This window comes from Miscanthus floridulus, chromosome 14 (assembly GCF_019320115.1).
Source record: "Miscanthus floridulus cultivar M001 chromosome 14, ASM1932011v1, whole genome shotgun sequence".
NCBI lineage: Eukaryota > Viridiplantae > Streptophyta > Magnoliopsida > Poales > Poaceae > Miscanthus > Miscanthus floridulus.
In genome coordinates this window covers 41,942,426-42,014,514 of record NC_089593.1, presented here as the reverse complement: position 1 = coordinate 42,014,514, position 72,089 = coordinate 41,942,426, and the positions used below count along the sequence as shown (strand labels likewise).

The 72,089-nt window shown below is 47.4% G+C and overlaps 1 pseudogene; it reads left to right on the top strand.

Moving 5' to 3' along the window:
- Nucleotides 1-27,074: 27,074 nt before the first annotated feature.
- On the top strand, nt 27,075-49,403 carry LOC136505311 (cell wall protein AWA1-like; annotated as a pseudogene).
- The last annotated feature ends 22,686 nt before the right edge of the window (nt 49,404-72,089 follow it).

The following is a 72,089-nucleotide window of genomic DNA, read 5'->3' as shown; positions in this document are numbered from 1 at the left end:
AGCGCCGCCGTCTCTAGCCAACCACGCCGCCGTCTCCTGCCGCCCACACCGCCATCTCTTCCCCACAGTCAGCGTGCCATGGATGCATGAAGATGGCTTCGCTGGCAAAATCGAAGCGGCTCCGCCCGAGCATAGATTCACCGTCCAAGGGAGTGAATCTGTCATGGGTTCCTGAGGGGTATGCACTCTTATCCTCTTCCACTTTTCGATCTGGGGTTGGTTAACAGGGTTGCAGTGAACTTGGGGGTCGATTCAAGGAGAACAAGTACAACATCCAACTTTCATACTATGTTGTCTGGGATGGACTGCAAATGGCTCTAGAGCAAATTCAAGGAAAATGGGATGACAGCTTTGAAGATGTTTTTAGATTCAAGGCTGAGGTGGACAGGACAAATCCTGGTAGCATTATGGACATTGAGTGGATACTGGCTGGTAATAAGAGGAGGTACACAAGGATGTTTGTTGCATTTAAGAGCTATGTTCAAGAAGGATAAAAGGTTCTGAAGAAGGTGGCAAGCAAAAAAGCCAGCGCCAGTGCAAAAGGTGTGGAGGGTTTGGTCACATGATGAAGACCTGTAATAAACTGTTTATGACTCTGATGCACCACCAAAGCCCAAGAGAGCAAAGAAAAAGAAAAGCACTACCACAACAACTGTCTCTACCCAGCAATCACAAATTGAAGGTGCTCAAGAAACAACTGTCTGTCCTGCTCTGACAAACAGCCCACCAAACATTGCACCACCAGCTCTAACAAACAGCCCCGCAGCAAACACTAAGAGGTAAGTGTAAAGACTTGATGCCTGTTATCTATGACAACATACTGTTATTTATCTTTCTAATGTTGGGTATGACTACAGCCGCAAGAGGGCATTGGAGCTAGGTGGTGAAACTTCCTCCCTAATAGTAGAAGTGCAGCATCAAAAGAAGAAGAAAAAGGTGGTGACCACCAAGGCTACTGGAGAAGAAATGCAGGCTAGGGAAAAGGAGGCAAGCAAGGCTGGCAAGAGGATCAGCAAGAAGAAGCTCATCCTGGACCTGTGATGCATGTCTTATGTAATGGATCTATTTTGTGGTGAACCTGTTATGTAGTGTGATGAACCTGTTATGTAGTGAACTTATTTGGTGGTGATGATGGACCTATGAACTTGTTATGTAGTGTGCTAAACATGTTATGTAGTGTGATGAACCTGTGAACTCAGTTATGCAATCTCAATCATGAACTTAGTTGGTAGACTTTGTTGTGTGAAGTGATCAAATTAAACCTGGATGCATGTTTTTGCAATAATTTGGCACACCATTTTCTTGCCCCATCATTCATGAACTCAGATACAATTTGGCAGACCATTTTCTTGCAACATAGTTAAGATGCATCATTGATTTCAAACAAGGTACAGATAAGCTGGATACATGTTCATGACCAACAACACTAACTGGATACATGTTCATGACCATGACCAACAACACCAACTGGATACATGATAACCAGGATACATGACAACCTGCTATTCTACTTCACTTGACCAACAACACTAACAGAACTAACACCAAAACGAAAACCATTACACCACCAACTACAAGCAGCCGCTCTCCAATTTTATTCATGTTGGTCAACAATTTCTTGTTGCTCTCAAGTACTGACTTCAGTAGTGCCTCTGAACCTTGGAGATGAATCACTGCAGTCTCCAATAGATCTTGGTAGCCATCAAATCCTTGGCAGGCCTTCTCCTTGTCATTGCCTTCCCTCATCACCTCGAGCGCCATGGCACCCTGAACTCGAACCTGACTACAAGCGCGAGGAAGAACGCCTTTGGCGACCAAGTAATTGATATACTATTCCTCAAAGTAGTACACTCCACACGCAAAGTCGGTCTGGCAAACAAGAGATGAAAAATCAAAAAAATGCGCATCTCCGCAAAACCAGATCAGAAGTCAACGACCACTTACATGCTCAAGCAGTGGACACTTGTAAAACCTCTTCCCCTTGCTGCCAGGCTTCTACGACACGCGCCCGATGAAAATAGTTCCGCACTTGTGGCAAGGAACCAAGGGCAAGAATCCAGCTTGGTCTCTGTAGGGGTCGAGCGACGACGAAGCTGGGTGCGGCACGCCGAATGGTGTGGAATGCGAGTTCGATGCCATGGCTCGAAGCTAGGGTTCGTCAAGATGGGGAATGAGGATGGGGAGAGAGACTGATGAGAATGAGAATGGGGAAGGAAGAAGACGACCGGGGCCGAGCCGAGCTGGTCCAACCGGACCACCTAAATGATAGGACTCAGGCCGGCAGGGGTAAAAACGTCTCTTTACTGTGCTTTCTCTCTCCCAATTGCTGTTTTTCTTTATTTTAATGGAGGCAGTGTCCACTGGCAAACATTCACGATTTCATAATGGTACTCAGCAAAAGCAAGTGTGGTGGTGTGTTGCAGCCAATTTGTTGTTTTCGCGATGTCCCACAACAAAAATTGCCATATAAAATAAACAAGTTTACATACATTCAAAAACACATTTCAAGTTTCAATTTAAATCCTCCAAAAATTCTACTACAAGTGTCAAGATTATATTTTTCCTAAATACTACACTCCTAAGGAACACTACAAAAATTTATTTCACAATTTTTGAATCTACATAGCTCAACTTATCAAATTTCAAAGATTGCACCAAATCTGTAAACAAATGAACTATCTTTTGAAACTATGCCGCTGACAGCCAGGCCCCACGTGCCAGTTGGACCCACATGTCAGCGGCGGCGAAAATAGAGGAGACGTCCGGGACGGCGCTATCTCGCCGGCGGTGACCTCTCCGGTGACGAAACCTAGACGACCGTGACCTCCTTGACCTAGTGCACACGACTGGGTAACTAGGTGGACAGATTATCGAATCGAAGTATGACGACGGTGCGGGTCGACGACGCTACGCCGGCGGTGACCACAGTGGCTCCAACTAAGGCTCGGACGAGCATCAACGAACTACGGTGAACCTATTGCGTGCTCTATTGTGGCACGCGGTGGTTGGAGTTGGCCGGACCACAGTGATGGAGTGTGGTGGCGGAGCAACGGCGAGGGCCGTGCGTGGCACGGCGGCTTACCCAGCGCTATTGGTGAGAACAGGCGGGTGCGGTGAGACAATGGGAGTACATCGGGGCTGCAGTGGTGATGGAGGAGCGATGAGGGCGAGCTGGCGCCGGCAATGGCGATGGCGGCGAGCTGCGCTGCTATTGTGGGTGTGCGCAAAGGTGAAGGAGGAGGCCGAGAGTGAAATGAAGGCGGTGGGAGGGAGCGGGTGAACGCTGGGATGATGAAGGCGCTCTCTGGCTCGACGTGGCTCGACCGAGCAGAGCAACGGCGATGCGTGGCCATATTGCCTCCACGTGGCGGCCAGCGTCTGATGGCGGTCGGCCACTGAAGACCGAGCTGATCAGGCCATCAGAGCCCCAAGAAGCAGCCTGACGATGCGATTTGCAAGCGATCACATTCCTAATCCGTAGCTCCTAAGCGCAAACAATCTGAATAGAATTTGTAGACCTATGTACCAACTCCAATTATTCTTAAGAATCAAGTGCTAATTCTCAACGGTTAGTGAGTAAAATCATCTCAAAAGTGAGCTTGTCAACACCGTCAATTCTTAGGACTTAGAAAAAAATTGCTAAGTGTTGAAAATGTTGATTTGATGATTTTTGTGAGCTCCAAAAGACTAAGCTATGCACCTTATCATCACATGACCCAAAAATAAAAGTTGTTCCTCATATCAAATACTACAACTTTGCTTTAGTGACCACCTACATGCAAAGTCTCTATCATGTGGTTCAAACTTGGTCAAACCTCTTACATTCAAATAGTGACTTATACATGAACTATGACTTAGTGACTCATTTAGCCCTAGCCATGAATACCAAAGTTGTTCATAGTGATCTTCTAAACATGTTTAAGCTATTGGTAAGGTCACACACTCATTTTCATGCCTTGGTCACACATAGGGCTATCTAGGTCAACACATATAACATCACTTAAGTGCTTGATCATGAAAGGTGACCTTCATGAACAATGTTCCATTTGCTAACCTAAGTGTTGCTAATATGTTTTTGTGACTCATATCAACCAATTACATGTTTACACTCATGATCATATGCATATACACATGGAAACATGAAATAACAAGCAATGTTGCAAATGTTTCAAACACATGTTTCAATTGTAAAAGCTTAAATATGAATGCTTGATGCTCATGCTCATGCAATGCAAGTCAATTTATGCAAGGCTAACACCTAGGGTGTTACACACTTCTCCTCATGCCGCCGCGTCGTGCCCTGCCCACCCACCCATGGCTACAGCCTACTCTGGGCCACCGGGAGTTTCGGTCCCATACCTTCTGGTTGTGCTGCCGGGAGTCCTGCCGGCACTTCCACCCTCTCCGCCCCCTTCCACCGCCCATGCTTCGATCTTCTTCCTCGGATCGGTGGTGGGGATTTTGTTTGTGGTGGTGCTAGTGCTCGTCAATTCATTCGTGGATTGCAGATTTCGTCCTTCTCCATCCTCTTTCCTCGATTCAAGGTACTACCGTGGCGCCCTAACCCTAATGCAATGTACCTTGTGATTTGCCTCTATTCTTTCTCCCTCTCTACTCCTCTATCCTCCTTGTATGAATGTGTGTCGCAATTTGAAGCCCCATGAATGGGATGATCACCACGCGCATTGGAAGTCCCAGCGACTGTCGGAGGTTCCAACCATCGGAACTCCCAACGTCAGCCGAAACTCCTGGCTGTCGGAACTCCCGACAATGGTCGGGACTCTCAACCCGATGGTGAACACTCCATTCATGTTACTTCACTTCTCGATGTTCGTTCGCTTCTTGTTATCTTGTTTCTTAGTTTCCCTTCGTGTTTTCCGCAGTCATAGACGGTGGCAGTCCATCGCGTCATAAGGAGAAGAGGTCCAAGAAGAATCAGGACCATGCCACTGTCCCCAAGCTGTCTGGCCACACCAAAGCGGCATATCCCCATGCTGGTGTTGGTGGTCCCCGTGCTGCTGCTAGTGGTTCTCGTGCTACCCGTCGTCGCAACGATCAAGGCTCCTCTGCTGCCGCTCCTCCTCCTACTCTAGCCTATGTTGGGGATGTTCCGATTGCTGATGTAGAAGAAGAAGCTCTTGAGCATGCCTAGCCTGCACCATTGTTGTTCCACCGATTCGCACCCCAACTCGCAGCCCGGGCTTTGTCACTGAGCTCGTTCCCTTCCCGGGTGTTTTGCCGATCATGCAGAAGCCCACCTTGGCTCCTAATCCTACTAGTGGCTGGACTCCTCCTCTATTTGTTGACTACCGTCACTGGGTGGAAGGTCCTAATGGCTAGAGGGGGGTGAATAGCCTATTAAAAATTTCTACAACAACACTTAACAAACCGGTTAGACAATTATGAGGCGAAGCAAGTGTTGCGCTAGCCTACTAAAAATGCAAGCTACCTACCACAATTCTAGTTTATATAGTTTCTATCCACATAATAGCTATGACACTACACTAAGTTAGTGTGCTCTCAAAAGCTAACTAAAGAGCCACACTAACCAAACTAACAAGCTCTCACAACTAGCTACACTAAAGAGCTTGACAACTAGTTTGCGGTAATGTAATGAGAATGAGCAATTTGTTTATACTGCCGTGTCGAAGAAGGAGCCAATCAATCACAAGAATGAATACCAACGAAGACCAATCACCTCGGAATCAAATGATGAACACAATGATTTTTTACCAAGGTTCACTTGCTTGCCGGCAAGCTACTTCTCGTTGTGGCGATTCACTCACTTGGAGGTTCACGAGCTAATTGGCATCACACGCCAAACCCTCAATAGGGTGCCACACAACCAACACAAGATGAGGATCACACAAGCCACGAGCAATCCACTAGAGTACCTTTTGGCTCTACGCCGGGGAAAGGTCAAGAACCCCTCACAATCACCACGATCGGAGCCGGAGACAATCACCACCCTTCGCTCAACGATCCTTGCTGCTCCAAGCCGTCTAGGTGGCGGCAACCACCAAGAGTAACAAGTGAATCCCATAGCGAAACACAAACACCAAGTGCCTCTAGATGCAAACACTCAAGCAATGCACTTGGATTCTCTCCCAATCTCACAAAGATGATGAGTTAATGATGGAGATGAGTGGGAGGGCTTTGGCTAAGCTCACAAGGTTTCTATGTCAATGCAAAATGGCCAAGAGAGTGAGCTTGAGATGGTGATGGGGCTTAAATAGAAGCCCCCACTGAAATAGAGCCATTGTACCCCTTCACTGGGCACAACACGGGGTGACTGGACACTCTGATCATATCGACCGACACAGGACCCCTAGTGTTCGGTCGTGCGATGCACGCCACGTGTCCCCTTTCTTCAAATACAAGCGTCCGATCCCAATGGTCAAGTGATGACCGAATGCACTGCTACAAAGTGACCGGACACTAGACCTAAGCGTTTGGTCGTTTCCAGTAAGCATCTAGAAATGATTTTTCATGACTAAACACGTCCGATCATGCTTGACCGGACTCACCCAGCGCCGGTCACTCGGCATCTCCTCTATGCACTGCCACAGCCAGTAGGACCGGACGCACCATGTCAGCATCCAGTCACTAAGTGACCTAGCGTCTAGTCAGAGACCGATGCCAGCATCATTGTAGCTTCTACTGACCAGACATGCCGGTCCAACTGAGGCTAGCGTCTGATCACTTGCAGTGACCTCTATCTTTTCTATCTAGGGCGCTAGTGGCACCATCGGACTGTCCGCACTCTACTGGGCGCACACTCCACCGGTGAAGTTTCTAACCTTGCTCAAATGTGCCAACTACCAAGTGTATCACCTTGTGCACATGTGTTAGCATATTTTCACAAACATTTTCAAGGGTGTTAGCACTCTACTAGATCCTAAATGCATATGCAATGAGTTAGAGCATCTAGTGGCACTTTGATAACTACATCTCGATACGAGTTTCACCCCTCTTAATAGTATGGCTATCGATCCTAAATATGATCACACTCACTAAGTGTCTCGATCACCAAAATAAAATGGCTCCTACCATTTATACCTTTGCCTTGAGCCTTTTGTTTTTCTCTTTCTTCTTTTCAAGTCCAAGCACTTGATCATCACCATGGCATCACCATCATCATGTCATTATCTTCATTTGCTTCGCCACTTAGAATGTGCTACCTATGTCATGATCACTTGATAAACTAGGTTAGCACTTAGGGTTTCATCAAGTCACCAAAACCAAACTAGAGCTTTCATTGGGTTAGGGACATCTGGTCCATGAGGGGAAGAAACCTTTATGCTAAGGACGAGAAGGATCTTCGGCTTGAGTATCGCTTCTGGCACCCATTCCATTATGACTTTTATGATTACATCATCTATCTAAAGTTTTTGAAGAAGAGGGAGCCATCGGTCCTTTAGATGAAGTGCATTGATGCATACTCTCTTGGTAAGTTCAAGGAGCCCGAGCTAGAGTAGATGGTTCATGATATATGCTCAATGGGTCTGTCCTACTTGCTGGAATTCAGGAAGCATTGGAACAATGAGCTTATTTGTTAGTTTTATGCTTCCTATCATCATGAGCGAGACCCTACCGGTGCTATTGACATTGTTCATTGGACCACTGAAGGCAAGCACTATAAGGTGGACTTCATTACTTTCTCTCGTCTTCTTGGTTTAAGTCAAGCCAACCGCACTACACCAGAATTGACTGAGTATGAGGATGTGGCTTTGGAGGAGTACCAACATATGTATCTTGATGGACATATAGCTGATGGACAGACAGTATATCTAAAGCCCTATTACTATGTCCTCAATAACATTCTAAGACAGATCTTGTATCCGAAGCGAGGTGACTCCACCTTCCTTCATGATGATTCTCAGAAGGTGCTTCAGCATTTTGGAGATGATTTTCAGAAATTTTCCATCAGCCGATACATTTGGAACAAGATACATGATGCTATTGAGGATCCAGTGAAGCATCTTTCGTATGCCCCCTACATTATGCATGTGATTGAGCAAGTGTCCATGCATCCGGTTCCCCATAGACACTCAGCACAATCTCCTAAAGATCTCCAACAAGACATCCATCACTGCTGCAAAAGAACTGAAGATGAAGGGTGAAGTAGCCAAAGCCAAAGGCAAAGATGTTTTGGGTTCTCGCTCTCGTCGTGGTGCTTCACCACCTACTGCTACTGCCGCTCTTCTAGTGCTGAGCCCCTCTCTTCTTCCTCCTCTGGTAAGAAGCCCAACAAGTTCAAGTTCCTCATGACATACATGTTTGGACAGTGTTGTGCTAGTGCTCAACGTGAGCACGATATGCAAGAGAGGCTCTATCGGTTGGAACAGCATGCGGGTGTTGTGTCTTCTCCTCTACCACCGTTTGTGCCTCCTTGTGATCCGTTGGCTTTATATGATGAGGCTTGTGCGGCATATGAAGATGATGCGGCTTCTCGCCCTCATGGCAAGGGCAAGGCTACTGATGAGGATGAGGAATACATGGAGGAGGAGGATGATGAAGACGACGATGGTGATGATGATGGTGACCAAGATGAGGATGATGACTATGAGGATGAGTAGTCGGTTTTTCATGCGGCCTACCTCTTTTGGCACTTGTTGACAAAGGGGGAGTGTTAGGCTTTGATATCTTGTAATAAGTTAGTTAGTCATTCTGCTTTGAGACTTAAAAACCTTTAGCTTGTGTGAACTATTCCGTATGATGGCTAGTACGTGATGGACCACTTTATATATATGTTTGTGATGAATGATTGTAGGACAAGTAATGGTTATTTATCTTCCTTATTCGCTTGTACTTGTCTATACTTGTGATGGTGGATGTATTTTGGATGGCCATGTGTTGCTTCAAGTTTTTACTTTGAAATCTTGGCCATCATATTCTCTTTTACTTGTTGTGTGAAATAACATGACATATTGCATTCCTTTTCATGGATATATATTTGTTCACACACACTTGTTGCACCCCATAGATTGCAAATTTAGGTGGAGCTTTTGTCTTGATGTATGCAAATCATGTATAGATGATTATAATTGAAATTCAAATTCAAGCATACATCAAGGGGGAGCTCTTCATAAATTTTGGGTTTCAAAAGCTTTAAATTCTTTCATTCTTATAAAAGCCTAAGTTGGTTGTCATCAATTACCAAAAATGGGGAGATTGAAAGTGCATTTGCCCCCTATGTGGGTTTTGGTGTATTGATGACATCCAAAGTAGGGACTAATGTGATCTTAATGAGATATGTCGCAGCTATTAGTCCCATGAAAGATTCAAATAGTTGATAAAGATGAAATGGTATCCCTCAATTCTTGAAGTTGTAAAGGTGGACGAACTCAAAACGCTCTCCAAAGGTTTTATTTTTGTTTTTGCGTTTAGGATCTATCGCACTATAAAGAGGGATGCAAACTTAGTTGGTTTGAGGAAGATAGAGTGCTCAAGCATAAAAATAAAATCAAAAGAGAGACACTCTAGCACTCCACAAACATGTAGAATATTTTTCTGTGACTGTCGGTGTCGGAAGTCCTGACGTAAGCTAGAACTTCCTGATCGTTGGAAGTCACGACTCATGCTAGAAGTTCTGACTCCCAGTCACTTAGCCTGCGCAGTCACTGTGGATGTCGGAAGTCCCGACGTGAGTCAGAACTCCTGATAGTCGGAAGTCCCGACCCAAGCCATGAGTCCCGACACCTGTGGTTCTACTGGCCGACCGTCTGTGCTCATCGGAAGTCCCAACGTACATCAAAACTTCTGACAGTTGGAAGTCCCAAACCTTGTCGAGAGTCCCGACACCTGGGGCATTGCTAGTTGGTTGGCTGGCTGCACACGTCGAAAATCCCGACGTACGTCAAAAATCCTGACGAATGTCGGGAGTCCCGACCATCGAAAGTCCTGACGTTTGTCGGGAGTTCCGACATTGTCTTTCACATGCGGACTTCTGACCCTGTGTAAATAGTGTTTTCTGTTAACATCGGAAGTTCCGATGTAGATCTGAACGGTTAGATTTCTACTAAGAGTGTAAATAGCCCTCTCTTCACTTCTAACTGTTACGGACTCATTCCCAGCTGACCCAACTTCATCCCAACAACTCTCAAGCAAGAAAGGCACCCCTCTCCTCCCTTTTTTGCTCCAATCTTTGATTCTCTTAGGGTTTTGAGTGAAAGGAGAGTGGATTAAGTGAGAGAATCACTTTGGCAAGCTTGAGCACTTGATTTCTTCATCAAGATGGTTGGTTTTGTGTCTATTACTCTTAGGGCTTTGCCCCTAGCCGGCTAGGCATTGCCCAAGAGCTTCCATCTTGTGGAAGAGCCTTGAGAAGTTTGTATTACCCTTTGATTTCTTAATAGAAAGCTGAAGTGACCTTTGTGGTCGCTTTGAGAGAGGCAAGGAGGTGGAATAGACTCTGACCTTTGTGGTCACCTCAACAACAAGGACGTAGGAGCTCCTTTGTGGGGTTGCCGAACCTCAGGATAAATCTCTGTGTCCCATGTGCTTGTTGTTGTGATTGCTAGAGATTACTTGTATTTGTTTGTCTCTCTCTCTCTCTTGAACTTCATTTTAGGGTTTGGACTCGATCTACTGGTTTGGAGGCATTACGACGTCAAGGGAGTGACCCAACCTCTTCACCAAACCACAAGGAAGTAGGGTTTGTAAGATTATTTATCTACAAGTTAAATTTGGCACTGCTTTTGTAGTTCACGTAGGCGTCGGGACTGCTGACGTTTGTGCCGGAACTTCTGACGACATCATGAGTTCCGACCCAAATGTCGGGACTTTCCGACATTGACTGACAAATTTGAACTTAGCATTTGTAGTTAATTTTTAGATACGCCTATTCACACCCCTCTAGGCATTGTTAGATCCTTTCAGGGGCAAAACCTAGCTTTCTGCTATTGACCGGATGCTGTTGTTGTCCTAACCAGACTGCGTCCGGTCGTCCCGACCGTTGGAGCACACATGTTGATCGGACACACTACCGAGTCTGGTCACTGTTGATCAGACATGTCTGGTTGTGCTGTCGCTGCTCAAGAACCTCTCTAGACTTGATTGAATGCTACAGTCCTATGTCCAGTCGATTATCCACCAGTGTCCAGTCAGTGATGAATGTGTTGCCGAGATGATGAACAGTGCCACTATCGTATCTGGTCACTTTTAGTCCTCCACGTCTAGTCGCTGCTGCTGACGCCTGCTGTTACCAAGCATCTTGATCAGACATGTCCGATAGCTATAAGGGTCACATCCGGTCACCTCTGTGAAGCTCGTTTCTTTCGCAATCTTGCGTCCGTCTTGGTTCCTATCTTTGTGCTTGGACTTTGCGTGATATCTTGGATCCTCTCTTGTGCTTCTAGGTTCTTGATTAAGGTATTGATCATCGGATCATCATGTTGCCTTCGTCCAAGTCACGTCTTGCACCCTATTGAACTACAAAACAATCACCTACAAATTCATTAGTCCAATTCGGTTGTGTTGGTCATCAAACACCAAAATCCAAAGTAAATGGACCTAGGGTCCATTTTCCTTACAATCTCCCCCTTTTGGTGATTGCTGACAACATGACCAAAGCAAGCAATTAATAAAAATTTTGGAATTTTAAAAACTATTTACTTTCTAGGATGCAATGCAAAGGGCAAGGTTATATGATGCTAAAAGATACCACATGTAGGCTAAAGGTGCCACATGTAAGCTAATGTATACCTCATGTAAACATCTTTGGAAACTTATCTTGCCCTTATAAATGTCCCCATGTGGCATTATGGATTTAAGCCTCCCCCTAACTCCATATTCCACTATCCTCCCTTTCTCGAACCATTACCATTATAAATTATTATGATCGGGCTTGCTTTTGGTCCTACAAATTCTTCCCCTTTGGAATCTGACACCAAAAAGGAAGACATTAGTGGCACAAGGGAGGGTCAAACTTTGTGATCCTTTGTATGTGGAGTGGAATAGGACACAAAATTTGACTCTCACATTACATAGACTAAGCTCCCCCTAAATATATGCATACATATGATGGAGAATGTAGTTTATGCATAATTAGCAAATTAATGCTCAAGGGAGTTTAATCTATATAATGCATGGAGAAAGCATATAAATACCAAAGTGAAATCAACATGATGATATCGGTTTAGAAATACCACATGTGGAAACCAATTTGAATTATACCACTTGCAATAGGTGGTGGATATTTGAAGTATGATGCTTAACTCCGGGGACTCCATTTTCCTTGCAATGAGACTACTACACACATGATAAGCTTGAAAAGGTGTTAGTCTCAAAGCATCCAACTTATAGAGTAACCTCCCCCTAAATTTGTGCACACAAGTATGGAATACTTGTAGGAGACATGCACATTGATTTTAGAATAAAAAATAACACTTGAAAGATGACACCACATGAATGTGAAAATCATTTTCAAAAGTGATATTCGGGAGAAATTATCTACAATTTAGACTTTGGCACATATTAGATGAACAATTGTAAAACAAGCTATGTGCCGTGCTCCTAAACAATTTAAATCATGTAGGTTTGCTCCAAGGGTTAAGAGTGAAACCGAGCAAGCCTACCATAAGATATACCAAGTGCCTGCAAGACAAAAGATTAAACATGCAAATACAAACCTAGGCATGAAAAGGAACTAGATGCTAATTGAAATTGCAAGAAATTAAATCTAGTTACCTAACATGGGGAAGGGAATTTGGGTCCATAGTGTTCACTAACCGACTTGGCAATTGACATGATCCAATGTGATGCACCCTATGAAATGCACCCATACTTTACCAAGTCTCCAAATTCCCCGAAGTCCATTGGACTTCTCACTTCCCTTTCGGGATCCAAACCTTCTTGGTGCTCTTCATGTTGGAAATGATCTCCTTTAGCACTCAAATGCGTTTGGCTCCATTGTTGGCTTGCTTGTTCACCTTGATGGCCACCACCTTGTCATTTTTCTTCTTCTTCAAGAGATAAGGTATGTAGGCCTTTTTGACCACCTTATTGGTGTAGGTGTTGGAGAGCTTGCTTGTTTCCTTTTTGTTTTTCTCTTTCTTCTTAGCTCCTCCCCCATTCTTCACATTGCACTCATAGGACTTATGGCCTTCCTTGTGGCACACATAGCAAACCACGGTTTGTCCTTTATCAAGCTTCTTCACTCTCTTGATGGTGTTATCTTGATGAAGTTGGGCTTGCTCTGTTTTGCCTTTTACTTGAGTCAAGTCCTTGGTAAGGTGAGCCACTTCTTGCTTGAGTTTCTCATTATCCATTGTGACTTCTTGTGTGCATGTATCTACAACAACTTTCTCAACACAAACTTGGTTGCATAAGGGTGAGTCTAAACAAAAATCATTGCAAGAAGTAGAAGCATCCTTTTTAGGCATGTCAAAGATAGAACTTTTCTTTTTAGGTGCCTTGGTGAGGGTTGTACCAACGGCTTCAAGATTAGCAACTTTATTAGTTAGCTCATCACAATGTTTGCACATTGTTTCCATTTTAGCAAGCAAACTTTTATAAGCATCTTGTGAGCTAGTTAACTTTTCTGTTAATTTTTCATTTTTCTTTACAAGTTGCTCATCATTGATTGTGCATGCATTTGTTGTTGAACTAGCCTCAAGTTGCTCCATTTTAGTAGATAGTTCAATATTGAGATTAGCAAATGTCTCATATTGTTCGAGCAAGGTTTTATATACTTCTTGTGAACTATCTAGCTTTTCTTGCAATATTTTTAACTTCTTTTGTTGACTAGTGCAACTTTTAGCATATTTAAGATTTTCTTGCACAAGTTGCTCATAAGAAGATAGCTCATCATCACTATCACTGTTATTGTCACTGTCACTAGGGATAGACTTTTTGTTACCTTGTGCCATAAGGCACACTCATGAAGTGCTTGATGATGAGTGCTTGTACCCTCGCCTCTTGTGATGGTCTTCTTCTTCACTTGAAGAATCATCCCATGACCTTATTGATGTGAGGGCTTTGTCCATGCACACCTTCTTCTTTGTCTTGTGTGTGGGCTTGTTTGGACAAACTTCCACAAAGTGCCCCAACTCACCGCATCCATAGCATCCTTTCTTCCTTTGTTCATTTCTTTGATTGGAGAAAATAAAATCTTGAATTTGAATGGGCACACCCTTCACATTGAGCCTTTGGATCATCTTCTCCACCTTGTTGATAAGTTTGATTGATTCTTCATCAAGGTCGGAGGTGGAGGAGGAAGATTGATCATCATCACTTGAATCTTCATTATCATCATCATCATCTTCTTCTTCATCTTCACTTGAAGAGCTTGAGCTTGAGCTTGTCTCAACTTGCTTGCCCTTCATCCTCTTCTTCTCAATACATGTGAGAGCTTTGCCTTTGCTTGATGAAAAGGCTTCTTCTTGACCCATCTTCCATGATATTTCCAATGCCACTATATTGCCAATGACTATGGTCGGGGTCATGGTGCTCAAGTCCTCCATGTTGTGAAGGCTGGTGATGATGCTTGCATATTTCTCATGTGGTAGCACGGAGATGATCTTCCTCATGATGTTCGCATCATCTAGCTTCGTTAATCCTATTAAATGGAGCTCATTGATAATTAGATTCAAATGAGGATACATTTCACGAACAAGCTCATCATCATTCATTTTAAAGGAATCATAATTTTGTTTAGCTAGACAATGTTTTTGCTCATGGACATTAGTTGTGCCATCATGGAGCTTTTGGAGTTTTAACCAAATTTTATGTGTCGTATTTAAAGTGAACACTTGGTTAAACACATCTATGCTAAAAGATTCAAACAAGCAATTTTTAGCTCTAGCATTGAAATGAATTTCATTTTCTTCATTCTTTTTGGGTTTATCAGAATTCTTAATGGGTTTTATCCCATCACGAGTGACTCTCCAAACACCCAAATCTACTGCCTCAAGGTGACAAGACATTCTAGCTTTATAGTAGGGGAAGTTAGTGCCGTCAAAGCATGGAGGCCTAGAGGTATCCATCCCAACCACGGCTCTGAAATGAGTGAAGCAAAAGAAGCATAAAACTTTAGCAAATAACAAGGGTGAGATAGAAAGCATGAAATGAGTGAAGCAAAAGAAGCTAAAACGACCATTGCTAACTAGGCTTGCGTCCTACAGTCAACACGGCTCTGATACCAATCTGTCACACCCAATTTTAAGGATAAAATGGGGTGTGTAACCTTATGTGCGCCCAGAGATCAGTCACACACATAAGCCAACAAATTTGAATAGTATCATCTCCAATGTTTATTACATCACGAATAAGACAGAGTTATTACATAAGTATAGCACAAATAATAAAAAGATCTATCGCGGAAGCTCCAATTCACAGGGACGTCGACTGGTTGACCACAAGTCTAGTAGTCCTCAGGGAAATCATCATTCTCAGGGTCATCTGTTACCCATCCGGGATTTTTATCCAAATAGTGAAAATAAACAAGTGTAAGTACATGTCGTACTCAACAAGTGTAACACGGGGTTCATGAGGCTCAAAAGGCTAGACACAGGCTTAACAGCGGTCAGCTTTTAGTTGTCACAATTTTAGCTTATGAGTAGCATCAAGGTGTTTCAGTCCCCAAAGTAGAACACATGATCAAATGTAAACATGAGTAATGTATAGCATAAACATATATTACTTAGTGATCATCTATTCCATAAATGTTCCAAGGCCGCTCGTGACCGTGAGCATGGCTGATATACCAGTTTTACACTCTGCAGAGGTTGTACACTTTCACTGTGAGTCGTGATTCCCATATGCCTGGGTTTATAACTCCCAAAACACTCCCAAGGTGAGCAGGCAGGGATCACTATGAAGCCTTTCAAAGGTTCGTCTAACAAGTTAGGGCCATTAGATTTACTCAACAAACAGATATAGAGCCCCCCTTCCCGATGGCACATTGACACGCAGCCTATACTCATAAGGCCAGAGGTCGCTCTATACCTGATTCGTCAAGTCATTCTTACGCCAATAAAGGTAACCACTAAGCTAGAAAAGGTCCTCATACTGAGCTAAAGTCAGAGCCATGTAGCTCTCACAGCTGTACTGTAAGTCCCGGATGATCACTTACAGATAAGTCCTTAGGGAGAGGAATCTGAAGCATTTAGAAAGTAGCTAAACACTCCAGCCCCCTGTTTCTATGTTGCTAAAAAGTCACATTTTATGTTTATTGCATATACCATTAGTCAAGTTACAAGATCATGGTTTAACTGAGCTCTAGCAAAGCTACCCATATGCATAACCCATAGGTGACAAGGCAATAGTCCAATTCTAGAAAATTCCTAACAAGAAGACACATGCAATATGAATTTAATGATTTAAAGTGAATAGGAAACAAGGATGATCCCATGCTATACTTGCCTTGAGCAATGTACACCTGCTGGTCCTGCTCGTCAAAGTCGTACCCTTGATCCTTCGAGAACTGCTCACCGTCTATACTCGATAACCACAGCAACATACAAGCATCCAGGAGCAATCATGCAAAGCAAACAGGGCTACAGATTAGAACAGTACACCAACAGCAAAGAATCAAGATGAAAAGTTTGGAAAACGAATCTACGTCTCGCTATGAACACGCAGACGTGAAGATCACAAAAATCGAATCTAAAACGGAAAAGTTATGGTTTAAACAAGATTTCCTATAGACAAATAATAGATTAGATCTAAGCTCGAATTATAAAAGTTGGAAACCTACTTTACAGTAGCATAAACGTGTAGATTGCTTAATTACGAACCCAACGCAACTTGAACGGATCTAATCGGAGTTAAAACAAAGATTTTACGGCTAAAACAAGTTGAATGGCAAAACTGTGAATAACTGAAAACATATTTCAATAAAACCGAACTAAAATACGCTTTCGAAAGAAAGAAACGTAACCTGTGAAATGCGCAAAGGACCGCGGGTTGAATCTGGAATATTTATAAGGGCGTATTTGAAAGATAGGCAGTGAAGGGGTATCTTCTTTTATGAGCCGTCGGATTAGAAACCGACGGATGAGAATCTATCCAGCGGAAATAAAAAAAAAACCCAGCCGGCACAGTACGCCGACGGCTTGACCACGGCAGCGCCATGGCCGGCATGCTGGAGCTCATGGTACACGGCTTGCAGCGCACTCCACGTCGAAAGAAAAAGACGAAGGGAGAGAGGAAGGAACGGCGAACTCACCGGACCCGAGCACCGAGAGCGAGGGGCAGTTGAGGCGGTCCGGCGCGAGTTGACAGCGGAGGTCGGTGGCGGCACTGGATCGGAGCTCGACTGCGGCTGTTTGGCGAAGAAAACGGGCGCTAGATGAGATTGGGGAGAGAGGAGGGGCATGGGCGCTATTTATGGGGCGCGGGATGACTTGAGAATCATGGCACCGAGGCGTGGCCGGGTCGGACACGACGGCTGTGGTGGAGATGGTGTCCGGCATAGCTACGACACGAGGAAGAAGAGCCTGACCAGCGGGCCCGGCTGGTCAGCGGTGGGGTAAAGCGCTTGCGTGAGCGCGGCCTACGGCTGGGCCGAGCGATGTGTGGGCCGGCGGCAGCAGCGCTGGGCCGCGCGCTTCGCCAGGGAGAAAAGGAGGGCAGCGGCCTGGAAAGAAAATGGCCGCGCGGAAAGAAATGGAATGGCCGCGGCAGCAGGCCTTCGGGCCGAAAAGAAGGAGAAGAAGGTTTTTCTTTTCTTTTTTGGATTTTTCTTCAAAACAAATTCCAAAATGCAACTTCAACTCAATTCAAAATCCGACTTCAAACCAAGCAATTCAAAATAGTATGCAGTGGCATGTATGCACATTCATGGTTGATTTTATATTTGACTTTTAGCTTTATTAAAAATGATTATTTTTTCTAAATTCAAATGCTCACAAAATGCATAATTAAATCATATTCACCTATTTTAAAATGTTGCAAATTTTAGGGTGTTACACGTCAAAGCATGGAGGCCTAGAGGTATCCATCCCAACCACTCTAAATAGCGTCGGCTCAACTACGGTGAAGCCAAAGGTCTAAATTAAGCCAACCGGCTCTGATACCACTTGAAAGGGACCGTGATGCCTAAGAGGGGGGGGGTGAATTAGGCAACTTAAAACTCTAACTCTAAACTATGGCCTCTTTTTCTATCCTTAGTAAAAACCTATGCAAAAGATAAACTATCTAAATGTGCAAGTATGGTTTCGCTAGTGTGTTGCTATCTCTACCGCAAAAGGAGTTATGCAAACTAGGTTTTAAACCTATCAACTAGCCTATCACTAAGCTAGGAAAGTAAAGTACAAACCAAGATTGCAATGTAAATGCGAAAGCTAAATAGTAAGGTAGAGATATGCAAACTCCCGTTGATGACTCCGGTATTTTTATCGAGGTATCGAGAAGCGCGTAAGCTTCCCCCTAGTCCTCGTTGGAGCCCCTCGCAAGGGCCAAGCTCCCAGTCGGGTAACTCTGTGGATAGCCCTGGGCCTTCCCCATGCACAAGTGGGTCTCCGGTGTGCCTTCTAGCAAGCCTCTCCCAGACCGCTCCCCGTCGTCTTCACTACCAAGCTTCCGGCCGAACCGCCACTAGCCTTATTCCCTTCGATACACAGTGGCGACCACACCACAAACGCGGTTGGTGTGATCTCGCAAGACTACAAGCCCCTTCAATGTACAACAATGGTGCGCGCAAGTCTACAAGCCCCTCCAATGTACAACAATGGTGTAGTCTTATGAGATCACACCAACCGCGTTTATGGTGTGGCTGCCACCGTGTACCGAAGGGAACAAGGCCCACGGCAGTTCGGCCGGAAGCTTAATAGTGAAGACTGCGGGGAGTGGTACAGGAGAGGCTTACCGGAAGGCCCACCAGAGACCTACTTGCACGTGGGAAAGGCCCGGGGCTATCCACGGAGTTACTCGACTAGGAGCTTGGCCCTTGCGAGGGGCTCCAACGAAGACTAGGGGGAAGCTTGCGTGCTTCTCGATACCTCGATAAAAATACCAGAGTCATTGACGAGAGTTTGCATATCTCTACCTTACTGTTTAGCTTCTACATTTACATTGCAATCTTGGTTTGTGCTTTACTTTTCTAGCTTAGTGATAGACTAGTTGATAGGTTTGGAACCTAGTTTGCATAACTCCTTTCACGGTAGAGATAACAACACACTAGCAAAACCGTACTTGCACATTTAGATAGTTTATCTTTTTCATAGGTTTTTGCTAAGGATAGAAAAAGAGGTCATAGTTTAGAGTTAGAGTTTTAAGTTGCCTAATTCACCCCCCCCCCCCTCTTAGGCATCATGGTCCCTTTCAAGTGGTATCAGAGTCAGATGGCTCAATTTGGACCTTTGGCTTCACCGTTGTTGAGTCGACGCTATTTAGAGTGGTTGGGATGGATACCTCTAGGCCTCCATACTTTGACGGCACTAACTTCTCCTACTATAAAGCTAGAATGTCTTGTCACCTTGAGGCGGTAGATTTAGGTGTTTGGAGAGTCACTCGTGACGGGATAAAACCCATTAAGAATCCTGATAAACCCACAAAGAGTGAAGAAAAAGAAATTCATTTCAATGCTAGAGCTAAAAATTGCTTGTTTGAATCTTTTAGCATGGATGTGTTTAACCAAGTGTTCACTTTAAATACGGCACATGAAATTTGGTTAAAACTCCAAGAGCTCCATCACGGCACAACTAATGTCCATGAGCAAAAATATTGTCTAGCTAAACAAAATAATGATTCCTTTAAAATGAATGATGATAAGCTTGTTCATGATATGTATTCTTGTTTGAATCTAATTATCAATGAGCTCCATTCAATAGGATTAACGAAGCTAGATGATGTGGACATTATGAGGAAGATCATCTCCATGCTACCACAAAAGAAATATGCAAGCATCATCACCATCCTTCACAACATAAAGGACTTGAGACCATGACCTCGGCCATAGTCATTGGCAAGACAGTGGTATTTGAAATGTCACGGAAGATGGGTAAAGAAGAAGCCTCTTCATCAAGCAAAGGCAAAACTCTCAATGTAGTGAGAAAAAGAAGATGAAGGGTAATCAAGTTGAGACAAGCTCAAGTTCAAGCTCCTCAAGTGAAGATGAAGAAGAAGAAGAAGAAGAAGATGATGATGATCAATCTTCCTCCTCCACCTCCGACCATGATGAAGAATCAATCAAACTTATCAACAAGGTGGACAAGATGATCCAAAGGCTCAATGTGAAGGGTGTGCCCATCCAAATTTTAGATTTCATCTTCACCAATTAAAGAAATGAGTAAAGAAAGAAAGGATGTTATGGGTATGGCAAGTTGGGGCACTTTGTGGAAGTTTGTACAAACAAGCCCACACCCAAGACAAAGAAGGCATACAAGGATAAAGCCCTCACATCAATAAGGTCATGGGATGATTCTTCAAGTGAAGAAGAAGACCATCACAAGAGGCGAGGGCACAAGTACTCATCATCAAGCACCTCACGTGTGTGCCTTATGGCACAAGGTAACAAAAAGCCTATCCCTAGTGATAGTGACAATAATAGTGATAGTGATGATGAGCTATCTTCTTATGATGAAATTATGCAAGAAAATCTTAACTTTGCTAAAGTTTGCACTAGTCAATAGAAGAAGCTTGAAAAATTAAAAGAAAAACTAGATAGCTCACAACAAGCTTATGCTACTTTGCTTGAACAATATGAAACTTTTGCCAATCTTAATATAGAGCTATCTACTAAAATTGAGCAACTTGAGACTAGTGCAAACACAAATAATTGCACAATCAATGATGAGCAACTTGTAAAGAAAAATGAAAAATTAAAGAAAAAGTTAGCTAACTCACAAGATGCTTATAAACGTTTGCTTGCTAAAATGAAAACTATGTGCAAATATTATGATGAGCTAACTAATAAAGTTGCTAATCTTGAAGTCGTCGGTTCTACCCCCACGGAGGTACCTAAAAAGAAAAGTTCTATCTTTGACATGTCTAAAAAGGATGCCTCTACTTCTTGCAATGATTTATGTTTAGACTCATCCTTGTGCAACCAAGTTTGTGTTGAGAAAGTTGTTGTAGATACATGCACACAAGAGGTCGCAATGGAGAATGAGCAACTCAAGCAAGAAGTGGCTCGCCTTACCAAGGACTTGACTCAAGTAAAAGGCAAAACGGAGCAAGCCCAACTTCATCAAGATAACACTATCAAGGGAGTGAAGAAGCTTGATGAAGGACAAACCGTGGTTTGCTACGTATGCCACAAGGAAGGCCACAAGTCCTATGAGTGCAAGGTGAAGAATGAGGGAGGAGCTAAGAAGAAAGAGAAAAACAAAAAGGAAACAAGCAAGCTCTCTAACACCTTCACCAACAAGGTGGATAAAAAGGCCTCCACACCTTATCTCTTGAAGAAGAAGAAAAATGACAAGGTGGTGGCCATCAAGGTGAACAAGCAAGCCAACAATTGGGCCAAACATGTTTGGGTGCCAAAGGAGATCATTTCCAACATGAAGAGCACCAAGAAGGTTTAGATCCCAAAAGGGAATTGAGAAGTCTGATGGACTTCGGGGAATTTGGAGACTTAGTATAGTTTTGGGTGCATTTCATGGGATGCATCACATTGGATCATGTCAGTTGCCAAGTGGGTTAGTGAACACTATGGACCCAAATTCTCCTCCCCATGTTAGGTAACTAGATTTAATTTCTTGAAATCTCAATTAGCATCTAGTTCCTTTTCATGCCTAGGTTTGCATTTGTATGCTTAAATATTTTGTCTTGCATACACTAGGTATATCTTATGGTAGGCTTGCTCAATTTTACTCTTAACCCTTGGAGCAAACCTACATGGTTTAAAATTATTTACGAGCATGGCATATAACTTGTTTTATAATTGTTCATCTAATATGTGCCAAAGTCCAAATTGTAGATAATTTCTCCCGAATATCACCTTCGAAAATGATTCTCACATTCATGTGATGTCATCTTTCAAGTGGTATTTTTTATTCTAAAATCAATGTGCATGTCTCCTACAAGTATTCCAAACTTGTGTGCACAAATTTAGGGGGAGGTTACTCTACAAGTTGGATGCTTTGATATTAACACCTTTTCAAGCTTATCATGTGTGTAGTAGTCTCATTGCAAGGAAAGTGGGGTCCTCGGAGTTAAGCATCATACTGCAAATATCCACCACCTATTACAAGTGGTATAAATCAAATTGGTTTCCACATGTGTTTTTTCTAAACCGATATCATCATGTTGATTTCACTTTGGTATTTATATGCTTTCTCCATGCATTATATAGATTAAACTCCCTTGAGCATTAATTTGCCAATTATGTATAAACTACATTCTCCATCATATGTATGCATATATTTAGGGGGAGCTTAGTCTATATAATGTGAGAGTCAAATTTTGTGACCTATTCCACTCCACATACAAAGGATTACAAAGTTTGACCCTCCCTTGTGCTACTAATGTCTTCCTTTTCGGTGTTTGATTCCAAAGGGAGAGAATTTGTAGGACCAAAAGCAAGCCCGATCATAATAATTTACAAGTGGTAATGGTTCGAGAAAGGGAGGATAGTGGATTATAGAGTTAGGGGGAGGCTTAAATCCATAATGCCACATGGGGATATTTGCAAGAGCAAGATAAGTTTCCAAAGATGTTTACATGTGGTATCTTTTAGCATCTTACAACCTTGCCCTTTGCATTGCATCCTAGCAAGTAAATAGTTTTTAAATTCCAAAAATTTTATTATTTGCTTATTTTGGTCGTGTTGTCATCAATCACCAAAACAGGAGAGATTGTAAGGAAAATGGACCCTAGGCCCATTTGGTTTGAATTTTGGTGTTTGATGACCAACACAACCAAATTAGACTAATGAATTTGTAAGTAATTACTTTGTAGTTCAATAGGGTGCAAGACGTGACTTGGACGAAGGCGACATGATGATCCCACGATCAACACCATAAGCAAGACCCTAGAAGCACAAGAGAAGACCCAAGATATCAAGCAAAGTCCAAGCATGAAGATAGGAACCAAGCCGGACGCAAGATCGCGAAGAAACGAGCTTCACAAAGGTGACCGGACGTGGCCCTTATAGCGATCGGACACGTCTGATCAAGATGCTCGGCAACGACAGTGTCAACAGCAGTGACCGAACGATGAGGACTCAAGTGACTAGACACGATGATGGCACTGTTCATCATCTCGGCAACACATTCAGCACTGACTGGACGCTGGCGGATGATCGACCGGACGTAGGAACTGCAGCGTCCGATCGAGTCCAGAGAGGTTCTAGAGCGGCGCCAGCGCGACCGGATGCATCCGATCGACAGTGACCGAACTCGGCCTAGAGTCCGATCAATGCGCGCACTCCAACGGTCGGGACGACCGGACGCGTTCGGTCAGGATGACATCAGCGTCCGATCAGTAGCAGAAAGGTGGGTTTCGTCCCTAACGGCTACTACTTCTTAGTGGGGCATATAAATAGACCCCCAACCGGCCATTTGAGTAGTGTGGAGCTGAGGAAACATATCAAGGATGTTAATACACTATTTTTAGCGATCTCCACTTGCATAGTGCTTAGTGATTCATTAGGTGATTAGCGTAGGTGCTTTTGTGAATTGCTTAGGTTGATTAGACCACACTTATGCGCTTGCTCTAGGTTTAGACCTAGTGTTTAGTGAGGTTTGCATACCTCTTACCACTTGGTGCTTGCGCGCACCATTGTTGTACATTGGAGGAGCTTGTAGTCTTGCGAGATCACACCAACCGCGTTTGTGATGTGGCCACCACTTGTATCGAAGGGAACAAGACCCGCGGCGGTTCGGCCGAAAGCTTGATATTGAAGACGGCGGGGAGCGGTCTGGGAGAGGCTTGCCAGAAGGCACACCGGAGACCCACTTGCGCGTGGGGATGGCCCGGAGCTATCCACAGAGTTACCCGACTGAGAGCTTGGCCCTTGCGAGGGATTCCTAGCAAGGGGCTCCAACGTGGACTAGGGAGAAGCTTGCGCGCTTCTCGATACCTTGGTAAAAATACCGGAGTCGTCGATGGGAGTTTGCATATCTCTACCTTACTCTTTAGCTTCCGCATTTACATTATTTGCATAACTCCTTTTGCGGTAGAGATAGCAACACACTAGCAAAACTATAGTTGCACATTTAGATAGTTTATCTTTTGTATATGTTTTGCTAAGAATAGAAAAAGAGGCTATAGTTTAGAGTTAGAGTTTTAAGTTGTCTAATTCACCCCCCCTCTTAGGCGTCACAGTCCCTTTCACTATCTATCCTAAACCCACTCACACCCACTTGGTGTCTTGAGTGACAAAATAAAATGGTCCTATCAAATATACCTTTGCCTTGAGCCCATTTTATTTTTCTCTTTCTTCTTTTTCAAGTTTAGAGCTTAATCATCATCACATGTCCACCATCATCATCATGGACTTCATCTTGCTCCAACAATTGGCCTTGGACCATCCTATCTGGTCTATACACTTAGATCAAGGATTAGTCCAATAAGTTTCATCAATTATCCAAAACCAAACTAGGGCTTTCAGAAGTCCAACTTGGATGCTTGTTCTCAAAATTTTTAACCATCATTTGGTCCTCCATATTTGTTTTCGGCTCAAATTAAGTATGTCATCTTTGGCCTTTCGGAATCCTTTTCTACGCTTTTTTCTATTCCCAAAATATCCCTCGAGATCTAGGCTTTGGTTCCTTGTCCGTCTATACAAATCACCCGCCTACCCAATGATTCATAGTAGATTACGCATACACAATGGAGTACACTACATAATAACAAAAAAACGATATAAAGGGGGAAAAGGAAATACTCCCTCTTTTCTAAATTATAAGTCATTCCAAGAATCTTGGAGAATCAAAACATATCAAGTTTGACCAAATTTATATGATAAAATAATAATATTTGTTATACCAACTATGTGTCATTAGACTCTTCATTAATTATATTTTTGTAGTATTATCTATTTGATGTCATAAATCTTTGTAATTCTCTCTATAATTTTGGTCAAACTTGAGATGTTTTGACTCTCTAAGATTCTTAGAATAACTTATAATTTGGAATGGAGGAGTAGAAAACAAGAGAACATGAACCACCGCTCTTGGTAGTTGTTAAAGCCTTAGTGTGTTGATGGATCAGAGTTAAAACTAGGTGCCAAACGAAGCTCATACTACCGTAAGTGTAAAGGATCTGGAAGCGGAGTTGGGTTAGACTTTATTCTTTAGCATGGTTAAGAAGAGAAAGCTCTTGCTCAATGTTATGAAGCTGTTGATTCAAAATTCAAAGGTTTCTTTTTGTTGACCTATTTTTATAGTAGTTGTTAAAGCCTTAGTGTGTTGATGGATAGGTTTACTAGAATTTTGGAACCAAGTCTGGATAGCAACATCATGAATATCCTCCCTACTTAGCCACCTGTTTTGAAATTTGAACCTTCCTTTGGACTTTGGCCAGGTGGGATGTAGAACAGCTAGAATTGGAGCACGGTCGTTGTCCATCATTGGCGAGTGATAGACCATAGTTTGAGGAAAGTTTGACACCAATCTACATTTCGAAGAGATCTATTCAAATGCTCAAAGTTAGGATTACTTGTGAAACACTTGTCAGTATAAGTAGGTCATCGTAACCAACGTGCTGTTTGGTTCCTTCCATGGTTATGCAAATGTAAATGGAATTAGTTTAAATCTATCTCCCACTCCGTTGCTTTGTTTCATTTACGTTTGCGTTACCACAGATATAACCAAACAGCTTACGAGATCAATTGAACCGCATTGTTTATGGGATAAGCACGTGTCCATCCCCCACTCCACTTTTTATTGGGATGCATAATAATGTTAAGATCCTCTATGCATAGAGTCGGTATTTCCTAATTTTGCATAATAAAAAAAGCATCCTGTCATATATGAAGCCAGTATTTTGGTGATGGGGATCTCCATGTAAGCAAACTACATTAAAAATTAACAGCATCACACTTTATCTGCTAACGCATATAAAACCTGTTCGCTTGGTCGTATTTGATTTATAAGCCATGACTTATCAGCTAACGAATATTATTTTTCTCTCACACTAAACTAGCCAATAGTACTTTCAGCCATAGCTTATAAGTCAAATCAGCCCAAACGAACAGGATGATAGTAGTGGCTAGACAAAACTATAACATTAACATATATACCATCAGTTCACATCGCCCAAAGACTGATGGTGGGGGCCACACGCACGAACTACGTCTCCTACAGGAAAATGATCATTAACTGAGCTGCAGTAATGAGTTTCTGATATGAAAATCACAGTACGTGTGGATGACGTCAGGCACGCAGTTCTAATTAGAAGGCTCATGGCTCCGATGACGATGACCTGTAATGGCCATCAAAAGACTGTTCGAGTGTTTAGTGGGAAGAACAGCAGCGAAAGCCTCTGGACAGTGCTGCCGCCAACTCAAAGAAGCCTTGTGTCATTGTAAAAGTCGATAATTATCTATGAATCATTAAAAAAGTTGAGTTCTTATAGGTATCATTGCTGTGAATTCTTTTGTCCTCCACGTCACTTCCGTCAGATTTAACTCTAACAGTGTCAAACTATGGTTGTGAAAAGTCCAAAATATCCTCAAGTCTAAATATACAATTAATTTTTTTGGGCATCTTAATGATTTCAAATAAAAAAAATCAAAACTAGAAAGCTATAGATCTCGACAATATCTACAATTTTTGTATAAAAATTATCTTCATTTAATTCTGTACAAAAATATGATTTGATATTATTAATGTCTTAAAAAAATCACATCTTTTATACGGAATCAAATGAAGATATTTTTTATAAAAATGTTGTAGATCTCGACGAGCTCTATAATTTTTTAGTTTTGAGTTTTTTTTGAGATCATTAAGATGTTAAAAAAATTAATTGTATATTTGGATCTGAGGATATTTTCGACTTTTCACACCCGTAGTTTGACATCGTTAGAGCCAAATCTGACAGAAGTGATGTAGAGTAAAAAAAAAAGAGTTGAGAGCCGTGACACCTACGAAAACTCAAACTTTTTAATGGCTCGTGAGTAATTAGGAACTTTTATAACGGCACACGACTAAAAGCCTTCAACTCAAACCTGCAAAACCCGCAGCTGACCCATAGGCTACAGGGAGGGGAGAAGGAGCTTTGGCCTGGACCCTGGAGGGAGCAAGTCGGCGACGGGGTACGGCAGCGGGGCCCGAGGAGGCGGACCGCAGGGGCGGCGCCGAGCGACGGAAGCCCAGCTACCACTGTGCTCCCACGACGGGGAAGAAAGGCGGCAGGCACGAAGGCCCAATAGCCAGTAGCCACTGAGGGAAGCGCACTCTGTTTGGGAAACTGCAGGAGAAGGAGGCCCGGGGAGGAGGGGAGGAGCCGGGAGCGCGAGAGGGGGATCTCCACTCGGCAGCCTGACACTCTCGCTTCCAGTCTAAGCGCTCGCCGCCGCCATTTCCTGCGCCGGATCCTCCGCGCTCCCGCTCCACCACCCTCCCCGCCGAGCGCCGCTCCTCCGCCCGCCCGCCCGCCCAGTGGAATGCGGAGAGATCCACCCGGGAGTCGGTGGATTGGTTTCTTCCTCTGTTGGTAAGTGATTCCTGGTCGGGCTTTGCCTGGACGGATTCCCTCCTCCTAGTCTAGGAGTTTTTCGTTTCTTTCTCGCCAGGCGAACCGAATCTTGCTTCTTCCGCACGCATTGTGCTGTGGATAAGCGTGCGTCTATCCGTTCAGGACCCGGTTAGGTTCTTCTTCCTCTCCTCCGGCGCGCGAGACTGGAATTAGCTTCCACAATGGCACAATGGTGTCTTTTCGTCCCCAATCTGAAGTTCATTTTCTAACAAATTTTCTGGGTTCAGTTTTTTTTTAACTCAATTCTGGAGGGTTTATGGTCAGAAAGCTTAGGGGATGTTATTGGCGGTCGAGTTTTGCTATTGCGGTAGGTTAATAGTGGATCCTAGAGTGTTGTTGTTCAGTGAAGTGTGTAATTCTTAGTTTTTACGAGCACCTTTTTTGATTACACAAGGTGCTGCTTGAGGAATTAAGTGAATATCAGACGTTTCATGGTTCTTTCTTTTCCCCTTTTTCTAAGGGTTTCTTTAATATAATTGTGAGGCTAGTAGATCATTTCGATCATCTTCCTGTTGACGCACCAGATGCAGCTAGCGGTGTTTGTGGATTGCGAGATGGTGTCGGCTTGAATGTGAGCTTTTCCAGTGGTGTGGTGTTTGTCTGGTTTGATTTCCTGACACATTTTTTTGGATACATGCCTCTGGGTTGGCTGTTTTCTCTGGATTGGGTGGAACTTTTCGTCCAGAATGTGATGGATTGGGCAGATTGGGCTTTGGAGTGCAACAATTATGATACGCTTCAAGTTTTGAGGGTCCTTTTGGGGGCCTTTTTATTAGGTTCATCCTGTTTGTTTGCTTTCTAGAAAGGTAGTACTACCTATGTTAGCATGAGGTATTGGGTAGATAATTTTGTGCGGTGGTGAGATCGCTTGGTTACTTTGGGCAATGCGTGGCTCACAACCCAAGAGTTCTTTTATTACTTTCCATTTCTTGCCCCCCGTTTGCAATGTCAGCAACTCTCTTCGTATATTTCACAAGGATACATGTCAAATGCCTTTTGAATTTTGGAGCATTTTTTGTTTATGTTCTTTACTAACAAAAGCCTATTTGCAGATACTTCAAATGGACTACTATGGACTCAGTTTGATATCTGAAAAAGAAAGAGCATAGCTATACTCCCTTTGCGAGACTAATAGACTATAAAGATGCCCCCCTCACCATCACCTAGGAGATCTCTGAAAGAAATCTCCCACACAAGGGGGCATAGTTTTGTGAGTATTCTACCTGCTAAATTGAAGGATGATGAACTCAGGTTGTTCAAGGATATGCAGAAACATGAGAGGGATAACTTCTTACTGGAACCAGCAGAGGATTTTGATGAATCCATCTGTAAGGCTCATAAATATCATTGCTGTAATCTGCCCCCAGTTTTTTGTCACACTGTACCTAGTGTGAACTTTGTGATTTAACTGATATTTTTTTTTTCACTAACACTTAACTGATATGTACTGTTTGTTCTTTATTTCTGGCCCTGTTTATCAGCAAAGTTGAGCTATTTTCGGGATTTAAAGCTTGGTGTCAACATTGCTGCACGGGGAGAAAACCGTGATTTGCTTAATGCTGATGGTGAAAGAAATGATTATGATTGGTATGCACACTTAATAGCACATGTTTCTTTGTTTTGCTCCATGCTTAATACACATGTTACTTTGTTTAGTTTCAACAAATATAGTATCTTTCGGAAGTTTAAGATTTCTATGATTACTATAGTTTGTGGAGCAATGTGAGGGATGTCATATCTATTGCTTATGTTTAGTACAAATTGACTCTCTCATACGATTTTCAGTGGTTAAGCAGCTAGTTACAAATTGCTCAGTCGTCTGGTTCATTATGGGCGTGATTGGTAGGCCGAATCGGGCCGTTCTTGCACCGTTTTGATATCTGACCTCATTCATGTGGCGTGTTTGGTTGTCCTCCTCGCACCTTTCGCCTGTATCCTTTCATTCATCTGCCCTCCTCCATCCAGCACGACTTCGTCTTCTTAATTTCCACTTCCCTCACCATACAGGATGGCTTGATTCAGGCATGACGCAGGGACCCATGTGTCATACACTCAAAACTCCCATCCATGCATGCAACCAAACAAGATCTCATCTCATACTGGACCAACAACAAATACAACCAAACACGACTGAGTGCACAGTTTGAGCATGCATCTCACCATTCTGGACCGGCTCTCCATCCTGGCTCCCTCTCACCAAAGCAACCAATCACGCCCTATGTGGTGTGGCTTACTGGCATAGGTAGTTGATCAGATGTGATAGATCCTCATCGTCAGACTCCTGACATCGGATGCATACTGCTCTTAAAATCAAGTGTTTTGAGAACAAAATACAGGATCTGAGAATGGATGGGATGTGTGAGAGCTGCAAGGCTGGGGTCCTGAACCTCGCCATGAGCCGGGAGCTGTGCCACCTAAAGTGGAGCACCCCTTGCTGTAGGAGAGAGACAGGGAGTGGGCAGTGTTCGACAGTTCCTTGCCCTTCATTGATGATTCCTGCCATTTGGCAAGTCTATGTGTGATTAGCTATGTATTAGGCAAGTCTATGTGTGATTAGCTATGATTAGCACCTGCTATGTATACTTGATTGTATTCCTTGTATACCCAGCCATATTGGCTATATATATGAAGGTCACCCCCCCATAATGGGTGTGAGGTGTGTCTCTACATGGTATCAGCCTATCAGATCCTATTTTCCTGTCCTTTCCTCCTGTGCGACTCTCCCTGATCGTACCTTCCCCACACGCGACCCTTCCTGCTCGCGCAGCAGCCCAACGTGCGCGTCTCCCTCGCGCCCGTCCACCCTCACCGGCTGTTCTACTCCCTCTCTCATCTCCGATGGCCTCCTTCTCCTCGGCCACCAGTGCCGGCACCCTGCCCGCGACAGGCACTCCAACCATGGCTGCCATGAGCACTGGCGCTGCTGCCCCGATCGTGGCTCACAACTACGCCACAATCAATGTCAAGTCCCACATCCCATTCACGCTGGACTTGCAATCCAACTACTCCAAGTGGGCGTTCTTCTTCAAGTCGCTGTGCGGCAAGTTCGGCCTTCGCTCACACATCGATGGCTCTGCTCTCCCTCGTCCTGATGATCCTCAGTGGGATGCCGCGGAGTGCTGCGTCCGGGGCTGGATCTCCGGCTCCGTCGACGACTCCGTCCTCGACCTCGCCATGGACGGTGTCGACCCCACCGCCCGTGATCTGTGGGTGGCCATTGAAGGGATCTTCCGCGCCAACCGGGAGCCACGCGCCATCTTCCTCCTCAACAAATTTCACTCCATGGTGCAAGGTGACAGCACCATATCGGCATACTGCCAGCGGCTGAAGATCAAGGCCGCCGCTCTTCGCGACGTCGGCCATCCTGTCCAGGACTCGCAGCTCGTCCTCGCCCTTCTGCGCGGCCTCAATCCTCGCTTCTCCAACACCACCGACGACATCGCCAACTCCGCTGTCCTTCTCACATTCGCCAGGGCCCATGACATGCTGGCCCTAAAGGAGCTCCGTCTCGCCAATGACGAAAAGACGGTTGCCCGCACCGCCCTCCTCACCACCTGTCGGCTCTGGCTGCACCAGCCCGGGCGGGTGCCGTGCTCTCACTGCCACAGCCAACTCTGGAGGTCCACACAACCCACACGTGACCGGCTACAGCAGCACCAAGGGCGGCGGCGGTGGCAACAGCAGCGGCAGCATGATGGATAAGTCTCATGTGTGGCTGGTCTTTGTGGGGCTGTGATGATCACATGGTCCTTGTGGCTGTTTTTCTGTTTTTAGGACAGCATCTTAGCTAGGACAGCATATTAGCATCTTAGACTAGCATCTTAGACTAGCATCTTGGCATATGCTTGGCTGGCTAGCATCCTATAAATATGTAACCCCAACCCCTCAGGTTGGCATGGCATTTTGTGTGAGCTTGTATGAGAAATAGACAAGAAAATTGCTCCAACTCCTAGTGTCATCCTCTCTCGATGAGAGTAAGAATTCTCCTACTACCAAGAGTGAGAATTCAGCGACTAACAACTGGTATCAGAGCCGTATTATCCTGTAGCCTGAGCATCTCTTGCTCATCTTCTCTCCCAGCCCCACAACAGCCCCAGCTGTTGGCAAGCAGCAGCTCCTCCGGCCGCTCCTGTTCACTCCTCTCCCAGCTCGTCTGAAGCAGCCCTCTCTCCACGCAGCAGCCCCCCGGTAGCGCGTCATGTCCGCAGGGCAGTCTCAGCGCTCGGTCGCCTCGTGCACGCGGCGTCGGCAGGAGGCCGAACTTGCCGCGGCAGAGGAACGCGAGCGAGCGGCGGTAGAGACCGCTGCGGCGGCGGCAAGGGCGTCGAGGCTAGGCAGCAGCGGAGCTGGCAGCAGCTAGAGCGGAGGCGGAAGCAGCGGCGGCGGCGAAATGCAGCGCGTGCGGCGGCGGCGGAGGTCGAGGCTCTGCGCGGCAGCATCGGCAGCTCCATTTCCGCTGATGACACCGCCGACGCGGACCTCGAGCTGCTAGAGAGGGAGGCAGCGCGAGCGCGGGCGGCAGCAGTGGGACAGCTGCGCACGTCCACGAGCGTGGCGGCAGCCCAGACAGGCGCGGACGCGCTGGCGGCGCTCCTGGAGGAGGCGCGCACGGCGGTGGTGCTCCTGGGGCAGCCGCGCACGCCCACGAGCGCGGCGGCAGCCCAGACAGGCGCGGACGCGGCGGCGGCGCTCCTGGAGGAGGCGCGCACGGCAACGGTGGCGGACGGGTCGATGGAGAGCGCGGCCTTCACAGGCAGCGTGGCTCTCTCTCCCCGGATCGGTACTGACGGGTCGATGGAGAGCGCGGCCTTCACAGGCAGCGTGGCTCTCTCTCCCCGGATCGGTACCGTGGTTACCACGGGCTCCAGGCTGTTGTCAGGGACGTCGGTCCCGGCGGTGGGTGGCCTACCCTCACCAAGACCAACTACGTCGAGTGGGCTGCGGTGATGAGGGTAAAGCTCCAGGTGCGGCACATGTGGGAGGCAGTCCTGGTACGGCGACGTCGACTATGACCTAGATCGACGGGCGCTGGATGCTCTCATCGCTGCAGTCCCGCCCAAGATGCAGTTCTCGCTTACCAGCAAGCGGACTGCCAAGGAGGCTTGGGACGCCATCGCTGCGGCACGCATCGGCAGCGACCGCGCCCGCAAGTCCACACTGCAGGCACTTCGCAAGGAGTGGGAGAACCTGGCCTTCAAGCCAGGTGAGGACGTTGATGACTTTGCTCTCCGTTTCAACACTCTGTTGCAGAAGATGGTGCAGTTCGGCGACGACACCTTACGGCGAGGTGAGAGCTGTCGAAAAGCTCTTCCGCTGCGTCCCCTGAGAAGTACAAGCAGATGGCTCGCTCGATCGAGTCACTGCTGGATCTCTCCACGATGTCGATCGAGGAGGCGATAGGTCGCCTCAAGGTCGTCGATAGCGATGAGCCACAGTCCCTCTCAGGGGCCCATCACCACTGGCGGGAAGCTCTCTCACTCGGGAGCAGTGGCTTGCCAGCCAAGGGTGACCGGAGGAAGGGGGAGCCTTCTTCCGCGACAGGCGGCCGCAAGCGTGGCAAGCCACGCAAGGCGCGCAGAGACGCCCAGGCCGGGGCGCGAGGACGTGCCGAGGGTGATGCCCGCGGAGGCGCCCAGGGCGGCGCCGCCGGCAGGCACAAGCCGGCACGAGATGACGCCTGCCGCAACTGCGGCCAGCTTGGCCATTGGGCCAAGGACTGTCGACAGCCACGACGCGGCCAGGCCCACGTCGCACAGGCGGAGGAGGAGGAGCCGGCTCTGTTCATGGCACATGCCAGCATCGAGCTACCTCCAGCGGCACCGGCCGCAGCGGCTCTCCTCCACCTTGACGAGCCAAAAGCACACGCCCTCCTCGGCGACAGCTCCGGCAACGACAAGACTGACGGGTGGTGCCTCGACACCGGCGCCACCCATCACATGACCGGTCGACGGGAGTTCTTCACCGAGCTTGACTCTAGCGTCCGAGGCTCCGTCAAGTTTGGGGATGCCTCCGGCGTGGAGATCAAGGGCGTCGGCTCCATCATCTTCACCGCCGTGTCTGGTGAGCACAGGCTGCTCACCGGAGTCTACTACATCCCCGCGTTGAGGAACTCCATCATCAGCTTGGGACAGCTGGATGAGAACGGTTCGCGCGTGGTGGTTGAGGACGGAGTCATGAGGATTTGGGATCGTCGTCGTCGCCTTCTTGCCAAGGTATCCAGAAGCGCAAATCGACTCTACGTCCTTAACGTGCAGGTGGCACAACCCCTCTGTCTCGCTGCTCGTCGGGACGACGAGGCGTGGCAGTGGCACGAGCGTTTCGGGCACCTTCACTTTGAGGCCCTGAAGCGGCTCAGTGCCACGGAGATGGTGCGAGGCCTGCCGTGCCTCGACCATGTGGAGCAGCTCTACGACGTCTGCGTGTTGACGAAGCAGAGGCGACTCCCCTTTCCCCAGCAGGCGAGCTTTCGAGCCAAGGAGAGGCTCGAGCTCGTGCACGAGGACTTGTGTGGCCCGGTGACACCGGCCACACCGGGAGGACGACGCTACTTCCTGCTGCTCGTCGACGACCTCTCCCGCTACATGTGGGTGATGGTCCTCGGCAGCAAGGGAGAGGCTGCGGACGCCATCAGACGCGCGCAGGCTGCTGCGGAGGCGGAGTGCGGCCGCAAGCTGCGCGTGCTGCGCACCGACAACGGCGGCGAATTCACGGCGGCTGAATTCGCGTCGTACTGCGCTGACGAGGGCATTCAACGCCACTACTCCGCGCCGTACAGCCCGCAGCAGAACGGCGTCGTCGAGCGGCGCAACCAGACGGTTGTGGGGATGGCTCGGGCCCTCCTCAAGCAGAGGGGGATGCCGGCTGTCTTCTGGGGAGAGGCGGTGGTGACGGCCGTCTACATCCTCAACCGCTCGCCTACCAAGGCGCTCGACGGCAGGACGCCGTACGAGGCTTGGCATGGGCGCAAGCCGGCGGTCTCCCACTTGCGGGTCTTCGGCTACCTCGCGTTCGCCAAGGAGCTTGGCCACATCAGCAAGCTCGACGACAGGAGCACTCCGGGAGTGTTCATCGGCTACGCGGAGGGCTCGAAGGCCTACCGCATCCTCGACCCGAAGACACAGCGTGTGCGCACGGCGCGCGACGTTGTGTTCGACGAAGGGCGAGGATGGGCGTGGGACAATGCGGTGGACGATGGCTCGGCTCCGACTTACGACGACTTCACTGTCGAGTACCTCCACTTCAAGGGAGCTGGGGGAGTAGGCAGCTCTTCTTCGGCGAGCGCGTCTACCCCAGTCCCCGAGCCTCCACTGACCCCGGCGCCTGCTACTCCGACAAGCTCCACGCTCTCCAGCCAGGACCTCGGCTGCGATGAGTTCTTCGCCGGCTTCACCACAGCCGGCAACGCCACGCACTCCAGCACCGACAGGCACCTCTCCGGGCACGTCTACTCCAACACCAGCTCGTGTCGAGCATAGCCCGGTTGAGCTCGCTACTCCGCTCTCACGACGAGGAGCGCATCGACGCGTACCACGACGGCGAGCCGTTGCGGTACCGTACGATGGAGAACCTTCTCGGCGACCAGTTGGTGCCGGGACTGGTGCCTCATGACCTGGAGGACCTTGGAGGCGCAGTTGCACCTTGCATGTGACGACGGCGAGCCTCGGTCGTTCGTAGAGGCCGAGAGACACGCGGCATGGCGCGCCGCGATGCAGTTGGAGATGGATGCGGTTGAGAAGAACCGCACCTGGGAGCTTGCTGACCTTCCACGTGGCCACCGCGCGATCACCCTTAAGTGGGTGTACAAGCTGAAGAGGGATGAAGCCGGCGCCATCGTCAAGCACAAGGCTCGCTTGGTGGCACGAGGTTTCGTGCAGCAGGAGGGGGTCGACTTCGACGACGCCTTTGCTCTCGTGGCACGGATGGAGTCTGTGCGACTCCTTGCGCTAGCTGCCCAGGAGGGCTGGCGTGTTCATCACATGGACGTCAAGTCGGCGTTCCTTAACGGCGACTTGAAGGAGGAGGTCTACGTGCACCAGCCGCCGGGATTTGCGATCCCCGGCAAGGAGGGCAAGGTGCTCCGCCTGCGCAAGGCCCTCTATGGCTTGCGGCAGGCACCGAGGGCGTGGAATGCCAAGCTGGATTCCACGCTAAAGGGGATGGGCTTCGAGCAAAGCCCGCACGAGGCGGCCATCTACCGACGGGGCAATGGACGTAATGCCCTGTTGGTGGGTGTCTACGTCGACGACTTGGTGATCACCGGCACCAAGGATGCGGAGGTGGCGGCATTCAAGGAAGAGATGAAGGCCACCTTCCAGATGAGTGACCTGGGGCCTCTCTCCTTCTACCTGGGAATCGAGGTAGCACCAGGATGACTCTGGGATCACGCTTCGACAGACCGCCTACGCCAAGCGCGTCGTTGAGCTAGCTGGGCTCACCGACTGCAACCCAGCTCTTACTCCGATGGAGGAGAGGCTGAAGCTGAGCCGCGACAGCACGACGGAGGAGGTGGACGCTACGCAGTACCGGCGTCTTGTGGGGAGCCTTCGCTACCTCGCCCACACACGGCCGGACTTGGCATTCTCCGTCGGCTACGTTAGTCGGTTCATGCAGCGACCGACGACGGAGCACCAGCAGGCTGTGAAGAGGATCATCCGCTACGTTGCGGGGACTCTCGACCACGGCCTCTACTACCCGAGGTGCCCTGGGGCGACACACTTCGTCGGGTACAGCGACAGCGACCACGCCGGCGACATCGACACCAGCAAGAGCACGAGCGGGATCCTCTTCTTCCTCGGCAAGTGCCTCGTTAGCTGGCAGTCGGTCAAGCAGCAGGTGGTGGCCCTGTCCAGCTGCGAGGCCGAGTACATAGCGGCCTCCACCGCTTCGACTCAGGCGCTCTGGCTCGCTCGACTGCTTGGTGATCTCCTCGGCAGAGACACTAGAGCGGTGGAGCTCAGGGTGGACAGCAAGTCCGCTCTGGCCCTGGCAAAGAACCCCGTGTTCCACGAACGCAGCAAGCACATCCGGGTGAGGTACCACTTCATCCGAAGGCTGTTTGGAGGAAGGGAGCATCAAGGCGAGCTACATCAACACCAAGGACCAGCTTGCGGACCTGCTCACCAAGCCCCTTGGGAGGATCAAGTTTCTTGAGCTCTGCTCTAGGACCGGGATGATTCAACTCTCCCACAAGACGACGCACAAGACTTAGGGGGAGAATGATGGATAAGTCTCATGTGTGGCTGGTCTTTGTGGGGCTGTGATGATCACATGGTCCTTGTGGCTGTTTTTCTGTTTTTAGGACAGCATCTTAGCTAGGACAGCATATTAGCATCTTAGACTAGCATCTTGGCATATGCTTGGCTGGCTAGCAGCATATAAATATGTAACCCCAACCCCTCAGGTTGGCATGGCATTTTGTGTGAGTTTGTGTGAGAAATAGACAAGAAAATTGCCCCAACTCCTAGTGTCATCCTCTCTCGATGAGAGTAAGAATTCTCCTACTACCAAGAGTGAGAATTCAGCGACTAACACAGCAAGGGCAAGGGCAAGGGCCGGCGTTGGAACAGCGGCTCTGCGCAGCAACGCGGTGGCGTTGGCCAGACTGGTCAATACCGACCCATGGGCCCCTGGCTTTGCTACAATCCATGGGCGCCACAGGGCCCTCCTTCGGCTCAGCAGGCCGGCTGGCGCCCCTCCTCCTCAGGCTCACACGGCCTTCGCGCCTACGCAGCCCCCCACGACATTTGCGCCGCTCCACGTCTCTCAACCAGCTCCCATGTGGAACTAGGATGGTCTTGTCGCTGCACTCAATCAGACGCATCTCCAGGGCCAGCATCCCTGGGTCCTGGATTCCGACGCCTCCTCCCACATGAGCTCCTTGGATGGTATACTCCTCTCTCGTCATCCTCCTCACTCTTTCATTACAGTTGGCAATGGTGCACATCTTCCTATTTCATGTCGTGGCAAGTCTGTTCTTCATACACCAGCGTCCAATTTTCATCTAAATAATGTCTTAGTTGTCCCATCTCTAGTCTGCAATCTGTTATCTGTCCGTCAATTTACTAGGGACAACAATTGCTCTATAGAATTTGACGCTCTTGGTTTTTCTGTCAAGGATATCCCGACCCGACGCGTGATGTTTCGCTGCAATAATGCTAGTGATCTTTACACCTTCCCTGCTGCATCTTCCGCTCCACACGCTAGCATTGCCATCTCCACCGACCTAGAGCATCACTGTCTTGGTCATCCCAGCTCCGCCACCATTGACATTCTTCGTCGTAATGCGTCCATCAGCGGTAATAAAGTAGAGCACCTGCTATGTCATTCTTGTCAGCTTGGCAAACATGTGCGTCTCCCTTTTTCAGATTCCAGTTCATATACTTCCATGCCTTTTGAACTTGTTCACTGTGATGTATGGACATCCCCGATTGCCAGTGTATCCGGGTATCAATATTATCTCGTTTTACTTGATGATTTTACTCATTTCTGTTGGACCTTTTCCCTCACTCCCAAATCTGAAGTCTCCACACATAATGCAAATTTTTGCAATTATGTCCACACTCAATTCAGCCTTGCCATCAAAGTTGTCCAAGCCGACAACGACACTGAGTTCGTAAACAATACCCTCCATACTCTCTTTGCTTCCCGTGGTATTCATTTACGCCTCTCGTGTCCATATACCTCCCCACAAAATGGCAAGGCTGAACGTCTTCTTCGCACATTGAACAACATCAGTCGCACGATGCTCCTCCATGCACACATGCCTGCTCAGTATTGGGCTGAGGCGCTCGCCACAGCCACATACCTTCTGAACAGGCAGTCCATGCTCCGCTGTTCGCCTACGGCATTCCATATACTCTCCTCCACAACAAACCTCCCGAGTACTCCCACTTACGTGTCTTTGGGTGTCTCTGTTATCCGAACTTGACCGCCACAGGCTCGCCACAAACTCTCTCCTCGCTCCACATCATGTGTTTTTCTCGGCTATCCCTCTTCCCACAAGGGGTACCTGCTGCCTCGACATGGCCACTAAGCGCGTCATCATCTCTCGCCATATGGTCTTCGATGAGACTTGTTTTCCCTTCGGGCTTTACCCCTCCTAGGTCCTCGCCAAGCGACCTGGATTTTTTGCTTGCAGGTACTACAATGTCGGTGCGTCCTGCACCTTTGCCCTCTGCTGCTGGGCTGTCACATCCCAGTTTCATTGAGGAGCTGACCGACGACCCCGCGATCTTGTTCCACGGCCCTGTACTTCCTGCTGCTCCACCAGCGGCTCCACCATCTGCTGCTCTTCCAGCGGCTGCTGCTCCAGCGGCTGCCCCTCCAGCGGCTGTCCCGCGGGACATCCGGCTTGTCTACAGCCGGCGTCCCCGGGCGCATGACGGATCCTCTACAGCACCAGGATCGGCTCCTGCATCTGCTCAGCAGCCTCCTGCCCCTGTCCAACAGGCTACTGCTCCTGTACAGCCGGCTACTGCTCCTGTACAGCAACCAACGGCGCTCACAGCTCCTTCGGCACCTCCCGTACAGCAGGAACGACACATCACGCGGACCCAGTCTGGGGCCATACCGGTTATGCGGTATGTGGGGCTCTCTGCGACAACCACTCCGTTTCCACTTCCCTCCAACTACCGTAGCGGTTTGGCTGATCCAAACTGGCGTGCGGCCATGGCTGAGGAGTACAAGGTGCCCATCGACAACGGAACATGGCGCCTCGTGCCCTGGCCACCCGGCGCCAACGTGGTCATAGGCAAGTGGATCTTCAAGCACAAGTACCACTCCGATGGTACCCTCGCCCGCCAGAAGGCTCGCTGGGTGGTTCGTGGCTTCTCCCAGCGCCACGGCATCGACTACGACGAGACATTCAGCCCGGTGGTCAAACCAGCAACCATCCGGGCTGTCCTCAGCATTGCTACCTCACGCGCCTGGCCTATTCATCAGCTAGACGTCAAGAACTGCTTTTCTCCATGGACATCTGGAGGAGACTGTCTACTGCTAGCAGCCCCCTAGGCTTCGTCGATTCTGTTTTTCCTGATCATGTGTGTCTGTTGCAGCGCTCCCTCTACGGCCTGAAGCAGGCTCCCCGAGCCTGGTACTAGCGTTTTGCGACATACATTCGCCAGCTCGACTTCGTCGCCTCGGCTTCCGACACCTCCCTCTTTGTCTACAAAGACAGGACCAGTATGGCCTACCTGCTTCTGTACGTTGACGACATCGTACTTACTGCGTCCTCGACGGCATTTTCTACAGCAGATCATTGGGCGTCTCCACTCAGAGTTTGCCATGACTGATCTGGGCGCACTCCATCACTTTCTCGCCATCTCCGTCACTCGCTCCGCCGACGGCTTGTTCTTATCACAGCGACAGTACGCTGTTGAGCTCCTTCAACGTGCCGGCATGGCTGAGTGTCACTCTACGGCGACACATGTTGACACTCATGCCAAGCTTTCTGCCACCGCCGGTGCCCCTGTTGCTGATCCGTCCGCGTACCGGAGCCTTGCTGGCGCACTCCAGTACCTCACGCTGACCCGTCCTGACTTGGCATACGCCATCCAACAGGTGTGCCTCTTCATGCATGATCCCCGCGAGCCACATCTCTCGATGATCAAGCGGATTCTACGCTACCTGAAGGGCACTCTCTCCTCCGGCCTCCACATTGGTGTCGGCCCTGTTCAGTCACTGGTCGCCTACTTCGATGCCGACTGGGCTGGCTGCCCAGACTCTCGGCGCTCCACCTCCGGCTATTGTGTCTACCTCGACGACAATCTGATTTCTTGGTCCTCCAAGTGTCAGACCACGGTCTCCCGCTCCAGTGCAGAAGCAGAGTACCGTGCTGTTGCTCATAGTGGTGGCCGAGTGTTGCTGGCTGCGCCAGCTCCTGCAGGAGCTCCATGTTCCCATTGCTTCGGCGACGGTTGTCTACTGTGACAATGTCAGCGCTTGTCTACATGACAACCAATCCCGTTCATCATCGTCGCACGAAGCACATTGAGATTGATATTCACTTCGTCCGTGAGAAGGTCGCCTTGGGACAAGTTCAGGGTCCTTCATGTGCCGTCCTCTCACCAGTTCGCAGACATCATGACCAAGGGCCTTCCTGTATAGCTATTTACTGAATTCAGGTCCAGTCTATGCGTCTGGGATCCTCCCGCTTAGACTGCGGGCGGGTGTTAGGCAAGTCTATGTGTGATTAGCTATGTATTAGGCAAGTCTATGTGTGATTAACTATGATTAGCACCTGCTATGTATACTTGATTGTATTCCTTGTATACCCAGCCATATTGGCTATATATATGAAGGTCACCCCCCCATATTGGGTGTGAGGTGTGTCTCTACACCTGCCCATTGTTTAGAATGAGTTGCCTAACGATGATGTATGAATGCATAAAATGTAATAAAATCATATAGTAATCTCAGGCACTCCTTATTTGATGTGCAAGAAACTAGCCACGGAGCAGCTTAGTCTGCGCCACCCCGACGTTCAGAGAGGGAGAGGGAGGGAAGGTTTTGATCTCTGCAGAATCTGCTAGCAAATTCAGGGAGGTGAAACTGCAAATTAATAGTCCAGGGACCTAGGGCGTGTTCGGTCCCCAGGCTAGTTTTGCCTAGCCTTGCCTGCGCGAGCGAACTCACCTTGCCAGACCATCAGTGCATTTCACTCTTTTTACTATTCCTCACTAAGCATTCTCTCTGTAAGATTGGTGCTTTTGTTCGGTCTACAACTATTCTATCAGGCCATATAAAGGAACAGATGCCTTTACCTGTCACTGTACAATTGCTGGCTAGGCGACATAATTAGATCGGTTAGGCCACATTGCCCTAGGCGCTTCATCAACGAAAAGCAGTTATCAATCTGAATACTATCAAACAATAACCTATTGTTAAAATCTTTCTCTTGTTAGTTCTGCTTATTCTTGGCATACAATAAGTTTATATGGATAATCGAGTTCTACTTTTTTTGCAAACATGGCATGTGCTTGTTTTCTTGTCGAGTAGTTGCTTTATGGCCCAACATCTCATCTCTGCTGAGTGACGGTTTCTGATTGGTGTGTGATTCCTGTACCCCTCAAGAAGCTTCATGAGCTAGTTTTCCATTTCTTTTTTCCTGTCTAGTTAGTTTCAGGTTTTTCTTATCTGAAGTGCACACAAAAAATGATGCAAGGGTCCCAACCATCATTATGAACTCTGATGCTTGCAGACTGTACCTTTCACATGTTTTGTTGGACTTACTTGACTTTTGTCCTTTCTAAAACAGTAAGACTCCACTTACTTATAGTGCTTGTGTCATGTGGGGTATATGTGTGGCCAGGGGCAGCTACAGCTGGCATTGAATCCAGGGCCGCTCAGCCTAGGGCTGGTGGCATGGTCTGGCTTTGCCTTGTTCATTAAGTTAGGGAACTTGAGTTTCAACACGCTATCTCCATGTCTACTGCTGTTGAGGTCCAGGGCCTAAACCACCCACCATATAAGTTGTCAATTGTTTTATTAGCAATTTGGCATTTTGTATGTCAGAATGTAAGCCATCACATGTCTACCATCTAACTTTTGGCTTAATAGGTTGTTGACTCCACCAGAGACCCCACTTTTTCGTTCATTGGATGATGAAGAAGACCAGCGCATTGGTATGGCTCATAGGGGCAGGCCGCAGATTAAGCCAATATCAATTTCGAGGTCATCCACAGTGAGTTCTCACCTCATGACATGTTCCTGCATTCATAATTTTCAGTTGACAAGACCTACCTGTTGAAGTGTGAATATTCCTTTCTGATTTTACACAGATGGAAAGTACTCGAAGGTCTAACAGAAGCAGTGCAAGCCCAAGTAGGCTTAGCCCATCACCACGCTCATGTAGCAGCACTGTGTTGACAAGGACTCGATCATCAAATTCTTCTTCACGAAGCAGCCCTGCACTTCATTTGCAACCAGCAGCACCATCACGAAGGTCTTCAACTCCTCCAGCTTCTAAGACATCAACCCCTCCACAAAGGTCACCAAGTCCTGCTTCAAGGAGGTTGAGTACTGGCTCCAGTGACCCAATTTTAAACAGAAAAGGAGGAACTTCGCCTATTAAAACCAGTAACAGGCCATCTTCGCCAAAACTTCAAGGTTGGCAATCAAGTGACCCTGGTTTCTCTTTTGACGCACCTCCGAATCTACGCACATCTCTGTCAGATCGTCCAGTATCCCGTTCAAGGGGTGGATCTCCTTCATCTTTCAGTGGATTGGACATGAATTGGAGAGGTAGAAGGCAATCTATGTCTCCCACTCCATCAAGAAGAGCCAGTTCATCGCATAGCAATGATCGATTCAGCTCGTACAGCAAAGCATCTGCAACATCTTCTGCTGAAGATGATCTAGAGTCTATGCAGTCTGTGCCAATTAGTTACTCCAGTAGTCCAGCCCTAAGAAAGAACTTGTCAGTAATGAAATCCAGAACTATTGCATCACCTAAGAAGCCGTCCAAGACTGCTCCAAAGAGGTCCTTTGATTCTGCAGTCTGGTTGATGGTAAGCATTGTTACATTACTTTTACTTTTAGTATGATGTAATATTTGTTCTGCATTGCATGGTACAATCCCCCTAGGAGCCAATTAGTAATTCATGTAGTAAGTTGAAAAAGTTTGCTATCCTTATATTTTTTTGTTACACCTTCGCGTGAAAGTATGTTGTCATTGCCTTTGCTTCACATGATTGTGGAAACAAAGAGATGATTTGTACTTTTCTTGTATTTTGAGGCCACCGTTGTATTTGATCAGTCGTATTGATGGCTCCTAATGATCTGGTACATGATTACATGTCATATACTGTTCTGTAGTCATTTCAATGTTCATTGTACCTTCTCTTGTAGAACTGCACTTCTTATGCACCTAGGCTAATCTATTTTTGCAGTTGGTTTGCTTTTAATGCAAGCAAGAGCCCTTTCTCTTGTTTGATGCTTTCGATTGTCCGCAATATAACAAAATGCTATACCCTTCTCTAGGATCGTTGCAAAGCTCCTCAAGATAAGTTCAGGCCACTTCTATCAAGTGTTCCTTGCACGACATTTGGTGTTGGCAAAGGAGATAATGTACACTCAACTATGTTGTCACATAATTCCTCACTCACAACAAGCAGTAATTTAAGCTCTGACCATGGTGTCACTTTTAGCCCTTGTATGGGTAATGAACAAGAACCGAGTGATATAGTCGGTGACTGTGAAGCAACACCTAGTTCCTTGATTCATGATGATATATTTATGTTTGATCAATTGGATGAAGGATTCAGTGGTCATCAGCACAGTTTGTCTGCTACTCAAAGTGGCCCAAAATCTCCAAGCACAGAAAAATATGCGGAAAGTAACGTAGAGGGCCTCAATATGGAAAGAAGTAGAATAGCTCAGACTCCATGTAATGTCGCAAGCGGTTCTAAGGCTGGGCAAACTAAAATGGCAACATGCACTAGGTGTGGAAAGTTATTTAATGCGATAGAAGATGATGGAGAAGTTGATTTCTGTGAAGAATGTGGTTTAGTAGATGAGGTTCTTTTTGTGGACCCCAAGATAGAGACTTTGGAAGAAGAACATCGAAAAGACTACAGAAGTTCTAAACCTTGTGTTGCATTGGAAGCTCCTCTCATTACTCCAGATCATGTTGAACATATCAAGAAGTCATCTCTTGACAGTCAGCTGGTGAATGATGAACCTCCAGCTGATTGTCTGCAAAAGTGTCCTCAATACCAGTCAACAATGCATACAACCAACAGAATGCATGGAGAGAATGTTACTGAAAATTTATGGCCAAATGATGTTGGCAACTCTTCCCGAGGAAATAGCCTTGATATTTCATCCCATCAATGTAGCATAAATAATCATCAACAAACGGAACCAGCATCTGTAGTTGAGTGTGATAATTTAAGAGATCAAACTGCCAACCACCACAATGAGGTGTTCCAATGCCTGCCAAGGTCAGTGTATCAAAGCATTGAATTTGCCTCTGATACACTTACCATTGACAGTTCTTGTAAACAGGGATCAGGCTGGGCATTCAAATCTAAAGGTTGAAAATACAGAGGGCGCTGGGGTTTCAGTACTTTTGCTGCAGAAGTCAAGCAGCAACAAATGGCCTGTTATAGAAGGGAGACCCTTAGCTGGTACAAACATTATCTGTTCGGAACCCTATTATACAAGGGATGGTGTCAGTACGCTGAAGCGTACCATTGGATTGGATAGCTCATCAGCTTCTTCTTCCATTGATCAAGGGTCTACAAGGCAATCTGGACATTTGGAACGCCTTAAAAGTAGTAATCGTCATGACTTTGAGAAGTCTCAAATAAGTAGGTACCATGAGTTGTAAAAGCATTGCATCCATGTCTGATATGTCAACTAGCACTTGTTCAGTTTCAGTTTGTCCTCGGGGTGATACAATTGTAGATACTGGCTTCCTAACTGACAATTCAGAAAGCAGTGTTCCAAGAACCATGATTTGTACTGAAGAACTTAATGAGCCGTGTAAGTACACACTCTCAAGCGCTATAGAGTGCTGGTCTGCCGCACAGGCTATTGTTAATGTTGACATTGGTTCAACTGAAGATGTAGTGATTCAGAAACAATGTACAGGTAGGATGGCTCACAAAGATAACATAAGTGATCACTCATGTTCATCAGATACCGAAACATGTAGCAATATCCCACTCTCTCTGACTCCTGAGGAAAGTTGCATACAGAAAATTGAAGAAGGTACCTCAGTTGGCACTCCAGAACACCCAGATGATGATTGTGGCATCAATAGTTACCGAATGCAGCATGAAACAATTCCTGATCCTGATGAGGCAAATAGGTTGGATGATGGTTGTGTGTCTGTCATCTCTGAGGAGGATGTGTTGATTCCTGCAGCAGAGGCCAACATAATGGGGCTTCCTGGTAATGGTATGTAATCATGACTTGCTAACTTTTTGTACTCACTTGTTAGCTCCAAAAGTTCTGGTTTTCTATCATGTTCTTAGTATTCTTGCAAATGATGTGTATTGCTAAGCATTTTCAATATGAACATCATACATCCTTATTGAAAAAACATAAAGGGGGGGGGGGGGGGGGGGGGGGGGGGCAGACCCAGTGCCGGAGGCTCCCACATGAGTGGGGTCTGGGGAAGGGAAAAACCGAGGCAAGCCTCCCCCCCCCCCCACCCACAAAATCTGCGGAGAGGCTGCTTCGAACCCGCGACCTAGTGACTCAGTGAGACAGCTCTCACCACTGCACCAGGCCTGCCCTTCTATATATATATATATATATATATATATATATATATATATATATATATATATATATATATATATATTTTTTTTTTTTTGTAAATAGGCTCCTTTTGGTATTGTAGTGACTTTTCAATAGCGCTTATTTTCTGTTTTCAATATTTGGACGTGGGAGTTAGGGAGCAGCATCTTTTCAAGTGATTTTGTTGCCAACACAAGCTGATTGCATACCTTTTTTGATGTTGTCTTAGTGTCAAGGCTTGTCAAATCAAAAACAAAACAAGCACAATATTTTGAGGATGTAAGTGTAAAAAGAACTAAATACGAATTGCGAACTGAAATAGTACCAGCAACCAGCCAGTTGTCGATGGTTACCAATAATGTTATTAACGGTAGTCGACCCTAGTTGCCATAGTACCAACCAGGCGACTAGTCGACCCTACTCAGTCCTTGTCATCTGTATATATCAGGACCTATAGCGTATATAGTATAAATCAAGCATCAAGACTAGAGGTGTGACACAGTTGCTACTAGAAACAGCATCAAGCTTCAAGGAAAGACAAGCTGCAGAGAGGAGTGACCAAGCAATGACTAGCCTTTGGAGGAGGAGCTCATCTTCTTGCTCCCTTGGACCTTGATTGATGGAGGTGTGATCCAGCGGGAGCAGATCCTTTATCCGGCAGTGCTTGACCTGGTTGAGTCAGGAAAGAGAGCTGGTGCTTCTTTTCGTGCCCCATGAGCTTTCCCCGCACAGCTGAGGTGGGGATGAGAGGCAGCAGCAGCAGGAGGGAGGAGGCACAACAGCTGGGAAGGCTAGAAGGGAGGAGGGAAAGACCGGTGGCAGCAGGGATTGTTGTGCACTTGCGCCGGTGGCCGGCAATGGGTGCACGAGCTCCTGGCAGCTGGGGATGCGGGTGGAGTGGTAAAGGAGAGAAACCCTATTGGGCTTTGACCATCCTAGCCCAGTGATCTGCTGTAGCCCAGTTCGCAACTGCCTGTCTAGTCATCCAACTAATCCGATGATTAATCATGATTAGTCGATGACTAATCGGACAACCAGGTTTCTGGTTGCTCTAATTGAGTCCAAGGGACGACTAGGACTATTAATGGCAATTAATTGGAACCCACCATACTGAACTGAACCAGTAAAATTGACTAATTTGTATCCTTGGTTGTATTACAACCAATTCACGTACTCCCTCTGTTCCAAATTATAAGTCGCTTTGACTTTTTTGGTTCATCCATTTTGCTATGTATCTAGACATTATTTTTCTAGATGCATAGCAAAATGGATGTACCAAAAAAGTCAAAGCAACTTATAATTTGGAACGGAGGAAGTACATAAGTAGAGTGGAGAAAAAAGGATTCTGAGTGGTTGGTTAGTGTGACAAGGCAGATATTATCTAAAGATAGCTCATAACTTGACTAGAAAACTATGGCTGTCTAAGCTTGTGTAAATCTAGGTCAAACCAAATACCCCCTTCATTTGTTGAAGGTCATAATACGAAGAAAGTAGTTTCTTTATGTTATTAAGTGTGAAGGAGCATAATACAATCTAATATGCTCTTGAGGTTTCGTTCAATGCATACTTAGTAGTTAGTACTAGATTTAGAAGAGAGGAATATAATCTACAACTGCATATGTATCCATATTCGATTTAGATAACATACAAGGGAAAGATAAGACGTATGGGCCTGAGATTGCATACACACAATACACTGCACATGTGCTTAAACTTGGTTGATCAAGGCTACAAAAGGCTGTATTAGGTGCTCGCTTGGGCACACTAAAGTGCTCAGCAGAGGAGTGCATCGCCTTGAGGTATAAACGGTAACTAGGTGTCTGTCAGTTCCCAGCAATGCACTGCGTGCCTGACCCCTACACCCCTCCTTTTAGCTGTTGGCTCCACGGTGAGAGCTCCCTTCCTGCTCAGCTCCTTCCTCCTTATTCCCCCCTCTGCTGCACACAAGCTGGGATTTGGGATGCGTGCAATGGGCAATCTATTTTTGCATCGGATTTGAGCTGTGGGCCCTCGGGGGGGGGGGGGGGGGGGGGGTCCGGCCAGGTGATGGATTCAATGGGGAGACACAGAAGATATTTTCTCAGAGTCAATTGGGATTTCATCTTTTTGGTTTTTAAAATCCAAAAGTTACAAATTTGAATTCTTTTTTCGACTTTTTCAAAACACTTTGCCATACCTTTAATCAAACCCCTGAATGGACCCTTTATTGGGCTGAAAGGTCCATGGGCGCGCTGGGCAGCCTAGATTGCTTCTTTACGTGCTGGGCTGCCTACGTTGATTGCTTCCCACATAGATTGCTTCGTGTCATGTTGATTTCCAAAATTGTACCGTTCACCCTTGCTACAATAGAAAATGCTTAGGAATGCCTAAACATGCTTAAGCTCTAGGCAGAGGGTCATCACTCACTTAGCGCCTAGGACTTTTGTAACCTTGGTATTGATTGTAATGCATTTTTGTTCTGCTTAAAGTGCCAACTAAGTCAATTATACGCATTTCTGTTTACATCACTGTTGTTTTGCTGCTGTTTTCATTTGAATTTGATTACCATATTTGTTGCTGTCAATTGTTATAACAATAACACTGATTTATGTCTGACCTTAGAAGAATCACTGGCTACAGTTGAGGGATCAAGAGAACAAACTCAGAGATGCCTCACATTAGAAGAGGCTACCGATACAATTCTCTTCTGCAGTTCCATTGCACATGACATTGCATACAGGGCTGCGACAATTGGACTGGAGCACGAGCAGCAATCAGAACTTGCTTCTGCTCTTCGCCCAACAGTTACCATGGTAGGACAATCCATTCCAAGGAGTGATGGTTCACTGAAACCACCCCACAGACGAACGCCAAGACATAGGAAAAGATCAGAAGGTGAAACAGTCACAGAAACTGACAAAATGGAAGTGGTTGCTAAAGATCCTGTACTTGTTCGGTCAGTTCCTGAATTTTCAAGGACATCAGGCAGCATGAAGCCCCCAAAGGTCGAATCAAAGTGCAACTGTGCAATTATGTAGAGTTATCCATCAACTCAAGTTGGCAAGGATACTTATTATGATTACAGTGATTGCTTGTTATTTTTTTGTGCGCAAGTGAGTTAACAAATGGACCTGCACCCACCTGCTTCAGTCAGCAGCAGCGGCCTACAATTTTTTCTGGTTGTGGTGCATTTGCTCTTTGTTTTTGAGGTAATAGAGTGCTCAACGAGCCATTCTTTTGTAAATTCTTGCTTCTCCCTTTAGCTCTGTGTTTTCTCCAATTTTACTTGTCAAGTCATCTGGTTTTAGCTTGTGCCGAGTGTGCAATGTCAGTTCCTCGCAGAGGGAGTGAAATTTCTAGTTCAGATGTGTGTTCTTTTGTGTATTCTTTTGCGACGGATGCTGACTTGCCTTGTTAAGCCGTTCGCGTTTTTGGAGTGCACCCGGTATCTCTGAATACCTGACAGGGAGTGCAGTGCAAGTGTAGGTTTTGACTCAAATGTATGACAGTATCTATATACTGTCATAGGAAGATGTAAATGTATATTGGCTTGTGCAAATGGTCTTGGCAAAAATAAAGTCAAATGGAACTGTTCTGCTGGACAGGTGCCATTTGAATTCGTAAATGAGCATTATGGTGACTCTAGAGTGCAACTTCAGGACCAATGGGTGATCTTGTTCCGTGGCAGCCTCAGCCATGTTTTGTAATGGGCAGTCTTGTATTACGTAAATTCTTACATGCTGACATCAAAAGGCATCAATTAACAAGTACAATACCATGTGGGAGGATAAAAAAGCACATATAGGAACTTTTTCTTACAAATTTATGTGACCCGTACTTGACCTGAAATCGTGCTAAAGTATCTCTTCGAGCTACCAATCAAAATGGTGTATCAAATATCAAACATCAGCTAGACCTTTTTTTTTTTTTGAAACAGTCGGCAGAATCTCTACCGAACTTGTATTGATATAGAAGGGAATCAGCTAGACCAATTAAAATCACGTATAGCAAACTTTTCTACTACTAATTTATGTGACCGGTACTTGATCTAAAATCGTGCGAAAGTATCTCTAAAAGCCCACACCTACCTAAACCATTGTTCTGGCATTGATATTTTCAGGAACAATCGAACATTGTTTCAAGTCCAATTCTGTTGATAGACTTCGACCCTAGTTGTTCATATCAATTGGCCTTCCATCTTGACGATGGCTGGCATGTATCTCCGATTCCCCCTTTAAGGATCATTGTTCTTGTTAGAAATTTTCATCTATGATCATTTCAAGTCACCATATTTAGCCCATGATAACTCTTCCACCCATTTAAGTGATTATTACTTCCTCGTTTTAAATTATAAGTCATCGACTTTTTGATACATAGATTTTGCTATGTATCTAGACATACGTTATATTTAAATACATAGTAAAATTGATGTATCAAAAAAATCAAAGCGACTTATAACTTGGAATGGAAGTAGTATATCTCAATGAATTTCTTCTATGCACATCTCATGTTAGGTTGGAGTCCTGAATGTTAACAACCTCAATGTGACTCACCTTCAGTGCTCTCCTCCTGCTTGGTTGTAAGTATCCTGCTAAGTATGCCTGTTCTGAGGTACTCTTCCTTTTCTCTTACTAGGGAGAGCACAGACTTGGTGCTGCAAAACCAGTTAAGAAAGCCAACCTGGCTGCCGATATCTTCGGTAAGAATATTACAGAGTACACTAAACTTTAGTACCTGCAAAAAGTTTTTATGAATGCTGAATGATGCACTCCTGATTACTGTTGAGAAGTTGCCTGGATGTTAACGAATTTGTCCAGATTTATGCAGTTGGATCTTCATCATATGATGGTATTTATCTACTGGACTTTCATCCAGATACGAGCTCTGCATGCCACGTGGACTACAAGTAAGCTACTCTACCCTTTGTTTTGGTTTGTTTTCTGGAGACATACCTAAAGAAATTCTAGACTTCTTGATGATGACATCACTACTTCATCGCATACAAGCCAAGTAGAGGAGGAGGTCCAGCATGGGCGTCCAATTCATCTTTTTCATGATGGAAGCCCAGTCCAACTCAAGTTCGAGTCCAGTTCGAGCTCTAGGACCAGTCTGCCTTAAACTGGTCACCCAGGACGCATCCGGACTCCGTTTTCGACGATCCATATATGGTTGGAAATCTAATTTGATAAGGAAGCCAATCCAAGTGGTTTCACGTGAAAAGACATTCGGAATCAACGGGAATCGTCGAAATAAGTCAGCGTCCAGAATCTGCCAGGGTGCTGCGACACCGTCTTTTGGTCCGTTGGACCGTGTATCGTGTTTGGGCCCATTAGGGGGCACGTTCAGGGGGGTGACGCCCAAGACTCTATAAATAGCAGCCGTCGCTCTCCTTAGGGTTTGTGTTTTGTTTAGTTCTTGATTTCCTCGTGAAACAGACATCGTTTTGCTGTAACTGTCGCCGCCAATGCCGCTTGCTGTGAACCAGGGCCCCAGTTCTTGATCTTGTTCGCCTGTGGCGATTAGTCCTTTTGAATAAAGACTTGAACTCCTTCTTGATTTCATAAGCCTCATATTTATTTGCAATTTCAGATTGCGTTCATCCCGTTCTTGCTTGTGTTCTTGATTCGCTTACAGGAAAGCCTTCTCGGCAAGGTCAATCGCGTTCGCACGGTTGATAACCAACGGAGTAGTGGTGTAACGGTTGCGGGGGTCCGAATCAATCTTGGTTCAAAGCCTAGATCGTGAACGTCGAGTCTCCACCAATCGACGCTATCATACCTTTCGAAAGATCGGGCTAGTCTACATCAACTGGTATCAGAACCCTTGTTGCCCGTTAGGTATAACTTTGTTTTTCCCTTTAGATTGTTACTGTTTTTGCATTACCTATAGTCCACAAAAAGCCAAACAAAAATATATATCGTCACATATTCCCTGTCATATAGCCTCATTGTGCCGTGCAAGTTCGTCTCTGCTTCCCGTTGTTGAGTTTGTGCCCTAGGCCAAGTTCTTGTTGCTGGTTTTAGATCGTTTTTAGTTCAGTTTGTGTTTTTCCCCTTTGTTTTCAGCATAATCCGTGAACATCTCCAAGTCTTGTTGAGTTTCCTTTGTATCCATCAAACCCTAGTCCACGCCATCTAATTTCCTACACTTGTCTTCACTATTTTCATCAAATTCTTGCTGTCGTGATCAATTTTATGCACATTGTTCTCGTTTTGTCCTCTAATTCAGAGTCCGTTCTTAAAACTGGTCTAGTTTTCGCATACGAACTCGGATTTCGACGTTCCATATATCAAAATCGATCAGAAAATTTTTTTTGGATCCGTCCATCCCCTACTTTGTTGGGGTCGAAGATTTTTATTTTGGTCAAAAAGTGGTCACAAGATACTCTTTTCGTGGTCACAAGGTCTTTGTCCTTTTCGAGCACGTCTTCTGAAAATTCCACAGGCCACGTCTTTCACTTGTTTAAGCTCATATTTTCTGTGGTTACTTCTTTTGTGCTCCTAAGTGAAGAAAAAATATCAAAAAAATAAAAATAAAAAGTCAAAGAATCCCCAAAAAACAACGACAACCCAAAAATAGAGAAAAAAGAGAGAGGCAAAAGTGGAACAATATCTAGAGGAGCACATAGAGAGCGCCATTTGAGCTGTGTTTGCATGTGCTGATTTCTACCTTGTTCCTAATCATATTCTTGTTGTTCACATCACTTGACATCTGTTACTTGGAACGTGAGTAGGCCAGCAACTAAGACAAGTACTTGGGATACTTATTCATCTTTGCTATTCAGTTGCGAATTTTGTTATTCCTTGCTACTATATTGTGCCTGTCCAAGCTCCACTTTCTTCTAACCAAGTACAGATTCGCTTTGCAACAGTTACACTCAAGCTACAACGGTATCACAGTCACCGATCGATTGCACCACCTGTTGCTTTGGTAAGAACACTTGTAAGACCATGGTAAGACGCTTGAGAGTTGAGTGCCTTATTTTTCTTTGTCCACAACCTAAGTAGTTGGTAGGGATAATACTATTTGTATTGTCTTTTACTGTCTACTAACTATGTCAGGAAAAGCCGGAGGCAGCGGCCAAGGAAACGAGGGCGCACCTATAGATTTCAATGACTGTGTTTCTAAGAATGAGCTCCGTGCCGTTCTTGATGACAAGTTCAATGAGATCCTTCAACAAATCTCCAATTTGGCCAAGAGGATTGAAGATGTTGAACAACGACATCCTGAACCACATCCTGAAAAATGATGATGATGATCTCTCTGAGGAGGACGATGGCGACGCGGAGGCTGAAGCCGAAGTTCAACGACGTGCTGAGGATGTACGTAATCATAATCGGTTGAACTTTAACCGACGCGGTATGGGAGGTAACAACCAAGGTAATACTGATCCTTTCTCTAAAACCAAGTTTAAGATACCTCCTTTTTCTGGTTCTGCTGATCCTGAAGCATATTTAGATCGGGCCTAATCTACATCAAGTGGTATCAGAGCAAGCGGCCTTGGCGGCGACAGTTGCAGCAAAACGATGTCTGTTTCACGAGAAAATCAAGAACTAAACAAATTGTAGATCAAAACTTTAGCTCCCATCAAGTACCTGAAGAATATAGAATTAGACTTGCTACTAGTGAGTTTACTAGTTTTGCTCTTTTCTGGTGGAATGATATTTGCAATAATGCTAATGCTAATGCTCAAATACCTCAAACCTGGACTGTACTTAAACGACGAATGAAATCAAGATTTATTCCTCCATACTATCAGCGTGATCTGCGATTAAAACTGCAACGTTTAAATCAAGGTAGTAAAACTATTAAGGAATATTATCAGGAGCTTTTAATTGGTCTAGCACATAGTAACATACAAGAGGATGATATGGATAAGTGTTCTAGATTTTTTGGAGGTTTACGTCGTGAAATACAGGATGTTCTTGACTATAAAGAATTGGACTAGATTTTCCCAATTATATCATTATGCTATTAAAGCTGAAAGGGAAGTACAGGGACGGCAACCTAGGCGATCCACGACTCTATCCGCGACTCCATCCATTCCTTCACGTCCAACTAAGGTGAGTAAATTTTCTAATGTGCAGACACCACCAGCGCCTGTAAAGAAGAATTCTCCTATCACACCTTCTTCCAGTGGATCTGCTACACCTTTCTCTAGCAGCTCTTCTAAAGTTGTGTGCCACCATTGCAAGGGCATGGGACATATTGCTAAAGAATGCCCTAGCAAACGCGCATATATTGCTACTGATGATGGTGGGTATGCTAGTGCTAGTGATGAAGAGAATGAATTTGCAATTGCAACTGATCTTTATGCAGATAAATTTGTGGATAGTGCTGAAGATCTTGATGAGGTAATTGATAGTGTGGAATGCACTGCAGACTACAAATCAATCTTTGTTCAGCGTGTTTTGAGTACACAAGTTGAGCCAGTAGACAAGCTACAACGCCATAATTTGTTTCAAATGTTCCTCATTGTCAATAATTTCTGTGTTCGTGCTATAATTGATGGAGGGAGCAGCAATAACTTGGTAAGTTCTGAGCTTGTCAAGACTCTTGGTTTATCTACACGTGCTCTTCCACATTCATACCATGATCAGTGGTTCAACAATAGTGGTAAGGCAAAGGTAACACAATCTGCTCATGTGCAATTTTCTATCGGGTCATACCATGATTATGCTGATTTTGATGTCGTGCCTATGCAAGCTTGTTCACTTTTGTTAGATCGCCCTTGACAATATGATAATAATGTTGTACATCATGGTAGGCAAAATAGATATACTTTTATGTTTAAAGGAAAGACCATTTCTTTACTTCCTTTATCACCAGCTGAAATTGTGCAATATGAAAAGGAACTTGCTGAAAAGAAAAAGAAAGACCATGATAAAGACTTAGCAAACCAACAAATGAACCATCAAGTAACATGAAAGAAGTTTTATTTGTTCTTAAATCTGTTCTTGTTGATCATGATGAACCATGTTATGCTCTAACTTGTACATCGCCTATATGTCCACTTGGTCCTACTCCTAGTGCTATGCTTCTTGTTGGTACTAACCTTTTGCAGGAGAAGGAGGATGAATTCCCAACAGGGAAGCCACCATGGCAGCCGCCTTTGCGAAGGATGGGGTGCCAAGATGAACGTCTTCTTCCGAAACCATCGTTGCTGTCATCCAATGGAGGAGACGATCTACTTCAGTCGAGGACGACTTCAATTCAAGAAAGGGAGGATAATGAGGCCATCATTACTTCATCGCATACAAGCCAAGTAGAGGAGGAGGTCCAGCATGGACGTCCAATTATCTTTTTTATGGTGGAAGCCCAGTCCAACTCAAGTTCGAGTACGGTTCGGGCTCCAGGACTAGTCTGCCTTAAACTGGTCACCTAGAACGCATCCAGACTCCGTTTTTGACGATCCATATATGGTTGGAAATCTAATTTGATAAGGAAGCCAATCCAAGTGGTTTCACGTCAAAAGACCTTCGGAATCAACGGGAATCGTCGAAACAAGTCAGCGTCCAGAATCTGCCAGGGTGTTGTGACACCGTCTTTTGGTCAGTTGGACCGTGTATCGTGTTTGGGCCCATTAGGGGGTGCGTCCAGGGGGGTGACGCCCAAGACTCTATAAATAGCAGTCGTCGCTCTCCTTAGGGTTTGGGTTTTGTTTAGTTCTTGATTTTCTCATGAAACAGACATCGGTTTGCTGCAACTGTCGCCGCCAAGGCCGCTTGCTGTGAACCAGGGCCCCAGTTCTTGATCTTATTCGCCTGTGGCGATTAGTCCTTTCGAATAAAGACTTGAACTCCTTCTTGATTTCATAAGCCTCATATTTATTTACAATTTCAGATTGCGTTCATCTCGTTCTTGCTTGTGTTCTCGATTCGCTTGCTGGAAAGCCTTCTTGGTGAGGTTAATCGCATTCGAGTGGTTGATAACCAACGGAGCAGTGGTGTAACAGTTGTGGGGTCCAAATCAATCTTGGTTCGAAGCCTAGATCGTGAACGTCGAGTCTCCACCAATCGACGCTATCATACCTTTCGGAAGATCGGGCCTAGTCTGCATCACTTCTGGTTATTTATCTATTGATTTTGTTCCTTTTTTAATTTTACCCATTTATCGTATGATATTTATTCTCTTTTTCCCACTTGTTTTCCACATTTCAGAGAGGAAACAAGAGTCTCCGAGGAAAATCAACCTGCAGAAAACAAGTTTGTTCCTTTATCCCAAAGGGTGCTTTCTAGTGCAGCCCATCCAATCAGTCACACCATAATTGCCGATACACAGGTTGAGGTTGGTTTCGTTCTGTGGTCTCATACATAATTCCTGCAAGTGAGAATGAAAATATGTGTATGCTGAATGATATCCTATCTTAACTTCTCGTATGGAAATATGGAATTGGAGAATTTTATTTATTTTGTTAAGCATCAGATACCATTCTGCATGAATCCCGTCAATTTGAATGAGAATAAAAAACACTGACCAACTATTTACCTCTCCAGTTCTCGGATTTTTTTAATCCAATTTTAATCAATATTTTAATACTAATCCAAAAAAAGTATTTGCACAAACTAACTATTTTGGTCGCGATAGCACATGCGCTGGAGCCACGATGGCGCCCGACGTTGACTGTAGCTGGCGAGGTGAAGCATGGGCCCCGTCCTGTCGCGCCAGCGACTCTGACGTGCCAGCGCTGTCGCGCCAGGCGGGCTAGCGTGACAAGGCGAGTTAGGTTTTGGCCGGCCCGGCCCATTTCTGTTCTCTCTCTTTTTCTCTCGCTCTCACCTGCCTGCTCGCGAACCTGCACGCCGCCGCCACGCAACCGCGCCCAGGCCGCCGCCGCCGCGCCACCCCACCCCCTCCCAGTCCGACCATCTCCCTCCTTCTCCCTCTACATCTCCCTCCATTCCTGCAGCGCCCATGGAGGAATAGGGCGCGGTCTAGGAGGCTTGCCGGGCCTTGGTGCCTAGCCACGGCGGTGCCGCCGACCGGCTTCCCATCACTAGCGAGTGGACGTCCCAGCTCTGTGGAGTGCAATATACTGCGAGGTAAAACTCCGTGTCCTTGATTTCTTGTTTTGTTAGCTCATTTCTTGGTTGACTAGGGTTAGAAAATTTGGGAGGCTGTGAATGTTTGTAGCATTGGTTGTTAAAATTTGCTGCGTTGAATAGGTTTAGGATATACTCTTCCTGTGGATTCGACGTAAGCTACGTGTTGCTTGAACCTAGGTAGTTAATGCATGGGGGATTTGGATGGGTTAGTGTGTTGCCTTTGTTGACATGGACCTATTGTAGTGTATTAGTGAATGGATATGATTTATTTCCAAAATATGTAGTTCATGTGTTGTTGATGTGTTCGTTCATATTTTGTAGATGGATCGGTTAGTGCGATTGTTTTATGGTGGCAAAGTTAAAAGAAATGGGGAGTTTGAAAGCATGCAAGAACATGTTCAGTTCTTTAGTACACCACCTACCTTTGATGGTTTGCTTAGCCAATGCCAGGGATAAATTTGGGTGGCCACTAAGATTGAGAGGTCGATTTGACTATGGGAAGGAATGAGCACACTATGTGTTGATGTCTTTGTCATGTGAGGATGAATGGAAGAACTACGTAGAAGTTGTCAAGAGTAGTAGTGTTAGGTGCTTGAAAGTTGTTGTGGAGAAGGGGTGTAGCCCAATTGTGGTGGCTGTGGATGATAATGTGGATGTGGAGCCCATAGAGAACCTTACCCAAGACGAAGAGTTACAGGCGGTTGTCATTAGAGAAGTTGATAGCTCATGTGAGCCCGGTGCCTTGAATGATGGTTTCAATGAAGAAATGTTTGATGAGGATGATGGCAACAGAGATGGAACACATGATATGGATGACATATCCCAATGATCAGAGGATGACGAAGTTGATGTTGCCTCCGCGGACGAAGATAACTTGACTTTAGGGCCAAGTACTTCGGATGATGTGTTGGAGGACGAGTATAGGTTCGAGCCTAGCAGCGAAGACGAAAGTGATTGTTGTGTGGGAGGGTTTGCGGATGCAATAGGAGTCCTAGCTGATGGGTCAATGTGAATGGAGTACAATGATGTCGAATTGAGGCAATTGAAGGCTATCCATGTGAAGGTACCCTCAGTACCAAATTTCATGGACATTAATACGGTTGACGAGGCAATATGTGACACCAGTTTGACGTTGTTGGCCGATGAGGTACCAGATAGTGAGGAGGTGGAGATTAAGAAGGGAATGGTATTTGATACGTTGGAGCATCTCAAGTATTTCCTGATGGATTATGCCGTTAGGTTTCATAGACCATATTATATGACCCACTCCAACCAGAACAAGAGGTACACGGTGTGTAACACCCTAAAATTTGTAACATTTTGAAAATAGGTGAATTGGATTTATTTACGCATTAGTGTGAGCATGTAACATAGAAAAATAATAAATTTTACCAAATTAAAATCAAATATAAGGTTTACCTATATGTTTATGCATTCATGCTGCTGCATATTATTTTTGTATTGTGTGGTTTGAAATCAGATTTCAAATTGATTTGAATTTGCATTCAAAAGTTGTTTGGAAATTGGTTTAGAAAAAGGAAAATAATTTCATTTCCTTTCCCTTGCTTCTGGCCCATTGGCCAGGCACTGGCCCAGTGCCGCGGTCAGTGCAGCCCCGCTCCCTTTGCTTTGCCGCGCGGCCTGCTTTTCCTTTTCCCTGCGGCCCGTTCTAGTTCTCCGCAGCCGGCCCAGCTGAAGGCCCAGCGCAGCGCGCCATGCATCTTCTCCTCTCTTGGTCGCTGACTGGCGGGCCTGGCATGTCAGGCGTATCTTCTTCCTCCATCTCGTGTCTGGCACGGACACCGCAACGCCGAGTCCGCCTCCGCCCCGATGCGCTCGGATGGCATGCGCCCCACGCCTTTGGCCCTCATAAAAGTTGAGCCTGTGCCTACGCCGCTCCCCTACTTAACCCTAGAGCAAGCCTCCGCCTCGCCTAGAGCTCGCAACCGCCATAGCCATAGCGCCACCGCCGCCGTCGGGTTCAAGCTGCTGCCGTGCGCCATCGTCGGTTCCCCGCCCCTGTTTTCGGTTTCGGCGAGTTTGTCGTCGTCCTCTCTTTCTCCTCGTGCTTTTGGTTCGTTAAACGGTGGCCTGTAGGCCCTAAACCGACATCGCCAATGAGTTTCTCGTCGCAGTCCATGGAGGACCACCGCGCCGGCCCAATTTTGGCCGATCAGCCCTCTCTCTTCCCCGCCTGATCCAATCTACGCCGCTCAAATCTGATCCAATAGCCCAGATTCCATGATACCCTTTCGCTGCGAATTTTACAATTTGTTTATGCTATTCATTATTCATGTTTACATTGATCATGTGTTTTATTTTGGGATTGAAACAATTTGTTGCTACTCTTATGCTAAAATTTTGACAACTAAAAGCTAAATGCTATTAAACCTGCGTCAAGCCTTTTGAGCCTCATGAACCCCATGTTACACTTGTTGAGTACGACATGTACTTACACTTGTTTATTTTCATTATTTGGATAAAAATCTCGGATGGGTAACAGATGGCTATGGTAATGCTGACTTTCCCGAGGATTACTAGACTTGTGGTCAACCAGTTGACGTCCCTGTGATATGGAGCTTTCACGAGAGATATTTTCTTTATACTTCCACTATATTTATGTGAAGACTCTGTCTTATTATTTGCGATGTAAAAACACTTGTGATGATACAATTCATAATTTGTCGGTTTATGTGTGTGACTGATCTTTGGGCGCACATAAGATTTTGCATCCCATTTTATCCGTAAAATCAGGTGTAACAGTGGAAACGCAACTCAACATAGCGCAGTGTGATGACCAGTAGAAGGTGTTGTATGCGTTAGGACAACTCCAAGGAGAAGTGTCGGTGTTTCGATTAAGCACCGATGAGTAAATTTGTGTTATTGCACGTCTGGCCCGGATGGCGTGCTAGAAAGACACAAGGTTTATACTGGTTCGAGCGAAATGTCCCTACATCCAGTTCGTGACTGATGCTTGTGTTATTTGCACCGAAAAGTTCATAGTAGGGGTTACAAATGGACGAGAGAGGGACAGGTCCCAAGTCTCTCATGAAAAGGTCAAATGGATGCTGAGAGCTTGGTTGCTACTCAGCTATGTGTGATGTGATGCATGGTGTGTTTAATCTATCTGTCCCCTTAGTGGGGTGCCCTACCTTCCCTTTTATATACCAAGGGGAAGCAGGAATTACATATGGGAGAAAGAAGAAAAACCAGAGGCAAAGGAGGTCCTTCAAAGATGCTGGGTCTTCCTTTTCCTCTAAACGAGCCCCCGCTGACACGGCAGATGGTACTAGGGATAGCTCCATGCTGGGTGCATGTCCGCTGACGATGCCATGTTTTAGCCTTATCAGCAAGTGGTCACGTCCCATCTTGCCCCAACGGGCGACGCGACGAACTAGGGTGCTGATCCGTGATCCTGCGGGGACCAGACAACGCAATGACCGCACATCTGATACTATAGATGATGCGAGTTTCCTCCTGGACCATAGTGGTTGTCGTATGCTTCCGTTAGGATCTACGCCTGAGGGCAAATGGCGGCACCTACAACACTATAAGACAAATGTCGGCGCCTACAACGTTGTTCGGGCTCCGACATGCCTGGAAGGGCTTAGAGCGCCCATCATGTCATATCCTGACGATACTTTCCTATAGGCATGTAGGGTGTGGCCCTTGGTATTGCGGTTGACTTGAGCGCCTTGCCTTATCTGTGCGCGTAGTTATGAAGGAGCAGCGCGCAGACGTTGGGCGAGGCGGAGCCAGCCCCCGGACATCGGGCGAGGTGGAGCCAGCCCCTGAACATCAGGCGAGGCAGAGCCAGCCCCTAGATGTTGACTGAGGTGGAGCCAGGCCTCGGACATTGGGTGACGTGGAGCCAACCCCTAGACGTCAGGCGAGGCAGAGCCCGCCCTCGGGGGTCAGGTGAGACAGAGTCTGCCCTCAGACGTCGGGCGAGGCGGAGTTTGCCCTTAGATGTCGGGCGAGGCAGAGCCAGCCCCAGACATTGGGCGAGGCAGAGCCCACCCTCGGGGTTGGGTGAGACGGAGTCTGCTCTCAGACGTCGGGCGAGGCGGAGTCAGCCCTTGGGAGTTAGCTTGAGGCGGGGCCCATAGTCTCGGCGGACTGATGAGGAGTGACCCGACAAGTGGTGTAGTCGTGCTCTCAACCGCGTGGATGAATCAATGTGTGTCGGTCCTTAGCTCCTCCTCTTTGGGTACCCTAATATTGGTCCCTGATAGCAGCCCCCGAGCCCCTGGGTGATTCGAGTAGAACTGCCTTAGGGATTCCAGCGGGTGCGTGCGAGCTCACCCGATGGGTGTAGCCCCCGAGCCTGTGGAGGAGTAGGATACTCCTTTGGAGGGTTTTCCAAAAGAGAGAATTCTAAGAGCCCCAGCCCTCTATTGTTGCTCATGGCGTGCCCGGAAGATGGCGATTTCTTCTTTGCTGAGGTCAGACCCTTCGTGGGTATGGTCGTGAGATTTGGTGGTTGTTTAGCTGGATAGTTCAACTGGGATCCTAGTATCTCATTCACGAGGGATCTAGCCAGGGTTAGCCCAACTGAGACTCGATCGAGGGCTGAGACTCCATGATGCTCGTGCGTCTGAGTTCTAGCCGCTTGCGGTCCCATCCTTTGTTGTAAGGGTGCCTTGGGATGGCCGTCGAAACCATTGATGGGCCAGCCCTCGAACTCCTAGGCCCAGGCAGGCTAGAGAAATGCTTTTTGACCTGTATTCCATTTGCTGGTAAAGAGTCCTGGTTCGCTTGGGGAGGCATAACGTTCGGCGCGTCTTCGAAGGGAAAGGATAGGGATTGTGGGCGCATATCCCGCGACATGACGTGGTGGCGGATCGTGGCAAGCGTGGAGATCTAGGCAGATGGTTGCCTTCCTCACATCCGTTGCCCCTATAAAACCAAAGGGTTTGCCCCTAGGGTCTCGTACTTTGCCTCCTTGCCTTTGCATCTACAACCTCCGCCACCAATTGCCTAAGCTCCCCGCATCCACGTCTTAGTCATCATCGAATTCGCATCGACCCACCCCAATCCTCCAATGGAGCTATGGTGCTGCTCCGATATCACCCTCCAGCGCTTGGAGGGCCTTGTTTGCCATGGTCTTTTTTGCGCGCGGACTGCCATCGAGGAGTGGCGGTTGCCCGGCGATGAGGACGTGCCGTTGCCACTCGACGGCTACGTCGTGTCCTTCGCTCACTTCCATGCATAGGGATTCACCACCCCCACCCACAAGTTTCTTTAGGGATTGCTGCACTACTACAAGGTAGAGCTGTAGCACCTTAATCCCAATAGAATCCATCACATTGCGGCGTTCATCGCCCTATGTGAGGGATTCCTAAGGATTAGTCCCCATTATGACCTATGGCGGTACTTCTTCGTCGTCACCCTCCTGAAGAAGTAGGAGAAGAAGCAGGAGCTAAACGTGCCAATGGGATGCGCCGGCATTCAGCTCCGCAACAACTGGGTCAATGAGTACCCGCCGATGCGTCTGTCGACCTCCAACAAGGGGTGGCATTCGCATTGGTTCTATGTCAAGAACGACATAGCCGCCCCCTTGCTAGAGTTCACCGGGTGCCTAATCGAAGAGGTCTCGGACTCATGGAGGAAGTGGGGAGTCCCGGAGAAAGACAAGAAGAGAATCTAGGACCATCTCACCACCATCTGAATCCTAAAGGAGAGGGGCATGAACAGTCAGGGATCAGTAGTGCCTACCACACGTGGAGGGTGGCGTCGCTGATGAGGCACGCGCTTCCCCTACACACGATGGTGCCTGGGGCGTCACTTGACAGGACAGCGGTCGCCGAGGGAGCGCTCTCCCCCTCCGAAGTGCCACAACGCATTAAGGAGGTGATGGAGCCTTCATGGGATGACACTGGTGTTGTCCTCGAGTTTGTGTATCCGGTGCTGGGGCACCCCCAATGCGGCCGGAGCTGGGGTACATTATCTTTGTAAGTTTTCTTTCCTCATGCCTCCTTTTTAATTGAACTCCTAACCTCTTGATGCTGATATTGAGATAGGAGGACCAGCTGAAGAAACTCATCCTTACAGATCACTCGGCTCCGCTGCCGAAGACCCATCCGTGACGGCGGCCAACTAGGTCGATGCCGAGCGGTAGAGGAAGGCAAAGGAGGATGAGAGGAGGAAGAAACAATAGAAGCTGTAGGCATAGGAGCGAGGGGAGGATACAGATAGTGATGATGACAACGACGACGATGAGGAAGATGACGAGGTAGTTGCCAACACCAAGTGGGATGACCTGGAGAGCGAGGATACGCTGATAGGTATCCACTCGTCCTTGCAGGGACCCTTCCCATTTCATGCAGGGAGAGGTGAGTTCGTGTGGCTAGAGGAGGCGGGCCGAACCATTGGCCCGTCCTCTGAACCAGTAGGGGCGGGCGGATTTATCGCCGCGCCCGAGGTGCCGACAGAGGGGGCGGTTCCGCCGCCATGCCCCAAGAGACAACAGGGGGTGAGTGGGCCTATCACCATGTCTAAGGCACCGATGGAGGGGGGTGGCTCCGCCGCCTCACCCCAGGATGCAAGGGAGGCGAGCCCCTCTGCCTAGGAGCAGGGGGCGGGCTCAAAACGGCCCTTCGCTGATGAGGTGGAGCAAGGACCTAGGGGTTCATCCCCCAAACGTATCCTCCGCCCGACAGCGCTGATGTAAGTCATTGACTCCTCTATTTTTCTTTGTTTTTCTCTATTTTTAGTGTGACTTACGCCTTTTGTTTCTTGTAGCGTCCTGAGATGGGGTAACTTTTTGGCGCTGGCGCCCAAGAAGAGCGTCGCCATTCATGCAAGGTGGCGGCCGTCGGCTGACGTCGCACCCATTTCGGGCAGGAGCGGCGCTAGTGTTACTGCCTCATTAGTTGGTCAGGTGTCGCCCGTGGTGGCACCCATGCCCTCGGTGGGACAAGCGGACACGGGGGCTCAAAGGACGTCCACGGAGGTCGCTGAAGAACCTATGACAGAGGTGGTGCCGCGGCCGACGATGGGTCGGTCAAAACTTCCGACCGCGCTTGTGGTGCCAACCTCGACGGGCACAATGCAACCGGACAAGACCCTACCAACTTAGGCGGAGGTGGTGGCAGCCATGACAGGTGGTTCACTGCTAGACACCACCGTGGTGGCGTCTGAGGCAGCGGTGTGACCTGCACCTCCGGCGGTCCAAATGACGGCTCTCAACATGAGCTGGACGAAGGGGGACATAGCCGAGGGGTCCTTGGGTGTTGTGGAGGTGGTGGAGAGGACCAGTGGGGAGTCACCCTTGGCCCTGACATTGGGAGGCAGCCACTCGCCCGCGCAGGGTGAGCCTCTGCTCTAGTGGGTAGATCCACAAGACCCAACGTCGATACACTTCTCACTCGACGATGATACTAAGAGCATAGAGCGGGAGAGTCTCAACGAGGGGATCTTGGCCATGCTAGAACCTCTGAACTAGGCCAGGGGCGCCTTGCGCGACGTCGTCGTTCCCACTAAGTGGGGTATTCACCTAATTTTGCTTTTCTCCCTCTTCTTTCTTCATGTATTTTTTATGTTCTAACCATCATCTTTTTTCAGTCCCTTATCGCTCGTAGCCAGGAGAAATCCTGGTTCCTTCATGAGCAGAAGGAGAGCTGGGACCGCCTCATCGAAGTGGCCCGGCTGTGCAGGGATGTGTCCACCCAGCTTGTTGCCTCTCAATAGAGGGTGGCTGAGCTAACTCCCCTGGCTGAGGAGGCAGGCAGTCTCCAACTGCGGGAGGCTAAGGCTCGCCGAGACACAGAGGAGGCCGAGAAGGCGTTTGAGGAACTATCGGCGAGGGCGCAACAGAATGAGGAAGAGGCCACTAGAGTCCGAAAGGAGCGAGATGAGCTGCTCCAGAGGATCCTCGACCTCCTGGCCGAAGCAGATAAGGAGCGGGAGCTCAAGCTCGGAGCTGAGGAGAGGTTCACAGCCCTACAGTAGAGGGCGAACTTGGATGCCAAGGTGGTTGCCCAGCTATGCAAGGAGCAAGATGAGCTACGCCAGACCGTGAAGAGGCTCTGCTCGGAGCATGGTGCGGCCCACGGGGAGCGTGACCAGGCTATCCGAGAGCACGACGAGGCATAGCAGAGGATAAGCTCCCTCTAGGCTGAGCTCAGAACCACAGCAACCCGAAGGCTGGAGGTCGAGAGCATCTCTACCAGGCTGCCCATGGAGCTTGCCAAGGCGCGGAGGATCTTTCAAGCAGAGAGCAATGAGCACGATCTCCTAAGGACTGCCCTCAAAGTGGTCTATGATGACCTAGAGGTGGTACGGCCAGAGGGGACCAGCTCACTTGTGGCTCGTGCCATAGATATCACAGCATAGGTGCGCTAGCTCAAGAGGGAAGCTCTTCGCTCCGGGATCACCCAAGCCATCGCCATCGCCCGCTGTCACTACGTGGATAGTATTGACTTGGAGACAATGAGCCTTGGCTTCACGCCTGGCTACGAAGCCTCCGAGCTGGATGAGATAGAGATGGCGGTGGCTCCTCTTGCGCGGAACCTAGCGAATAAAGTTGAAGACATAGTTCTCCCCCGGAGGGGATAGTTAGTCAAATAGATTGGATGAGCTTTATTGTAACCTACGAACAAGTGTCGATCATAAAAACAATTTTGTCATTTTGTTTTGTTTGATTGAATTTGTTTCCTTCCCTTTTTGTATGCAAAAAGAGAAGGCTCACGTATTCTGACCCTTCTGTTCGTTAAGATCGTAGGGCCCGAGGTGTAAGGGGAGATCTTCGATCACACTGGTGAGCAAAGACACTGTAACCGCTGAGGCATAGGTGTTTTTGCAGTCCAACCAGACATGATCAATTATTTGTTTCCACAAACTTTGTCACTAGGCTTAGCGTGAGGAAGAGGTCTGACGCGGTGACTGTTTTAGAAAAGGTGTACCTATACCTTTATCAGCCCCCGAGTGAGATCTGACCCCTTGCCATTGTTGGGTCGGATGTCACTAAAAATCATGGGGAGGATAGCAAAACTTAGGAGAATGCATCTCTTGTATTCACATGTACCCTCCCCCTAGGATCTTAGCTATCATTCTGTGACTGTGAGTTAGGTCTCCTTGCAAGTCCATCCTTCCTCGAGCCCCCACGCATGGCGGGGATTCGGTCAAGGGTCAGCTCATTTTTGTGATTGTCGCCCCATCCATGGTTTCTACAACTAGAGGGGTTGAGTTAACGTTACTTGCCTCAGTGGCTCAAGTGACATGCTCGGTGAGCTCGCTAACGGGCATGTTCGAATGGAATCTAGTTCCGTCGCTTATGACAGGGTCGACAAAGCCCTCATGTGGCATTCTGTTGCTCCTTAACCCGCATTCCAACAGATTCCCCCTCAATGGGGATTCTATGGGCTTGGCTAGAGGCTAGGATCGAACGAGAAGGTTGAGATGACCTTGTCCGCTTCTAAGTGGGATGGGCATAAGCTGCTAAGGCTCATCTCCGTTTCCCCCCTGGCTCTTTATTCGACACGAGGCAGCCTTGGGCCCTCCGCGAGCCGGCCTTCGACCCTCGGTCTTTCGATCTAGGATCGGGTGGCTCGAGCCCCCAAGCCCCATGGGGTTCGGTAGGGGTTGGCCATGATTCATGCGTCACCCCATCCTCAGTTTCCGCAACCGGAGGGGCTGAGCTAACGACACTTGCCTCGATGGCTCGAGTATCGTGCTTGGTGAGATCGCTAACGGGCATGTTCGAGTGGAATCCAGGTCCGTCATCCCCTGATAGGGTCGGTAGAGCCCTCATGTGGCATTCCACTACTTCTTAACCCGCCTCTCAGTAGATGCCTGAGCCGTTCAATAGGCTCGGGTGTCCCGTTGGCCTCTCCTCGATGGAGATTCTGTAGGCTTGGCTCAAGGTTAGAATCAAACGAGAAAGGTCGAGATGTCCCTGTCCACTTCTGAGCGAGGTCAGGCAAGGCCATTGGGGCTCATCTTGGGTTTTCTCCCTTGGCTTTGTTTGATGCAAGGAGACCTCGAGCCCTTTGTGGGCCGGCCTTTGAACCTTAGTCTATCGCCGCTCATATCGAATGAGACGACTACCGCTATGTGATGCAACGCAAAGCGTTGTGATGCGGCAATCGCATGTGCAATGCTTGGATGTATGGGATGAATGTATGAATGTATGAATGAAAAATGGATAAATGAATGATCATATAAAGAAAAAGTGGGGGTCAATAATGTTACCTCGATGGCATGTGTGATGAGTTATGAGAGTTCTTACTAGATATGTCCTTGTGGGCTCTAGGTTCGACGTTCGTGATGGGTCCGATGTAACCTGCACAAGCATCCCTGTCTCTGTCTCTTGGCAGTGACCTGAGCCGTTCGATCGACTTGGGGTGACCTGATAGCCTCTCCTCGATGGATATTCCATAGGTAGGCCCCTCCAAACCCTTTCTGAGGAGGTGGAGGCTAAAGCTTGGAGTGTGGAGACAAAGGCATTGATCACGCTGGTGAGAAAAAAAGCCATAGCCGCTAGGGCATAGGGTTCTAGCGGTTCGACTAGTTTTACTCAAAGTTTGCGCCTGCACACCATGCCTCTAGTTTTTAGACGTAGGGAGGGGCTGGGCAAAGAGAATGTCTAGTGAATAGACACTCTCGCCAGCCCCCGAGCAATTTCTGACTCCCTACCATTGCTGGGGTCAGAGGCTCAGTAGCGAAATAAATACGTAAAGTAAGTAAGTAAGGGTGCTTATCTCTTGGCGGTAGTTTTGAGCCGTTCGATCGGCCTAGGCACCGGTATGGTTTTATCTTGATGGTAAGAGTGATGGGTTCGGAAAGCCTCCACCAGATATGAGCGGGATACTTTCTGCTCCCCACTCATTTTTCGGCTATGGCTAAGCCATCGAGTCGGCTCGTGTTACCTATTGAGACAAGATTTTCCTACGGAAATAGAGGATGAGAACATCCCGTGCAAGAATTTAGTTAGGCAGATAAGCCAAGTGTCGAATTTGTGCTAAATGGACATGCTCTTCGTTATAGCAAACAACTTTTTTTTATCTCTTCTCCCTCTTTTTGTAAAAGAGGTTTAGTGTATTCCGACCCTTCCCATAGTTAAGGTCATGAAAGCTCGGAGTGTGGGTGAGCTAGCTCTGATCACGTTGGTGAGCAAAGACATTGTAACCACTGGGGTGTATGTGTCTCATAGTCCGACCAACTATACTCAGAGCTTGTTCCCGAAAACCTAGCTCGTAGGACTTAATGTGAGAAGAGAGGGCATGCATAGAGAATGTCTGTAGGATAAATGTACTTATATCAGCCCCCGAGTGAGGCCCAACCCCTTACTGTTTGCTGGGGTCAGATGTCATGAAAGATCAGGGAGTTTTGATTATGAAACTGATAAGGAAAAGTGTGCATTTATTAGGGCTAAAAGCGACGAAGCTACTCGCTGTTCTAGGCATTGGTGAAGATTTCACCATTGATGGTCTTGAGCTTGTAGGTGTCTGGACGGAGCACCTCCACAACTATGTATGGTCCTTCCCACGGTGGGGAGAGCTTGTGGCAATCCTTGTTGCTCTGGACGAGGCGGAGGACCAAATCCCCGACATTGAAGGCCCGACCCCACACTCGTCGGCTATGGTACCATCGCAACGCCTGCCAGTACTTGGACGAGCGGAGGAGGGCAATGTCGCGTGCTTCATCTAGCTAGTCCATGGCATCCTCAAGGGACGCCTTGGCTCCCTGTTCGTCATACGCCCTGGTCCTTGGCGCTCCATAGTCGAGGTCGGTTGGGAGGATGGCCTCGGAACCGTAGGCCATGAAGAAGGGTGTATAGCCGGTGGCTCAACTAAGGGTTGTCCTTAGGCTCCAGAGTACTAAAGGAAGCTCAGCGACCCATCATGCGGCAAACTTGTTCAACCAGTTGAAGATTCTAGGCTTAAGGCCCTGTAGGACCATACCATTTGTGCGCTCGACCTGCCCATTTGTTCGGGGATGTGCGATGGTGGCCCAATCGACCCGGATGTGGCATTCATTGTAGAATTGAAGGAACTTCTTTATGGTGAATTGCGTACCATTATCTGTGATGATGGAGTTTGGGACTCCAAAGCGATGGACGATGTCAAGGAAGAACAACATGGCCTGCTCAGATTTGATCGCGGATATCGGCCGAGCTTTTATCCACTTGGAAAATTTGTCACGGGTGACAAGCAAGTGGGTGTAGCCCTCATGCGCTTTTTTGAGAGGTCCGACCAGATCGAGCCCCTAGACCATGAATGGCTAGGTGATGGGGATCATCTGGAGTGCTTGGGCCGGTAGGTGAGTCTATCGAGCATAGTACTGGCACCCTTCGTAGGTTCATACAATCTGCTCGGTGTCAGCTATAGCGGTGCGCCTATAAAAGCCCTATCGAAACACGTTTCTGACTAGGGTTCTAGGCGTAGTATGGTGACCACAGATGCCACTGTGGATATCATTCATCAAATGCTTCCCCTGTTCGATGGGGATGCAGCGCTGTAGGATCCCAGTGTGGCTTCACTTGTAGAGTTCGCCCTCCACAAGAACAAAGGACTTGGTGTGATGTGCGAGCTGTCGAGCTTCTGTCTTGTCCGTCGGTAGTCTATCACAGAGGAGGTAGTTGAGGTAGAGCGTCCTTCAGTCGACTAGAGGGTCAGGTTCTATCACTGGGTCCTCTTCGAGCTCTATGACTTCAGGGCCGGATGGAGCCGACAGTTCATCAGCCCCTAGGACTAGATTGGTAGGACCATCACCGCCCTGTTCTGACTGCTCATAGCGAATCAAGGGCTTGTGCTGGTCGCTGGCAAAGACACCTGTTGGCACCGGCTCTTGACCAGATGTTGCTTTCGCAAGCACGTTGGCCACCTCATTGAGGCGCCTCGGGATGTGATTGAGCTCGAGGCCATCGAACTTGTCCTCCAACCGGTGGACTTCTCGGCAGTATGTGGCCATCTTGGCGTCGTGGTAGCTTGACTCCTTCATGACTTGGTTGACGACTTGCTAGGAATCTCCTCGAAAGTCGAGGCATCGGATGCCCAACTCAACGGCAATGCGCAGGCCATTGATGAGCGCCTCATATTCAGCCACATTGTTGGAGGAGGGGAAATGGAGACGGACCATGTACCTCATGTGTACCCCGAGGGGCAACGCAAAGACCAGCCCTACGCTGGCGCCCTTCTTCATCAGCGATCCATCGAAGTACATCATCTAGTACTCTTGATCGACATCTGCTGGTGGCATTTGGACCTCGGTCCACTCCGTGATGAAATTAGCCAACACCTGGGACTTGATGGCTGTCTGGGAGGCATTCGCAATGCCCTAACCCATTAGCTCGAGTGCCCATTTCACGGTTCTCCCCGTGGCATCCTGGTTTTGGACAACCTCGCCAAGGGGGAATGACGTTATGACTATCATGGGATGTGACTCGAAGTAGTGGCGTAGTTTCCTCTTGGTGATGAGGACGGCGTATAAAAGTTTCTAGATTTGGGGGTAGTGGGTCTTTGAGTCGGATAGGACCTCGCTAGTGAAGTACACATGGCACTGTACTTTGAGGGCGTGCCCCTCTTCTTCCTGCTCCACTACTAGGGCGGCACTGACCACTTGCGTGGTGGCCGCAATGTAGAGCAGAAGGGGTTCTCCATCGATAGGAGGAACTAGGATTGAGGCCTTCGTCAGAAGCAGTTTGACCAAGTCAAGCGCCTCCTAGGTCTCGGACGTCCATTCAAAGTGGTTAGCCTTTTTCAGAAGTCGATAAAGGGGGAGACCTCGTTCGCTGAGGCACGAGATGAAGCAGCTGAGTGCTGCGAGGCATCCCACAACTCGCTGTATTCCCTTTATGTTCTAAATCAGGCCCATCCTAGTGATCACTGAGATCTTCTCCGGGTTGGCCTCGATGCCACGCTCGTAGACGATGAAACTGAGAAGCATGCCCCTTGGGACCCCAAAATGAACTTCTTGGGATTGAGTTTGATGCTGTTTGCTTGGAGTTTTGTAAAGGTTTGCTCAAGATCGGCTATGAGGTGGTCAACCTATTTGGACTTGACTACGATGTCGTCAACGTAGGCCTCAATGGTCCGCCCGATGAGGTCTCTAAAACACTTGAGCATACAACGCTGGTATGTAGCCCCAACATTCTTCAGATCGAATGGCATTGTGACATAGCAGAATGATCCAAAGGGGGTGATGGAAGATGTCACAAGCTGGTCAGACTCTCTCATCATGATTTGATGGTAGCCAGAGTACGCATCAAGGAAGCAGAGGGTTTTGCACCCCGAGGTAGAGTCAACTATTTGGTCTATGCGTGGTAAAGGAAATAGATCCTTTGGGCACGGGTTTGTTGAGACCCATGTAGTCAACACACATCCTCCATTTCCCACTCTTCTTTCAGAAAAGAACGGGATTGGCTAACCACTCTGTGTGGCACACTTCCTTGATGAATCCAGCCACCAAAAGCTTTGCGATTTCCTCACCGATAGTCCCACGTTTCCCCTCGTTGAAGTGACGTACATGTTATTTCACTGGCTTGGAGCCTAGGTAGATCTTCAAGGCATGCTTGATGACTTCCCTTGGAATGCCTGACATGTCCAAGGGTTTCCATGCAAAGATGTCTCTGTTGGCGCGGAGGAAGCCGACGAGTGCGCTTTCCTATTCAGAGGAAAGCCTGGTACCAATGCGCACCGTTTTTTCCTCGGTGTTACCAGGGTCTATGAGGAATTCCTTAGAGCCTTCCACTGGCTCGAAGGACCCAATCGACCTTTTGGGGTCGGATGTTTCTTCGGTGACATCTTTTCTAATGTTTGCGAGCTCTCCGGAGGTTATGATCACTGCGGCGTGATCGCAACACTCGACTTCGCACTCGTAGGTGCACTAAAAGGATGTGCTGACGGTGATGACCCCACCTAGGCCTAGCATCTTCAGCTTGAGGTAGGTGTAATTGGGGATGGCCATGAACTTTGCATTGCATGGTTGCCCTAGGATGGCGTGGTAAGTTCCATGGAACCCCACCACTTCAAAAGCCAGAGTCTTCGTCCTGTAGTTGGATGGACCCCCTAAGGTGACGGGCAGATCGACCTGCCCAAGCGGCACAGCCTACTTTCTGGGCACGATGCCATGAAAGGGCGCTCTGGTCGGCTGAATGCGCGCTCGATCAACGCCCATTGCGTCGAGCGTCTCTGTGTACATGATGTTGAGGCCGCTACCTCCATCTATCTGTACTTTGGTGAGCCACTTCATGCTGATGATTGGGTCAACCACGAGTAGGTATCTCCC